This window comes from Melanotaenia boesemani, chromosome 19 (assembly GCF_017639745.1).
Source record: "Melanotaenia boesemani isolate fMelBoe1 chromosome 19, fMelBoe1.pri, whole genome shotgun sequence".
In the NCBI taxonomy this organism is placed as follows: Eukaryota; Metazoa; Chordata; class Actinopteri; order Atheriniformes; family Melanotaeniidae; genus Melanotaenia; species Melanotaenia boesemani.
This window is the reverse complement of record NC_055700.1, coordinates 28,662,353-28,723,606: the sequence shown is the minus strand read 5'-3', so window position 1 is coordinate 28,723,606 and position 61,254 is coordinate 28,662,353. Positions and strand designations below refer to the sequence as shown.

The following is a 61,254-nucleotide window of genomic DNA, read 5'->3' as shown; positions in this document are numbered from 1 at the left end:
ATGCCATCAAATTTACTTCTGTGTTTCTGATTATCAAGGTGCAGACAAGTGAAACATGTCACATCTGCAGTTTGACATTACTGAGAGGCTCCGTGCACAACACTTTCCCAGAGTTCAGGGGGGCGTTTAGTTAAGCTGGCTGAGGAACCGGCTCACATGGAGAGACCACGACTCCCTGAAGCAGGTTTGATTTACAGCTGGAGGCTTGTTGCTGCATGTCACCCCTTCTCTCTCTGAACCGCCTTTCCTGCCTAATAAAAGGTGCTGGAGCATGAAAATATATTCCTAGTGCTGACTATGAAAGTGACGGTAAGCTGTTTGGTACCACATGCAACACTGTGGTTAAAAAAAACAAACAAAACAAAACCAAATAAAACCAAATAAAAGTCATCGACATATTTCTACTACAAAGCACGTCTAAAATGCAACAATAGATACTACTCCAGCTTCACGCTAAGATTATACATATAGGTTAGGTTAACTGTTCACTCTAAATTCTTTCTAGGAGTGAGTATGACTGGTTGTTTGTCTCTGTGTTGGCCCTGCGATGGACTGGCGACCTGTCCAGGTGTACTTGCTAATTGCTGGGATAGCTGGGATAGCTTCCACATGACCTTGAATTGGGCATAGTGGTTTAGAAAATGAATGAATGATTAAATACTCTTACAGTCTGCTTCATTCAATAAAGAATGTTTAAATTTAATTACTAATATCTTACATAAATTTTAGGCACTTTTTCAATTGAAAAAAAGAACAAAAACCACCACAACGTTTTACAGAAGCCGCCACAAAATCAGGCATTTTAAGGTCACAACAAACACAAAAAGCTGCAAAATCCAGGAGGGACTGTTATGCCCATCTTTACCACTAGAGGTCAGTAGTCCATACACACTGGACCTTTAAAATGTGAAATACTGCGATCCTGCACAGCTCTACTTTAAAACTTTTTTCCCATTCTTTTAAATTTTTTTTGTTGTATTTTTAATATTTTTTTGTATTTTTTAACTTTTGTTTTGAAATTAAACTGAAAGAAAGAAAGAAAGAAAGAAAGAAAGAAAGAAAGAAAGAAAGAAAGAAAGAAAGAAAGAAATAAAGAAAGAGGTTCAGAGATTAGATCTAGTTTAGAGATTAGATCCAGAGGTTGGTCCCACAACACAGCATCCTCCTCCTCTTCCTCCTCCTCTTCCAGCCTCCAGGATCGTCTCTGTCTCTTCCTCCGTCTCTGTGTTAGACATGTCTGTAATGAAGACAATGGTGTTTTGCAGCAGTTTCTTGGTTTTGCAGTTTTTTCTCTGCATCTTGTCTCTGCCGGTGCGCGACTGGAGGACCGTCCGACAGCTGCAGGTGAGAAGACCCAGATTTCCAGGTAGATCAAAAGAAAAAAGGAGGCTCCAAGTTTAGAATCAGAGAATGTTGGAAAAGTCCAGGTTGATTCTGCTGGTTTATTAAATGAGTTAATAAGCGAGGAGTTAAACTATGAGCATGTGCATAGTTTTAGGAATGTAAAAGTTTCTGTGTTCTGCCATGTTCAGGTGTCCAACCTTCCTCTGGCTGTTCAGATTTGTCTTTCCAGCTTCATAAAGACATAGCTTGTTTCTTACTATCTGCAGCTTGATGGATGCCAGAGCCCCTCTGCAGCGGTGAGACAGGGAGATTATACAGGTAGAGGCAAGTCATCTGGCATCTGGTGGGGGTTAAAAAGTCTGCTAGGTGCTGACTCAGGGGAAAAAGGAGAAAACAGCAGATAGCTACAGGGACACACATCAAAGAAACAACAATCAAACGAGGCTTTGTTTGGACTCTGAACTGACTGTGAACAGATGAACTCCACAGAACCAATCATGTTTGTAATGCTTCATCTAAAAGCTTATTCTGTTAGTGAAATTAGATTTAATACGACAGATTAATCTTCCTACACACTGTCAAGCCCTGACAATAATCTCTGACTGTTCAGCTCTAATGACTCCCACTTTTTAATTGGCATTAAATAATTTATTTAGTAGCTAATTTGGAAGCTGTGAATAATTTACAATCTTAGTCTGCATTGAAGGTAATTTTTGCACTTGAACATGGTGTGAGGACAATCTCTCTCTAAAGCTCAACCAGCCAGTTCACTTAAACATCTAGAAAGGTGTGAAAGGATTTGTTTAATTAAAATGCCATTTAAAAATTATTTAAGCTGTTAAACTTAAGTTTGAAGTGTAGTGCTGTTAATACATATTTAACTGCGAACTATGACTGAAATTTGCCGGTTTTTACTGTTTTGTATCAACAGAACGAACCGATGCTACAAATATTTGCTGTCAACTGACCTTCTCTTGGGTTCTATATGTTCTAAACCATCTCTACCAAGTTCTAGATCATAATGCAGAAGTCATATATCATCACCTCACCAACCGTCTCCATGGTGATAATTTTTGTCCTAAAACCAGCAGATGTGACGACTGAAGTTAAACAGTCGACATTGATGAAGAAACTCTGATAAAACTGATGATCTGGATAAAAACAGCTTTTTCCTTTTATCATTGAAGTGTGTGTGTTTGTGTAGCAGTGATAACAGTCCTAAAGCAGCTTCACCCAAAGTAAACACCTGCTGATAAAATACATCATTGGCTGCTTGTTTTACTAGTTTTCAATTCAATTCAATTCAATTCAATTCAATTCAATACAATTCAATTCAAAACAATTCAATTCAATTCAAAACAATTCAATTCAATTTAGTTCAATTCAATTCAATTCAATTCAATTCAATTCAGTTCAATTCAAAACAATTACATTTAATTCAAAACAATTCAATTCAAAACAATTCAATTAAATTCAAAACAATTCAATTCAATTCAATTCAATTCAATTCAATTCAATTCAATGCAATTCAATTCAAAACAATTCAATTCAATTCAAAACAATTCAATTCAATTCAGTTCAATTCAATTCAATTCAATTCAATTCAATTCAATTCAATTCAATTCAATTCAAAACAATTCAATTCAATTAAATTCAATTCAAAACAATTCAATTCAATTCAAAACAATTCAATTTAATTAAAAAAAATTCAATTCAAAACAATTCAATTGAATTCAAAACAATTCAATTCAATTCAATTCAAAACAATTCAATTCAATTCAATTCAATTCAATTCAATTCAAAACAATTCAATTCAATTCAATTCAAAACAATTCAATTCAATTCAATTCAATTCAATTCAATTCAATTCAATTCAAAACAATTCAATTCAATTAAATTCAATTCAAAACAATTCAATTCAATTCAAAACAATTCAATTTAATTAAAAAAAAATTCAATTCAAAACAATTCAATTGAATTCAAAACAATTCAATTCAATTCAATTCAAAACAATTCAATTCAATTCAATTCAAAACAATTCAATTCAATTCAATTCAAAACAATTCAATTCAAAACAATTCAATTCAATTCAATTCAAAACAATTCGATTCAGTTCAATTCAAACCAATTCAATTCAAAACAATTCAATTCATATCCAAACAATTCAATTCATATCCAAACAATTCAATTCAATTCAATTTAAAGTCTTTATTGTCATTACACATAGTACTGTAACAAGATTGCTCGGCACGCTGATTCATACAAAACACATAGAGGCAAAGACACAAGACATATATTAAATTATAGATTAAAATCTTAATAAAAAAAAGATAAAAACAGCATAAAACTAGTGTTTAAGTAAGTAGCATGTTCTAATAAAGTGCAAAGGGTCAAGAATTTGTCATTTTTGTTCAGTAGGCTGATGGCAATGGGGTAAAAAACTGTCTCTGAACTGAGACGTCCATGCTCTGGCAGCTCTGTAGCGTCTACCAGAGGTAAACAGTTCAAAGTGGTGGTGGCCAGGGTGAGAGGGGTCCTTAATGATGTTTAGAGCTCTGCTGAGGTAGCGTGATGTAACAAGGTTATCCGGGGGGACAGGGGACAGCCAATGATCTTTTCTGCTGACTTAATGACTCTCAGAAGCACCTTTTTGTCTGCAGCTGTACAGCCTGCATACCACATTGAGATGTCAGAATCCCTCAATCGTTGTCCTGTAGAACGCCACCTCCAGGTTCTGCTCCATGCTGTTCCTTTTGAGCAGCCGGAGAAAATAGAGCCTTTGCTGTGCTCTTTTGGTGATGGCAGAGATGTTTAGTGACCAGGAGATCCTCGCATATATGGACTTCGAGGAGTTTGAAGGACTGTACTTTTTCCACAACCACACCACACCGAGGTGGTGCACTGCACTTCTTCCTGAAGTCCAATATCATTTCCTTTGTTTTGGTGGTGTTGAGGATCATATTGTTTACCACACACCACTTTGACAGTCTCATCCCTGTATGCTATCTCCTCGCCTCCAGAAATGAGCCCTATGATGGTTGTATCATCTTCAAATAGTCATAGGTGTAGAGAATTGACTTTTTTACATTAGATGATCACTTTAGTTGTAATAATCAGTTTAATTTTTTATAAAATCTAGACCTAATAAAAAAAAAAAAGGTCTCTTTAGTGCCCCCCTTTTCCTGGTCAGTACTCCTGCCTGCCCCCCACCTTAAGAATTTTTTTTCTAGACCCGCCCCTGCAAAGTTGAAATACAAACCCTGTCAACCATCAGCCAGCTACTGTGTTACAGAAGGTCCTGCCAACAACAAGACTTTGGAGTAAATATGTGACGGTGTGAACCATGAACTGCAAGTTTCCTCTTTCTCAGCTGAACCATAAACAAATGCAAAGAGAGCTGATCAGCTGATAACTAACAGCCGTCATGATTCACGGAACATGAGAGGAGAGGTGAGTGAGATCGTGCAAATGCGACTACACCTCTACGGAGGCTAGAGGCAGACCAGGGCAGCCCAGAAACTGGGCCATCAGCAGCAACCCCGGAGCACGAACCCAAGCTACCCCACCCTGAAGATGACCCCCGTCCCATCCAGAGAGTGGCAGAGGGGAGCCCCAGTCAGAGCCCCCCGCGGTCTTGGGGCACAGGCCGCAGAGAGCTAAGATGGGCAGAAATTTAGAAATTCCCACCAAGCCATCAAAGAGGAACTGATGTTAAATGCTTTTATAACACTTATGTGGTTTGATGGCTGAGCTGATGAATGGCAGGTCAGAGATAACAAGATCCTCACATATTGCTTGCTCTACATCTAACCATGGTTCATTCAGACTGCTAGCTTTAAGCCATTTAGATATATATTGCAGCTTGTTAGCTAAGAAATAGTGATTAAACTTAGGTAGCTCCAATCCACCTCTGTCTTTAGTCTGTTGTGAAGTGTTTAGACTGGTAAGTGATGGCTTGTTTTTCCATAGAAATTTGGATATATGTGAGTCTAGTGACTTAAAATAGTTAGAGGATGGTTTAGTGGGTATCATTGAAAACAGGTAGTTGACTTTAGGTAGAACCATCATTTTAATGGTGGCAACCCTCCCCATGAGGGATATGGGTAAGCGCCTCCACCGTGAGAGATCATCCTCTATTGTTTTAATAGAATAGAAATACTTTATTAATCCCTTTGGAGAGTCCTCAAGGAAATTTGGGAACTACTTTAAGTAGCTGGACATAATTTTGCTTTGTTAGTTCTGATAACCTTGGGGAATGTTTATGCCTAAATATCTAATGTTTCCAAACTGTATTGTAGTATTGGGTGTGTTTTGTAGGTCACAGTTAATGGGCATAACTATAGTCTTAGACCAGTTAATAGAGTAGTCAGATATTGATTGTCTGGGGGAGAGATGTCGGTGAGTTCTTGAGGAAAAGTAATACATCATCAGCATAAAGACTTATCTTATGTTCTATATTTTTAGCATGGATTCTTTTAATATCTTTATTTTGTCTTACGGCAGCAGCTAAAATTTCAATAAAAATAGCAGAAAGTGAAGGAGAAAGCAGACAGCCCTGCTTGGTGCCTCTCTGCAAACAGAAGTTTCATCATTGGTCTTCACACATCCATTTGAGTTGTTATAAAATAGCTTTATCCAGGCTATAAAAGATGGCCAAAACCTAAATTTGTATAATGTTGTAAATAAAAATTTCCAGTTTACTCAGTCAAATGCTTTTTCCTGCATCTAAAGAAATGACTGTGGATTCCAGATTGTGTAGGGTAGAATAATCTATTATGTCAATTAATGTGTGCGTGTTAGTAGAGGAATGTCTACCTTTAATAAATCCTGTTTGGTCAGGATGTATTATTAGCAGTGTTATTTTTTCTATCCTTCTGGCCAGAGCTTTGCTGATTTTTTTAATGTCTGATGGTTCTCCAGGTATCTGTTGGAGCCACTTCTCCAGTGTGGGGGACACGGACCCCAGTGCTCCAATGACCACTGGTACTACTGTTGCCTTCACCTTCCAGGCTTTCTCCAGCTCTTCCTTGAGTCCTTGGTATTTCTCCAGTTTCTTGTGTTCCTTCTTCCTGATATTTCCATTGTTAGGGATGGCTACATCCATCACTACGGCTTTCCTTTACTACTTATCCATCATCACAATGTCCAGTTGGTTGGCCACCACCATTTTCTTGGTCTGTATCTGGAAGTCCTACAGGATTTTAGCCTTCTCATTCTCCACCAACTTGGGAGATGTGTCCCATTGTGACCTAGGGGTCTCCAGTCCACATTCTGCACATGTTTCTGTACACTATGCCAGCTACTTGGTTATGCCGTTCCATGTATTCTTTAACTGCCAGTATCTTGCACCTTGCTTTGAGGTGATTGATTGTTTCAGGAGCCTCTTTGCACAGCCTGCACCTGGGGTCCTGCCTGGTGTGGTAGATTTGGGCCTCGATTGCCCAGGTACTCAAGGCTTGTTCTTGTGCTGCCATGATTAGCGCCTCTGTGCTGTCCTTCCAGAGCCACCATGTGCTGAACTCTCAATGCACTTTGTTTGTAGTCCACTTCCTGTATTTGGTCTGCTTAAAACGGACAGAGACCTGCAATGGTAGGTGGACCAAGTCTGTTCCTTGATTTGAATCAGAATTTGTTCGCGCATTCTGGTGGGACGTGCCCGGAACACCTCACCAGGGAGGCGTCCATGAGGCATCCTGACCAGATGCCCGAGTCACCTCATCTGGCTCCTCTCAATGCAGAGGAGCAGCGACTCTATTCTGAGCCCCTACCGGATTTCTAAGCTTCTCACCCCTATCTCTAAGGGAGAGCCCGGCCACCCTGCAGAGAAAACTCATTTCGGCCACTCCATAAAAGTTATGAACAGAATCGGTGAAAAAGGGCAGCCTTGGCGGAGTCCAACCCTCACTGGAAACAATTCTGATTCACTACAGGAACCGTACAGGGACCGGACAGTTCGTACAAGGGGGTCTGACACTCCATACTCCAGGAGTACCCCCCACAGGAGTCCCCGGGGGACACGGTCGAACGCCTTCTTCAAGTCCACAAAGCAGACTGTAGACTGGACCCTGAAAAGGGTGTAGACCTGGCCCACTGTTCCACGACCAGGACGAAAACCACACTGCTCCTCTTCAATCTGAGGTTCAACTTTTCGATGGACCATCTTCTCCAGCACCCCTGAATAGACTTTACCAGGGAGGCTGAGGAGTGTGATCCCCCTGTAGTGGGAGCATACCCTCCGGTCCTTTTTGAAAAGGGGGAAAAACTCCCCAGTCTGCCAGTCCAAGGGAACTGTCCCTGATGTCCACACAATGCTGCAGAGCAAGACAAGTCAGAGCCAAGACAACCCTACAGCATCCAGAGCCCTAAGGAACTCTGGGCGGACCTCATCCACCCCCGGGGCCCTGCCAATGAGGAGCATTTTAAACACCTCAGCGACCTCAGCCCCACAGATGGGCGAGCCAACACCAGGGTCCCCAGACTCTGCTTCCTCATCAGAAGACATGTTGGTGGGATTGAGGAGGGCTTCTAAGTATTCCCTCCACCGTCTCACAATGTCCTGAGTCAAGGTCAGCAGCCCCCACTGTACACAGTGTTGATGGAGCACTGCTTTCCCCTCCTGTGCCGCTGGATGGTGGACCAGAATCTTCTTGAAGCCATCCAAGAGTCATTCTCCATGGCCTCTCCAAACTCCTCCCATGCCCAAGTTTTTGCCTTAGCAACCACCGAAGCTGCATTCAACTTAGTCTGCCAATACCCATCAGTTGCCTCTGGAGTCCCACAGGCCAAAGGTCCAATAGGACTCCTTCAATTTGACAGCATTCCTTTCTGCTGGTGTCCACAGAGCTACAACCATGTCAGGCGGAGATGGGAGTTGAAACTGTTTCTGACAGGGGACTCTGCCAGACGTTCCCAGCAGCCCCTCACAACACACTTGGGTCTGCCAGGCCTGACCAGCATTCTTCCCCACCATCTGAGCCAATTCACCACCAGGTGATCAGCTGAAAGCTCCGCCCCTCTCTTCACCCGAGTGTCCAAGACATGCGGCCGCAAGTCTGACGATACGACTACAAAGTCGATCATCAAACTGCGGCCTAGAGTGTCCTAGTACCAAGTGCACTAGTGGACACTCTCATGTCTGAACAAGGTGTTTGTTATGGACAATCCGTGACGAGCACAGAAGTCCAATAACAAAACACCACTCGGATTTAGATCGGGGGGGGCCGTTCCTCCCAATCACGCCTCTCCAGGCCTCACTGTCATTGCCCACGTGAGCATTGAAGTCCCCTAGCAAAATGCGGAAGGAGTGCACTCCAACACCACTTCGAAGAACTCCAAAAACGATGGGTACTCTGAACTGCTGTTTGGTGCATAAGTACAAACAAGGTGGAGGGAGGCTACCCTCTCATCCACCGTGGTAAACCCCAGCAGGTGCCAAGGTGAGGGGCAATGAGCATGCCCACACCTGCTCGCTGCCTCTCACAGGGATCAACTCAAGAATGGAAGAGGGTCCAGTCCCTCTCAAGGACAGTGGTTTCAGAGCCCAAGCCGTGCGTTGAGGTGAGTCCAACAATATCTAGCTGGAACTGCTCAACCTTGTGCACCACCTTAGGGCCCTTTCCCACCAGAGAGGTGGCATTCCACTTCTCTAGAGCTGTTCATCTAGAGCAGGGGTAGCCAACGTCGGTCCTCGAGGGCACCAATCCAGCAGGTTTTCCAGATTTCCCTGCTCCAGCACACCTGACTCAAATTAAATGGATCCAACAGCCTATAAGGATCTCCACAATGACTTGTTAGTTTAAGTCAGGTGTGTTGGAGCATGGAAATCTGGAAAACCTGCTTGATTGGTGCCCTCGAGGACCGACGTTGGCTACCCCTGATCTAGAGCTTGTATTTTTATTATTGAATTTTATTGTCACAAAACAAATTTTGGCCGCTTGTATTCGCGATCTTGTTCTTTCGGTTACAACCCCAGCTCGTGACCATAGGTGAGGGTAAGAAAGTAGATCGACCGGAAAATCAAGAGCTTTGCCTTTTGGCTCAGCTCCTTCTTTACCACGACAGACCGATGCAGAGTCTGCATCACTGCAGATGTAGCACCGATCTGCCTGTTGATCTCCTGCTCCATCCTTCCCCCACTTGTGAACAAGACCCTAAGGGACTTGAACTCCTCCACTTGGGCATGGTCTCAGAGTTAAAGGGGCTTTAGGGTGAGAAGCTCGGTAATTCAGGAGGGGCTCAGAGTAGAGTTCGCATCGAGAGGAGCCAGATGAGGTGGCTTGGGCATCTGGTCAGGAAATCTCCTGGACAAATCCCTGGTGAGGTCCCACGGGGAAGAGGCCCTGTGGAAGACCCAAGACACACCAGAAGTACTACATCTCTTGGCTGGCCTGGGAATGCCTCAGGATCCCCCAAGACGAGCTGGTGAATGTGGCCAGGAACAGGAAAGTCTGGGCTTCCCTGGTTAGGCAGCTGACCCGGTGACCTGACCCCGGATAAGCTTAAGAAAATGGATGAATAAAATTTTATTAGAATTTTACAACTATTTTTTTTTTTTATTATTTAATTTTTGCATTTTATTCCACAGTAATCTGGGCCCCAGCTGCTGTAGTATTGCAGTTTTTTTATTCTATGTTATTATTTTACAGTGTATGATCGGGCACATGGCGGAACATAATGTCCACCCAAAGATCTGGACAGTTGTTCATGGCTACAACCCCTTCCTAATGTAGCTCAATTTAAAAGGCTAATAAACAGACTTTACAACCATATCAGATTTATTATCAGGCAGCATTGTTACAGCAGAGAAATGATTTGTTGTTGGACGTGCACCCTGCTATCCTTCAGACTGAATATGTGTTTAAAGCACATTTTTCCACATTTGATTTCTTTTTTAGATCCAGAACAGGATCTAGTACAAGACATCCTGAACTGTTTCCATCAAACCATCATCACTCTCATAAACATTCAAAATTTTGATTAAAAAGAAATTTGTAGGGGAGAATTTGGTTTCTTCCTGTTTTCAGCATCTTGTTAAAAAATGGTGTTGACAAGAACAAAAACCATTGACTGATCCGAATAAAAATATAAAAAAAAGATCAAAACAAAATGTTTGTTTAAAGTGAGGAGGCTGTGTTTGGACCGGTGGTCAGCTGATGGGGTTTGTTTTTGTTTACTGCAGAGTAAACTGGATCAGAACCAGGCGACCTCCAGCAGCAGCTGATAAATGTTAGATTTGTGTTGTTGATGCTTTCCTTTTATCATCCTCATGTTTTAGGATTATCTTCGATGAATCAGAGTTTAGAGAGCCTCTGATCTCTGCATACTTTGGTTCCTTATATGCAGCAAACATTGCCTTCATTAGGCATAATCAGACAAGTTGCATGCAAACATTTCATGGTTGAGACTTTCTGAGGGTAAATATTTACCCTGAAACTTTGGTTCCACTCTCTGCACCATTTACTCCAGTCCATGCTGCTGATGTTGGGAGTAGAAGTCAGCAGATGTGTGTTTTGTGGTTTTAGGAAGTCAGATCAGACTCTGGACCTGTTGTTGTAGCATTTTCCTCTGTTAGCATCCTGGAAAGCTTTCATAACACTGTGTTACGGTGAGGATGACCAATGTCATGACTTAGCAGGGACTTTCCAGACATCTGCAGCTCTGTGCAGGGTTACAGCTCTCTGGGTGTGTGAGCTAAACCTCTTTTCACTTGCACATGTTCATACCTGCATTCACCCACTGCAGCGAGATGTTTGAGCGTTTGATGCAGCCATGTAAAACAGCTCTGCAGCAGCTTAGTCTGAAATGCCCAGAAACAGGCACTGTAAAATATAACTTTGGATTTAATAGAAAATAATTAGTGGATATAACTTCATTTTAATCTAGTTGTTATTAGTAATAATCTAAAAATATGTCTTAGATTAACTTTGGAGGGAAAAACATAAAATAAATGAATTAATTTACACTGATATAAATTTCCAGCTTGATTTACGTAATAAAATCAAGGCAACTTTTTGCATCAAATTATTATGTAGGTAAAACAAGCATATTTGTTGTATCAACAACTTAATTTTTCAAACACAAAAGATACATTTTCAAGTAAAGTCAACTTAAATTTAGCAATCCTCGTCATTTTTTTGTGTGTTATCTACTCAATTTTAAGAGTTTGAATGATCTATTTTTAATTGAAATCTACTTAATTTTCTTACTTTCAATATTACTTTAAGTGTGTTACTGTCATTTTAAAGTTGAATTTACTCACATTGTCAACATCACAGATTTAATTATGTTACATTTACATCTGCATGGGTTTATTTTTTTCAGTGTAATTTGAATAATTGTAAATAAGACGAGTTCAGTAACAGTTAAAACTAATCCGTACTTTTTTTTATTTTATTTGATCAATCATTCAAATGACATTAAAATGTTTCTAATGATTTCAGTAAGAGGAAGAAATGTAAAACAAAACAAATCTATTTTCCAATCATCCAACTAAATGTCTCAAAGTTCTCTTGTTTGGTTTCTTTCAGCTTCTTGTTTCTCTGTTATGGTAAACAACAGTAAGTTATTTAGGAAGAATAAAATGTTAAAATGTCTCCTCGATGATCTCTGGCTCCAGATCTCCTGGTCTCCATATTGATCCGAACCCGATATCAGCAATGATCCACTTTTCACCATAATTTCAGTGTAAAAACATCATGTTCATAAAAATACAATTTAGCTGTTAGAATGATGATGAAGATGAAGGATTTATAATGAATGCTAGTGGTGCCATGTGACTGCTCTCCACTGCTTATGTGTAAAACGAGTTATCCAGGCAGTGCTGCAGTGTAACAGAGAGGTCAGTGGTCTGGCATTATTTTAGCTAAAACCACGTCCACGCCAACTTCCTGCTGCAAACTATTCACACTTCATCACTTACTTTAAGGAAGCTGGACTAGAAATCATCATGTAGGCTGGAAATAAAAACAAGATTTAGTGAAATTTCACTTTCAATTTAGTAAGTTTCCTCCACAACCTCATGCACTTACAGATTGATCAGGTTAACTTCCATAATCTCACATCTTTCCAGTTAATTAAACCGTCTCGAGTTAATGAAAACTTTGTTTATCTGGGGCAACTAGTTAGATTGTATACTGAACACTCCAGTTAATCTGTTAACCTTTAATGTTTTTTATTTAAAAAAAAACTGATATTGTCTATTTGTGTAACAACCTTTCATCTAAATAATTTATTTATTGATTGATTTGATTTACTATTATTTATCTATTTATCTTATTTGTCTATTGTTTTTAGTTTATTTACTATATAATTTAACATATTTGTGTTAATTTAATTTGATCTAAATGTAAGTAAATGTAGGTGTTAAGGGGTTAACTTGTTAACTTCCACTTCATCCAGGGAGGATGGATTAATGAGACTTTTTTCCTATGCTGTTTGTCTGAGCTGACGACGGGACGGGTGGTTGTTGGGACGAGCGTAGATTCATAAATCATAATTTGATTCTGACAGGCTGGGAATGTTGATGGTGCAACGCCAACAACAGACTGTATGGAGGTTTTCACCTGGAGAACAGAAAAATAAAACATGCTCAGTTTTTCAGCTGCTGATGAATCATTATCTAACCTGAAAAAACAAACTCTCATAACTAATTATATGTCAGGAAAAAAATGCAGCTGATCCTTTTCACCTTCTAGGTGGACGCAGACAGCCGATGTTGGTTTAGCCCTCTGTTTTTTTTCTTCAAACAGCCAACACAGCAGCTCTCAGCCTGAACTGGACCAATAATCACCTGTTAGAGTGGTACAGCCAATCAGCACGCAGCTGACTTCACTGTATGAGTAATGAGAATGAAACCACAATCACAGCATCTTATCACAGTGCTAATCTGATGTCATTATGAAGTCACCAGATGCTTCAGTGCAGGTGGAGGTGATCTGAGCTTTGTGACGTGGTGTACTATCCTGCTGCAGCCATCAGAAGATGCTACACTGCGGGGGCGGCTGTAGCTCTGGAGGAAGAGCAGTTGTCTGCCAACCAGAAAGTTAGCAGATCAATTTCAGGCTTAGAAGTGAGACATCAGGAGGCAACCCCACATATTCTATAACAAGAGAAGTGCTGTATAAGTTTGTGTATAAAGGGGTGAAAATGACTTGTAATGTAAAGTGGTGACCACATAACAAGAAAAGTGCTATACAAGTACATTTATCAATACTATAGTACAATAATAATAATACAATAGACTGTGGTGGTTAAACCAATGTTATTATAACGTACACACCATTACACCAGCAGCAGCCTGATGCATTGATCCAAGGCAGGATGAATCCATGTTTTCCTGGCATTGTTTCTCCAGCTTCTGTTGTCTAGTGTTGGTCAGTCTGTGTGCCTAAGTTTCCTGTTCTTTGCTGGCAGGAGGCACCCGGTGTGGTCTTCTACTGCTGTAGCCCATCTGCTTCAAGGCTGGATGTTTAGTAAGTTCAGAGATGCTGTTCTGCAGACCTTGGTTGGAACCAGTGCGGATTTAACTTCCTGCTGCCTTTTTTTGTCATCTCATACCAGTCTGCCCATTCTCCTCTGACCTCTGACATCAAGAAGTCATTCTGGGCCAGACAGCTGCTGCTCACTGGGTATTTTCACTTCTTCAGACCATTCTCTGTAAACCCTGGAGGTGGTTGTGTAAATAAATAAATAAACAATAAATAAATGTACAAACAAACACAGCAACAAGACAACACAAGATTCACTCATCCAAGTTTTATTGAGGATAGGTCTGTTTTCCTCTATGATAACATCATCCTCCTGGCCAACAGAAGTCCAGATTCTATTAAAACAGACAGTTTTGAATTGAAAACAAAGTTATCTGGATAAATACTTACTATACATAGTTTAGAGTGACAGGGCACTTGCACTCAACAATGTTACATATGATTTCAACAGCTCTCTTCCAGTACTTTTGCAATGTAAGACAATCCCATACACAGTGGAACAATGTGCCTTCTTCTTCTAAACACTGGTTCATGAGTCTGGGATGTCAGGGGACCAGCGATTCCGTTTGACTGGAGTGATGTAGGTTCTCATCAGCCATTTGTACTGTGCTTTGCATCTGTGGACAGGATGTTTGCAAAAGAACTTCTATCATTTTTCACAAATACAAATCTTTTTTACAGCCATGTAAATCCTTTTCTGCATATTCCCAAACTTAATTGTTTCAGGCAGATTTTCTTTTTGCAGGATGACAAACTTGATTTACAAACACAAACACAAAAACAATTATTTGCAAACACTCATTTACAGCTGCATCTTTATGACTTTACATTGAACCCATATTTTACCTCTGCTAATATTCTGGATGGCCACTGATACACCATTTTCATTATCTGTCAGTGTTTTAAATTTTTAACTTATCAAGCACTGTTTCCATTTCCCTCAAGGCGTGGGGACATTAAGATTTGTACAGTTTCTCATAAAACTCTCTAAAGGTATGGTAAATTCCTACTGGATTGTCGGTTAAATTACCTGAAGGGGTTCTGTTCTGTCAAATAGTTTTTTTTTCAGGTTGTTCATAATGTCAAAGGATAGTTTATTAAATGCAAGCATCTTGATAATGTACTTGTACTTCTTTGTACAAAAACAAAAGGAAAATGTAGAGTTTTTTTATGCTGTTGTTTTACTTGTCCTACCCACTGGAAACCAGATGATGTGGAACCTGAATTAAAATTGACACTCCTGGTTTAAGGGATTCTGCTCAATAAGAATAATAAAACCAGCAAAACAATAAATAACAAGAAAGCATCCTAGACATTAAAAACAAAATAAAACAAAGAAAGATGGTGTGCAAAAAAAGCTAACTTATAAAAATAAAATTGGTCGTATCTTCCTTCATGTTAACATGCCATCGTGTTTGCTCATTGAGAAGTCGGATGCTTGTACTTGTAGCATTTACACAGGGGAACCCTGCACTTCCCCCCTGACTTTAACTGTATATTCTGTGTGCTGAACATGGAAGCAATCAGTTAACATGTGGGTTGCCTGTTAAATGCTCCTGGAGGTTAGAAGGACTATGCACCATGATCTTACCAGCTGTTATTTTTAGCCTGAAAATCTGAGTCTTGGATTTAACTGTTTGGTTCCCAAACAATCTTGAGATACCACAGGATGAAGCTGTGCAGAAATTAAACCTTGTACTTTTATTAACACCAAATACACAGAGTTTTTCCTTATTCTGATACTCAGTTTGAACTACAGCCATGTCTACACAACTAGATGCTCTGAGTTGTCATGTGGCTGGCTGACTAGATATGAGAACATGAAGATGAACCTGATAAAGACTTTGTTTCTGTGTGTTGACAGAGGTGGCCTTGCAGAAATGATCCAGCTGGTCTGAAGAAGATGGGGGGTAGACAAACACTAAACCCAGATGGATGTGTTCAGTCTGCTCTGAAAGCCAGAAATGAAACTGAGATGTGGAAACGCTGGCGATGTGGAGTCCCAGACCATTCCACATTACTGCAGCCTGATGTGTCACACTACGGTCTGCAGAGACGAGGCCTGAGCAGACAGCAGCGCAGGAAGAGATTTGCTCTGTTTGGAGGACGATGGGAGAAAATTCACCTCACTTACAAGTAAGAAATACAAACAATCTGTGTATACTTTATTCAGGCTGCAGCTGTATACATCACCCTGTGTTTGAATGGAAAACACCACATGACCTCTTGAAGGCAGAAATTTATTTTAAAATATTTATTTTCTTACATAATCAGAACAATGTTTATTGTGTGTAAATAAGATTTGCAAAAAGGTAGAGATAAACCAGGCTTCATTCCTGATTGTGTAGGTTTGTGTTTGTTTTTAGTGCTGCTTTGCAGGACGAGAAGCTGACTGTGTCCTTAGTGATGTAACTGAGCTTCTCAGACCATATAAGCATTAGTGCTGTCCGGCTAACGTCTTCCATGATTTCCTTTTGTCCTGACTTTTTAATTGTTCTATCGAGATAACTAAGTTTGTTTTGTCGAGATAACAAGATGATTAAGGGGCCGTCCCTACAACGCCGGATTGCAGTAAAACCGCAAAAGTATTTTAGCAAACCACCCTTTCATCCCCACAAAGCCAGGGATTAGCCTCCATGAAACCGGCCATGTCTGAAGCCAGGTACCAAAGTGGATCGGTTTGAGTCTTCTACCGTATGCGGTACTGTGTGGACAGCGAAACCGCATAAGTAGAGAATATGACGTCAATGTGACGAACACGCGCTGATTCCCAATCCACCCTTCCTCAAGTTTTTAATGCTTTGTAGTCAAGCATTTGTTGAAGAAGAAGCTCAACTTCTTCATTAGTCCAAAGAAATGTTTCTCTTTTGCTTCGGAGTGAATCCTCAGCCATCTTCTCTTCTCTGCTTCCAATGTGAACTTCCTGCAACACGCAGTGAGCCTTTATCTGCGCATGCATTGTTTTGCTCTAGCTTTGGTTTTACTCTTTAGCGCCCCCCCGCAGCCTTGTAGTATGTACTACAGCGGTGTCGTGTGAATGTTGAAGGCTTTCTCCTAGTTTTCACCACTGTTTTCACAGCTGAACTGGCTTCAGTGCCAAAAGTGCTCAAAAGTAAGTGTGTGACACCTGATTTCATTGATCAAAACAGACTCCATGAAAGCTGATGGGAGGGGCTAAAGTCATGGTTTATATGTGGGCAAATGAGTGATTTCTAAAACTTAACAGTGAGACACGTCACAATTTTAGCCTTTGTCAGACTTGGTGGAAGTAAAATTAGGCATATTGATCAGTGATGAATGCTGCTCGATCTGACGTCAGCTTGTGTCCATTGCTGTTCTGAAGCATCCCAGTACAGAACGGCTCTGTTCCCCCGTAAACACTAATAGCCCTGCAGAGCTCCTTCAGACACAGACTGCTGCATCCAAAGCAGGAATGCTTGGAGGAGGTCTGTAATTCTCCCAGTAGACCACAAACACACTCAATAAAATCCAATATAATTTATTAATATACAAACTTACTCTGGTTAGATATAGTTGGACTTACCTCAAAACATGGCTTAGGCTCTGGAACCACTGTCCTTGAGAGGGGCTGGACCGTCTTCCATTCTGGAGTTGCTCTTGGTCAGAGGCACAGAGCAGGTGTGGGCATGCTCACTGCCCCCAACTTGGTGCCTGTACGTTGGGGTTAACACCGGTGGACAAGAGGGTAGCCTCCTACAGCATTCGGTTGGAGGAACGGGTTCCGACTGTTGTTTGTACTTATGCACCAAACAGCAGTTAAGAGTACCCACCATTTTTTTAGTTCTTTTAAAGGACTGTTGGAGAGCTCTCCCTCCGGGGACTCCCTGATTTTGCTGGTGGACTTCAATGCTTACATGGGCAATGACAGTAAGACCTGGAAGGGAATGATTGGGAGGAATGGCCCCCCTGGTCTAAATCCGAGTGTCGTTTTGTTATTGGACTGTGCTTGTCATGGATTGTCCATAACGAAAACCTTGTTCAGGCATAAGAGTGTTCACATGTGCACTTGGTACCAGGACACTCTAGGCCGCAGTGATGTCTGCAGTGATGCGGACTCCGCATCGGTCAGTTGTGTTGAGAAGGAAGCTGAGCAAAAAGGCAAAGCTCTCGAATTACCTGTTGATCTACGTTCCTACCCTCACCTGTGGTCACGAGCTGTGGGTAGTAACCAAAAGAACAAGATTGCGAATACAAGCAGCCAAAATGAGTTTTCTCTGCAGGGTGGCCAGGCTCTCCCTTAGAGATAGGGTGAGAAGCTCAGTGATCGGGAGGGGCTCAAAGTAGAGTCGCTGCTCCTCTCTATTAAGAGGAGCCAGATGAGGTGGCTCGGGAATCTGATCAGGATGCCTCCTGGTCGCCCCCCTGGTAAGGTATTCCGGGCACGTCCCATCAGAAGGACAGACTACATATCTCGGCTGGCCAGGGAATGCCTCGGGATCCCCCCGGATGAGCTGATGATATGGCTGGGGAGAGGGAAGCCTGTCTTGAGTTTTCTCGAATTATCTCGTTATTAGGAGAAAACGGTGTTTAAAAAAGACTTGCGAGCCCGGCCCCTCTCAGCTTACGTACATTATGGCTCAGAAACCATGATATTATTTAGATTATTAAATGTGCTATCAACCAGATAAACTCCTGCATATACTTAAAAATAATCATCAATGATTAATTAAAATATTGTGCCCATACTGAGTTTCTCTATGATAAGTTAGCTTAGAGAATTCAAGGCAGGGGTTTTCAAACCTTTTGGGGCCCCTTGCCGATTAAAAATTTTTCCAAGGTCTCCCATCATAACCCTGGTGCCAGTCAAAACATATATAAAAAGAAAAAATGTTGTAAAGCTTACTAAAGTCATTAAATTTTAAGATCATGGCATTTTCGCTCTTTTGGCAAATTAACAGCAAAAACTGAACAAAAAACACCCTTAGTGTTGTCAATAATATTTGCACTATAAACTTTGAATTTTCTTACTGAATCAGTGAGAAGGATGAGCCTGTTTTATCTATCCTTGAAGTTATGAATGACAAACTAATCACTTCCACTCTTCAATGAGTTCTGTATTTAGTTATGACGATTCACAGGTAAGTGGTAGGGAGGGGAGGCCACATGTTGCATAACCTTAGGAGTTGGTTTGGTACACTCGTGAGAGAGGAAGGGCCAGAATCTTTAATGATTAACCTGAAAGAAAAAAGTCACAAACTCTAATACTGGTTTGACTGCCTTAGCTTTGGTTCCGGCAGCATTTTCTGTGACGTTGATTCGATATGTTTTTGCAATGTCACAAGATTTATTTTCATCCAGTGTTGCATTAATTTTTAACAAGATCTTGTATTGATAATGGGAAAGTCAGACTACTGCACAAAGCCTTCTCCAGCAAATTCCAAAGAAGTGCTGGACATACACGTGCACGCAAAGAAGCAGTGGGATGCACACAGACACATGCTTCGGTAATATGCATGTAGCCTAATGTCTATGGTCAGATCAGGTTTGTCACTTGGAATGTGCGTGAAGCTGGTACAAGAAAAAAGAGGTTAAATGTTTTCAGTCAGATGCAGGAAATGAAGGCAGACATTGTCCTCTTACAGGAAACTCATTTATCAAACTCAACAATAGATATTTTAGCAGCCCAATTTTCACATGTGCACTCAGTTTGCTATAATCCTAAGCAAAGAGAAGTAACTCTTATTAATTAATCCCCAGAAGAACACACACTGAACAATATAAGGAAAGCTAAACTTGAACTTAATGAAATAATAGAGGAAGAAATCACAACTCTTGGTGCAAAGACTTCGCTTGGAGAACTTTAAACATGGCAACAAACCTGGAACAAATCTGGCTAATTAATTAAAAACAAACAAGGAGAAAACAACAATCTCCTCTGTCAAAGATTCAGAAGGAATTATCAGCCAAAACTCTGACAAGATAAATAACACTTTCAGAGACTTTAGTAACATCAATCTTCCAAAATTAAATAAAAGAAGCCCAGTGGTCCTCCGAGAGGTGGGATGGAAGAAGAACTAATCTGGACAGGATCTACGGTAACAAATGGAAAGGCAACGGCAAATTAGAAGATTCTCGGGTCCTGGAAATGCGGTTGAATGAAGAATTCTTAAAGCTCTCAACATCGTTGAAAGGAGGTCCCAGGATGACCAGAAGCAACCTTGCGCTGTTGAGGAGGGTGAGACAAGAAAGGCACAGAGCCAGGTTGAGCACCACAGCACTACCAAGACCCCTGTTGTAGACGGACATATTCCACCAGAACCCATTGACACCAACTCCCCGGTGAACCACCAAACTGCAGAAAGGATCTAAGCAACAGGACAAAGAAGTAAGGAAAACAATCCTGTCAGGAAGACTTAAGATCAAGTGGCCAAAAGCAAAGGACACAGAAGTGTGGAAAAGTCTGTATGACAACCTGGCAGTCATCCTGAACTTGCTCTGGGGCAGTGAAGAAAGCAGAGTGAACATCTTCGGTGATATCATCTACGATAAATGCCTTAGCTGGTTAGGCCAAATTGAGAAGAAGGAATACAGCAGCCCCTAAACTTTGGAATGGTCTCTCTCTTTCTGTAACATCTGCCAGAACCTTGAATGAATTTAAATCTCTTTCAAAAACTCATATTTTTACATTGGCTTTTAACTCCAGAGAGCCTGGTCATCGGGCCAGGCTTTGTACCATCTTTTCTCTTTTATTGTTTTGATGTCACTACACAAAGATGAAAAAAGGCAGAGGAGCATGAGAATGAAGGTATGGAAGCCTTTTCAGAGCAAATTAGGAGTCACCAAACATCACTCAGCAGGGCAGAACACATTAGGAAAAAGAGGAAGAGGAAGGAAAGGCAATGTTCAAAATTCCTAAAAGATCCTTTCAGGATGGTCAGAAGTTTGCCAGAGGAGAAAAAGAGTGGCATGTTGAACATGGAAAAGGAAGAACTTTGGACCCACTTATGGAAATGAGTGTGCCCCAACCAGCTGCACCATCCTGTGAGTTTGAGATGGTTCCACCAAAGTTGAGCAAAGTGAGTGCAATCATTCAAAAAGCAATGTCAAGCTCTGCCCCTGGCCCAAATGGGATTCCTTACAAGTCCTACAAAAGATGTCCACAAGTCCTGAAAGAACTGTGGAAACTGGTGAGGGTTGTTTGGAAACAGCAACGTGTACCTGCAGAGTGGTGGAGAGCGGTGGCCACCCTAATTCCAAAACAAGTTACAAAGCAATGTTCTGCTCAACGTAGAAGGAAAAATCTTTGCAAAAGATTACCAAGAGGCTGACCAATTTTCTGCTGCAAAACAACAACATAAACACAAGCTGCCATAAGGCAGAAGCTTCTGGGTTCTCAGGTCGCACACTGGTCTGGGATCCATGCTGTATGGCTGGACTTGGAGAATGCAAGTCTCCCACACCAGTTATTAAGCTTTGTCCTAGACTTATTTCATATGCCAGCGGGTATCAAGAACACCATTAAGAGCTACTATGGCAAGCTGAAGATTTGATGGGCTGTTACATCTTACCTATTCTAGAGGTTTGAGGTAATTCTGAATGGCGCAAGGACAATGGTCAAAGGAATCCACAATAGTGCAGAGCACCGCTTACCAACTCTGCGTTGTTTTATGGATGATGTCTCCAGCTGCGTACACATTGCGACTCCTAAAATGCTTAGAAGAACAGTTGTCCTGGGCCAGGATGAAGATAAAGCCTGCCAAGTCTCAGTCTCTTTCCAAATGGCCGGAGAAAGAATCCCAGTGTTAGCTGAACAGCCAATCAAAAGTCTGGGAAGAGAATATCCAGCAGAGCTCAAAGACAGGCACATGGCAACAGCAGTCAAAAACCAACTGTAAGAGGGCTTGAAGAGATCTGGTGTTTTCAGTTTACACTATACAAATATGTAATATGGCCACGAAAGATGAGTGAGATAACATCATCAACATCAACAGTCTTGATGCCACAGCCAACAGCTACATCAGGACGTGGCTGGGACTTTTTAGATGCCTTTCAGAGACTGTTCTGTTTGGAAAAAATGCACTGCAATTACCTCTAAAAAACATGTCTCTCAGCTACATGCTGGAGAAGACCAGGCTAGTGTTTGAACTGATGCAGTCAAATGACCAGCTGGTCAGGAATGTTAGCATCAAGATCCGAGCAGGGAAAGCATGGAAGGCAGAAGACTGTGTGGACAATGCCATCTCAAGACTGAAATACTGAGAGCTGGTCGGGAAAACCTAGCAAGGAAAGTGTGGGCTGAGCTGGGGAGAGCCTCATAAGGTGTGGTCCAGAGCTTCTGTAAGCAAATGAAAGTGGATGGTGGTGACCGAAGTGATGAGAATGGAGGAAGACAGGCTCATGGTCAAGTCAATCAGCTAATCTCAGCAAGGACAGAGGACAAAGTGGGAGGGCGTTCTCCCTAGAATGATGGGGTGGAGTGACCTGTGGAGGATACCTCAGGCAAGGCTGAGCTTTCTAATCCAAGCCACATATGGCACTCTTCCGAGTCCAGCCAATCTACCTAGATGATTTGGCTTGAAAGAGAACTGGTCAATCCCAGGCCACACTCAACCATATCTTATGTGGCTGCAAGATTAATTTAGTATAAGGTCACTTCAGGTGGCGACACGACCAGGTGCTTAGGAAGCTGGTAGAGCGCATCAAGAGCAAAAGAGTCACTGCTAATAGGCACGCCTAACATCAGCAGAAGCCTCTTGTCTGGTTCATTGCAGTGGGACAGTACTCACAGAAACACCTTGCACAGAGCATAAAACAGTCTTGACCCCAGGAGGCGATGGGTCAATGAGAGCTGACCTCAACTTGCAGCTGAAGTTTCCCACAGACATCACCACCAGCACTCTTAGATCAGATATTGTCCTGTGGTCGAAAGCTGAGAAAACGAACCCAAGCCACCCCACCACGAAGAGGACCCACCCAGAGGACAGCAATGGAAGGCCTGAGCCAAACCCGTGGTCACGTTGCACAGACCCCATTGGGCCAAGATTCCCAGCCGTCGACCCTGCCAGCCCCTCCCCCAAGGCAGCACCCATTCCAGCAGTTTCAGCTGTACATCCTGGGAACCAGGCCACCATCAACCACTCCCTCCTTCCTCCCAAAAGTTGTTTGTGTGTTGTGTTTCTCGTGTTTTGACGACTAAGTGTAATTAAAACTGAGAGGCGAGTCACCATAGGGTGCAGCCAACGAGGCCACTTAGATGGCTGCCTCCACTTCACCCATACATAATGTGTATGCCCTACATGTGTGTGGGAAAGTGAAGAAGGATAGGGGTCTGGGGAAGTGAGTCCAGAGGGAAGAGGACTTCCCTCAAGATGGTGTGCTGCTGGTGGCAGTAGGCACCACCGTTCCCCGGGAGGCGCCCCAAAGCAGGACAAGCTAGGAACAGCTTTTCCTAAGACTAAGACACACAACAACCACAGCCAATGAGCTGCCACCAACCCCATAAAGCAACCACCCATCACTTGCAGGCAAAGAGAGGAAGGGAGAGGAGGACAGTGGGAGATCCCAGACCCACAGCCCACCACCTCGAGCCCACACAGGCCTCCCCCAAAAGTACATGTGACACCACCCATTCCCACTCATTTTGGCACACACCCTTCAGCCCCCCCTTAAACCCCCCATTCCCTGTGGCATCAACAGTCACCAGGGCACAACCAATCTCTCCACCCTCAAGAGAGGGGGCCACCCCCTGGCATCAGAGCCCAGAACTCCTGCCCAGCCCGCCCCAGAACAGCCCAGCCACTTGGCCCAGGGCTGATGCCCACAGATCCAGGCCCTAACAGCAGTCACGCCTCACTGTCACAAGGCAACCCCAACCGCATATTCCCCATAACCCCTAACAGGGCCAGACACAGACCCTTATAGCAGAGCAGTCCAGATCCCCACCAGAGGAAACCATCAAGGACCCGCAGCCATCAGGCACCCCCACCAATATCAAACCCCCAAAATGATGAGGTCACAATCCTCCACCTACAATGAATGATGGAGCTAATCACAGGGAACCAGAGGGAATGAGATTCAGCTAACTAATTCTTTGAGGAGGAAGACATTTTTTCAACACCAATGTGGTCTAGTAAGAGATTGCTTTATTTTTGGTTTAACAGTTCACAAGGATAGTTACTTTGCAATGCATAAGACTGCGAGAATCATGTGTGTCGAGTTAATTACCATATTAATGTCACCCAAGTCACCTAGTAGACACAGTTTGGGGTTTCCAGGAATATCACATTTAAGCCACACACACACACACACACACACACACACACACACACACACACACACATATATATATATATATATATATATATATATATATATATATATATATATATACAGTATCTCACATTTTTGCAAATATTTCATTATATCTAACACTATAGAAATTAAATATATACAGGACACCAAACTAGAAACTAAACATTGATATTCTGTATGTCAAAGTTTAATTACTGTAGTGTTGAAAATATGAAAATATATAATTAAATATTAGCAAAAATGTGAAGGGTGTACTCACTTCCATGACATAATGTATATATACATATATATATGTATATATATGTATATATACATATACACACACATATATATATATATATATATATATATATATATATATATATATATATATATATATATATATACATTTAATTTTACAAAAAAAACAACAAAAATACAAATTCCTAAATAAAAGTTCTGGGCCCATAAAAGAGGTCAAATAAACAGAACATCCACATAAGGAACTGAAAACTAACTGACCTAACAAACTGACACAAAAGGGAAACTATATACACTGGCTGGTCAGACCATTTTGACACAAGTGGGAAATACATAACATAACCATCTTCAGCTAACTTAATAAACTTAACTAATTCACAACAGAACTTAAACAATTTAATAATCATACTTCTACATAAAGAACAAACAAAGTAATACAAAACAATAGAAAATCTAAACCCCTCTCCCACTATCTTTTTGCAAGATGGATGAATCCAAATAGGCTGTAGCCTCGTCAAAGGAGATCCATCTCAGCAGGGAATCTTAGCAGGCTTGGGCCTCCCACCCAGCAACTTCCCCAGGAACTAGTAACTCAAAGAAAATGCAAATTAACTGAAAATAAACCAAACTAACAAGGTGACAAGAATGAGTCAACTAAAAGTGTGCACCCAATTAGTTAACCACTCTGCCAAACTAACTGAAATGAAGAAAAAGGTTACCAGACCGGGTTCAATGTGTGTTGCTGCCTAGGCGGCCATCACAATATATATATGCGAATGTGTGTGTGTGTGTGTGTTTGTGTCAGGCCTGGGTGAAATAATAAAATTAAACCAAATCCGATTTCAAAGGATGTTTTCTATTTCTTTATAAAATCCGTCCATCCATCCATTTTCTGTACTGCTCATTCCAATTCAGGGTCATGAACATGTAAGTTAATCTCAAATCTATCTTAACATGTTTTTGAACACATTTCTGTCCGTGTGTGTTTGTGTCCACCAGGATCATGCGCTTCCCTCAGCAAATGAGTGAAGACAAAGTTCGGCGGATTTTCCAGGAAGCGTTCGGAGTGTGGAGTGCAGTCACTCCTCTGACATTCAGAGAGGTCGTCAATGAGAAAGCGGACATCATCATTGACTTCACCAGGTTAGAGATCGTCTCCAGTAAAACCAGTAGACATCTGGCTGGTCTCCAGTAAACCCAGTAGACAGCTGGATGGTTTCCAGTAAACCCAGTAGACATCTGGTTGGTCTCCAGTAAACCCAGTAGACAGCTGGATGGTCTCCAGTAAACCCAGTAGACATCTGGTTGGTCTCCAGTAAACCCAGTAGACAGCTGGATGGTCTCCAGTAAATCCAGTAGACATCTGGTTGGTCTCCAGTAAACCCAGTAGACATCTGGTTGGTCTCCAGTAAACCCAGTAGACAGATGGGGGAATGATGTTCACACATGCAGATATTTTATATTATTATGGTTAAACACTGGCATGATAAAATTTCTTTTAAACTTTCTTTCTTAAAAGTAAAATTTCTTCAACTGTATGTTCATTTTCTTTTTCTTTCATTTTTCTTTTCTTTTCTTTTCTTTTCTTTTCTCTCTTGGGACAGAGTCCATCTCTCTTCAATGAGAAATTCACACACATATTCATAAGTGGAAAATAATAAAGACAGGCGTGGACAGGATGTGTAGCCCAAGCTCAGAGCTTCTAACACTCAGAGAAACCTGAGGGCTACATCTCATACTCAGTTAGCATGCTACATGCTAAAGCTCATCATGGTAAACTAAAGCAGAAAGGAGGAGAAACGCTCCTCTCACATTGGTTCAAAGTACAGTAATAAACTTTGAATCAAAGTGGATCAGGAAAGTGATCAGGCAAGCAGAACCTTGTTAATCCAGGTATTTTAAAATGATCAAAGTGACTGTAGATACATAGAATTAGAAGAATTAATTCTTAAATTTAATTTAGCATGAAAAAAGGTGATCCTTGTTGACTCAAGATAAAGTGACTGGTGCTATTCAGTGTTTCAAAGTATGCATGAAACCAGGAATGCTTTGGATAATTTCGCCAGATTTAACTGAGCAGAGCCTGCAGCTCCATTTTTATCCCGTCCAATTAGTCTGTTTGACATCTGGATCCTGAGCCTCTCATGGTGTCAGCTTCTGACAAGTCATGTTTTCCTTCCAGTCCTGACATGTTGACGAGTTACTGTTATGACTCACTGTTAAATCTACATTATTAAAGTCTTTTGTAACAGGGAGGATGAAAGCATTACATGAAAACATGTTTGACATCTCTTTTAATAAGGGTAATACCAACCCAACGAGCTGTTTGCATTTCATCAATTAGACTGGAAACCAGGCCAGATTCTTGTCCAGAATAACTCAAAGGTTCTTCAATGTAGTACCTTCAAGGTAATACTATCCAGAGTAATTTTATAAACTGTAAAAAACAAACAGAAAAAAAGAAAAAAACTGTGAAATTAATTTTTTTCCCCTCTATTATTTCACAGTTTTTTTTCCTTTATTTTTAAAATATGGGGAAATACTACTAAGATTAAGGAAGCAGATAACAAATGACATGTCTGACAAGAAATAACATGAAAGCCCATAGCTGTGAAAACAGAACTCTGGACGTCACGTGACTTTTTTAGTTTTTAGTTTGAGTTTACTAGCAGGAAAATCCGCTTCAAAATGACTGGCTCTGGCTGTGAATTCATGTCGTCTGCATTTATGTTTCATTTTAAATCAGAAGTGTCACGATCCGAGGCTGTAGAGTGGAGGAGAACCCAAAAGCAGAACACACAGAGTTGCGGGAGAAAATAACAGTGTTTATTGATAATAAGTGTGAAAGGCTTGGTCCAGGTCCGGGATGCTGTTCCTAAGAGAGTGCAGACGGTTAGTGTGGATATGACGAGGTATGGGAAATAACAGCGGGGAGGAACGGCTTACTGTGTTCCTGTGGGGAAATGACGGCGGAGGGGGTACGCCAGTGAAGGATCTCCAGTTGTGGGAGAAGTGTTGGATGGATGGCAGGGCGAGCAGGCAGGTACAACTTGAGGTGGTGGAAGGAGATGTCTTGGTCCAGAGCTGCTAATAAGTTCCAAGGGGGTGGATGTCAATGTGCTGAGGAGTAGAGATCACAAGGTTAGGTTTAAATGCAAAGCAAGGCATAAGATCACTAGGGCAGGCCTGATTACCACGCAGAATTGTGAGACAATCTGGCAAAGACTGGAGCTCCTGCTTGTCCTTAAATAGCTGGGAGTAGAGCAGGACAACGAGCCTGATGATGAGCTGCAGGTGGTGTCAATTGTGGCTCCAGTCTCCGCCCTAAGTCCTCATGGCAACCTGCTCAGCCCCACCTGCAAACTTCAGACACACATACAAAGCCCCACCATGACAAGAAGATGCTATTTGATATACAAAGAAAGTACATAAATTAAAAATCTCTGATATATCCAATATCTCTTATCATGTTCCCGGTATAAATTATTACTTTTTTTTCAAACTTTTGAGGCAGTAGGAGTGGGCTTTCTTTCCCAACCTGCGGTACCCCGACATATACCATCCAGGCATAATACGTTGGTCTAACATGCGTTAAATAAAAGTAGGTAGTCCATTAGGAATTGTAATAAAACTACTTATTACATTTTCCCTCATCCTAATACTTAGAATCCCTTAAAGCTTACAAAGTCCTGGAGGCGATATTAAAGGACACAATCTGGTTTTGATATTCGGATCTGGAGTTTTCCTACGAAGGACTGTCCTGTTCTCACTGGGAGAGTAAGTGTAACTTTGTCCTAATCAAGTTGCGTTTTCTTCCTATCACTTGCGCATTTGAGGGCTGTTATCAATCGATCCATCAGTGTTTTGATTTACTGTTGCATGTCGGGATTGCATGATGTCAACTCTCAGAGCTCTATGGACCATTCCCACCCTTCATCACTGATCACATGTCTTGCACGTCAGTGACATTTGTGGGTGGCAAAAAGATAAACAAAGCAGGCATACTGCTATGGGGCTCAGGTCTACAGCTAGCTTTTCATGTAAAAAAGAAATAATGGTACATCTATGTTGTGCCTTTGGATGTTCCAATCGACATCCCAAGAATGGGATTTTATTCTCCAGACTGCCTACTGACACTGAACGAAGGCTAAATGTGTTTCTGCCATCAAACCATATAAGACGAGCACTATGTCAGTGGTAAGCTAAAGGCAAATTTGGTTTTGTAAGCTTTCCAAGTCTATTTATGGAGGGCTGCTCTAATTCTGAATAAATCTTGTGAAAAATGAAGGCAATGCGTTACTAAAATGCAGCGAACTGCAGCGGTTTAACATTATTGCGTCCCAGGACAGGACACTTCACATTAGTCTGTTGTTAACGGACATGAAATTCAGGCTAACTGTGTCCTCCCCTAGGTAAAAGACAACACGTTGTCCCCAGCCTATGTCCCGTCCATCTTGGTATTTGTCTGTACTCCTGCGAAAAGAAGGCAAAAGTATGAACTGGAGAATCTTGAAAGTGTTATGATCATGGGCTGTGTTTCTGTTTTGATCATGTTTGTCATTTATTTCAGTTTATAGTTCTTATTTTAAGATCATGGTTTTGATTTTGTCTCATCTAGTTCTGTTCTGATTTCATGTGTTTAGTTTTGGTCATGTTTCCAGTTTTGTTTTTGGCTTTTTGTGTTTAGGGCTTAGTTTTGTGTTTCTTTGGTTTCTGTTTGTTAGTGCACCTGCGTCTGATTGCCCATTCATGTCACCTGTGGTTAATTTGTCAGTCTGTATTTAAGTCCGGGGTTTTCAGTTACTCCTTGTTGGATCCTTGTGGTTAATCCTTGTAGTGTGTGGTTTTCTGTTCCTGCGTTTTGGACAATAAACCTGGTTACCCTGCTCAGTTCTGTCTTCTGCCTTGTCTGCCTGCAATTGGGTCCTCATCTCCGCTGCCACCCGTGACAGAAAGATCCGACCAGAAGTGAACCCAGCAGGTAGAAAGAACCGGCCCAGCACAGACCCAATAACAGAATGAGCCGGCCATATAAGGATCTCACAAAGCGTGAACATTTGGAGGACTGTTTATTCCTGGCCAAGGACTCCTACCTGAGTAGTCTGGCGGGGCCTTATCCACCCTTTGTACAGGTGGCAACCGCCACCAGGTTGGTGAATTTGTGGACTGAGTACCTCACCTTTCCTGGAGCAGCTGACCTATGGTTAGAGGCCGCTGTCCGAAAAGTGAGGGCTGAACTCCGTCAGCCAGCTCCACATCTCACGTCTCCGGTCCCTGAGGGGGTCTCTGGTCGAGATGCCACTCTTCTGGGTCCTGCTCCTGATTGGGTCTATTGTAATGATGCTCCTCACCCGCCTCTGATTTATGGCTCCAAGAAGATCACTCCTCCGTCGCCTCCTGTGGTCTACACCAGCGAGGAGATCGCTCTTTTGCTGCCACCTGTGGTCCACGTCGTCAAGGAGATCGCTCCTCCTCTGCCTCTAGCACCTGGGCTCGCCATAATGTGGATGCTACTGAGCTCCCTAGAGATTAAGCTCCTGTCCCTGCAGCCTCCTGGTCACCCTCCAGAGACTCAGCTCCTGTCTGTGCGACCTCCTGGTCGCCCTCCAGACCTCATGTTTGTTTGAATTCCAGAGATTCGGCTCCGGTCTGTGCACCTTCCAAAGATCCAGTTTCAACCAGCGCGCCACCCAGAGCTCTGTGCATGCAGCAGCCAGAGATCCGGTCTGCTCAGCCTCCAGTGACCCAGTCTGCCCATCGTCTGGAGATCAAGCCTGTGCAGCCCTCTGGCTGTGCGCCAGAGATCCAGTCTGCTCGTCCTCCAGGGACCCGGCCCTAATCTGCTCATCATCCGGGTCATCCTCCAGAGACCTGTGTTTCTGTTTTGTAGTTCTGTCATGATCATGTTTGTCATTTATTTTGGTTTATAGTTCTTAGTTTAAGATCATGGTTTTGGTTTTGTCTCATTTAGTTCTGTTTTGATTTCATGTGTTTGGTTTTGTTCATGTTTCCAGTTTTGTTTTTGGCTTTTTGTGTTCAGGGCTTAAGTTTGTGTTTCTTTGGTTTCTCTTAGTTAGTTAGTGCACCTGTGTCTGATTGCCCATTCATGTCACCCATGGTTAATTTGTCAGTCTGTGTATTTAAGTCCTGGGTTTTCAGTTACTCCTTGTTGGATCCTTGTGGTTCATTTGTTTAATTCTTAAACAGATATTCTGATTCATTCAATCAGAAATACAGAAACGTTCATGTAACCAGGAGGACAGTCAGATAATAAGTTTATACTTAAGTCATGTTTTATGTGAAACAGCAAATGAACAAAACATTCTAAAGTTTCTTAGTGTAAATGTGACCACAGTGAAACTGTCCACTGACCACTGAAATCCAACGTCCACCACAGATCACCACGGTGATGACAGTTTATGGTGTTAATAAAAAGGTGGACATGTATGTTCTTTTGTGGTCTCAATAAACGAACAGTCTTTAAACAGCAATGTTTTCTCCCAGTAATTGGTAGTAACATTAACTCCTAAATATATCACCAGGAAATCCCTAATTTCTACATCGAGTTAATGTAATCTGCGTCTGCTGGTTTCTTACTCGACTTTGACATGAAAAGGAAATACTTTATTTGGGGCACTTTCCAGAGCTGAAGGTCTGGTACTCATCCTGCCATGAAATATTTATAAGCCTTTTATCTGACTTGTATGCTTTTAATTCTGCCCCTGTGATTGTCGATTGCCTCGGTAGGATGTCAAGGTAAGGTAAATCAGGTAGGAATATGTCAGTCAGTTGGATGTTTAGAAATTGTTTTTTAACCAAGAATTTGGAAAATCATACGGATTTCGAGCATCAACAAGTGCATGTTTGTTTTTTATATTCCTGTTTGACCACCTAAGTGCCAAACTGGTTTGGAAAGTACTAGGTCTGCTAGTGCCATCACTGATGAGAAACAGTTAATAGTCACTGTAGCAGAAGCGCGTCCCAGCTAGCTTTTTGCCTCCCAACTTCGCGGCGTAAATGAACATTGTGACGTCAGTAAAAGTGGTTCATCTGTAAAATATAAAGTTTTTTTAAAAGGAAATATAATTATCTTAAAAAACAAACAAACAAATCCAAAAAAACAAACACTGGAATAGTACACTTTCAGATTTATTATAGTCACTAAAATGTAATTGAAAAAAAAAAAAAAGATTAAACATTTTTTATTTTTGAGGATTACCTTATTTTATCATGTCTTATCTTACTTGCCCAAGAGGTGATCCCTTAGCTGGTGATCCCTGCTCTAGTAGTTAGAGGTGGACTTGAGGTTGGAGGATTTAGGTTCAAGCTCCCAGACTGACAGTGTACTGAATTGTTATACATCTCCTATTAAATATTAAAAAAAACAAAAGAAAAGATCCAACTTAAAAGTAAAGGTACACACTGTATTCTATTACAGACTTTTACTGTAATTTTACAAGTTTTTTTTTTTTCTGTTTTAACATTATTTTTCTGGCACCCCAGCTGCTGAATCATTACTTTTTAAAAAAGGAATTTAGGAGACATTTTGCAGTCATCCAGGTCTGCATAGCAGTGAAGTGTGTGGTTGTTCCTTACTTCATCACTGTTCAGTTTTAAATCCCTTCTAAAGACCCACCTCTTCGTTGTTGTTTCACCCAGTATGAGTTTGCTTTTATTGCTTGTATTGTTTTTATTTTGTATTGATTTTATTGTTTTACTGATTTTATTGTCTTGTCTTTTATCATTTAATATTTTAAGTTATTTTATGTTCAGCCCGTTGTTCAATGGCTGCTATCATGAAGTGCTTTATAAATATAGTTGGCTTGGCTGTGATGAGAACCTATCCGCTGTTATTTAATTTTCGACACACTAAGCATACAGAAATTAGCCTAAGACTTGTTCTGTTTATTCATTCATTCATTCATTCATTCATTCATTCATTCATTCATTCATTCATTTATTTATGCAGGGGTGCAGTGTGAGCTGGGCAGCTGCTAAAGGCGGGGACCCTGGCAGTGTTATCCTCAGCTGCAGAAGCTAGCTCTAGGGATGTGGAATGTCACCTCTCTGGCGGGAAAGGAGCCTGAGCTGGTGTGGGAGGTTGAGCTTGATAAAACTGGACTCACCGCGACGCATGGCTTGGGCTCTGGAACCACTGTCCTTGAGAAGGGTTGGACCCTCTTCCATTCTGGAGTTGCTCCCGGTGAGAGGAGCCGAGCAGGTGGGGGCATGCTCATTGCCCCCCGATGGACAAAAGGGTAGCCTCCCTCCGCGTTCAGATGGGGGGACGGGTCCTGACTGTTGTTTGTAATTATGCACCTAACAGCAGTTCAGAGTATCCACCCCTTTTGGAGTCCTTGGAGGGGGGTGTTGGAAAGCACGCCTTCCGGGGACTCCCTCGTTCTGCTGGGGGACTTCAATAACCACATTGGCAATGACAGCAAGACCTGGAGGGCCATGATTAGGAGGAATGGCCCCCCTGATCTAAATCCGAGTGGTGTTTTGTTGTTGGACTTCTGTGCTCGTCATGGACTGTCCATAACGACCTTGTTCTGGCATAAGAGTGTCCACATGTGCACTTGGCAACAGGACACTCTAGGCCGCAGTGTGGGGGGGCTGCTGACCTCGACTCGGGACGTTGTGAGACTGTGGAGGGAATACTTCAAAGACCTTCTCAATCCCACTAACACGTCTTCCGATGAGGAAGCAGACTCTGGGGACCCTGGTGTTGGCTCTCCCATTTCTGGGGCTGAGGTCGCTGAGGTGGTTAAAAAGCTCCTCGGTGGCAGGGCCCCGGGGGTGGATGAGGTCCACCCAGAGTTCCTTAAGGCTCTGGATGCGGTAGGGCTGTCTTGGCTGACACACCTCTGCAGCATCGCGTGGACATCAGGGACAGTTCCCCTGAACTGGCAGACTGGGGTGGTGGTCCCCCTCTTCAAAATGGGGGACCAGAGGGTGTGCTCCAACTACAGGGGGATCACACTATTCAGCCTCCCTGGTAAGGTCAATTCAGGGGTGCTGGAGAGGAGTGTCCTTCGGATAGTCGAACCTCGGATTGAGGAGGAGCAGTGTGGTTTTCGTCCCAGTAGTGGAACAGTGGACCAGCTCTACACTCTCTTCAGGGTCTTGGAGGGGGCATGGGAGTTCGCTGAATCAGTCTACATGTGCTTTGTGGACTTGGAGAAGGCGTTTAACCGTGTACCCTGGGGACTCCTGTGGGGGGTAGTCTGGGAGTATGGAGTGCCGGACCCAGCTGTACGAGCTGTCCGGTCCCTGTATGACCGGTGTCAGAACTTGGTCCGCATTGCCGGCTGTAAATCAGAGTCGTTTCCGGTGAGGGTTGGACTCCGCCAAGGCTGCCCTTTGTCACCGACTCTGTTCATTACTACTTTTATGGACAGACTTTCTAGGCGCAGCCGAGGTGTTGAATCAGAATCAGAATCAGAAATACTTTACTAATCCCTTGCAGGGAAATTTGTGTTTCCAGTACAACCCATCCAAGACTAGACAATAACAACATATAACACAAACAGGATCAGGCAGTCTGAGGCAGCAGCCGTTTCTACAGCGCTCCTTGTCTTAGATATAGGTGAAAGGTAACATTAGGGGAGTAAGATGTAGCTGGAGAGGATAAAAAAAGGCATCTCCACACTGGGCCTAAGGGCCCATTATTGAGATACAAAAAACACTCCTCAGTACATAATCACATAACTCAGACAATCACAACATCAGAAACACGTGGCGGGGGGGAGAGGGGTCTCCCATAGCAGCAGGTGCAGACGCAGCTGCATTCTCTGAGGGCGTCCAATCAACCCACGGCCCGGGAGTGGAGGGAGGGGGGAAGGACAACCCAGACAGTGAATCACGGGGAGGTGTATCTGTAGTGGTGTACTTGAGTGTGGAGCGTGTGTGTGCATAGAAGTGAGCATATGAACTTTGCCCCAGTTCTCCCTCACAGTCTCTGCCGCCTGATGATAGTGGGCATCCTTGGGAGCTGATCCAGGTTAAAGTCCATCGCCCGTGAGGAGGGTGGGGGGGAGGGAGGGGGGACTGAGCATCCGTCAACAAAACATTCCAGGGAGCTTTTAACCAGCCATCCAAGGCCAGTACAGGGAGCCGAATTTGATAACAGCATTTGTTTTGGTTCAGGCCAGAGCTGTTTCGTCTGCCTTGAGTCTCTCAGTGGTCCCACTGGCGACTCTAATCATCCGAATTTGTGGGTCAATTTCCTTCCAGCCGAGCCGACAACCTCTCCAAGTTGGTGACCACCTTACGTACAAGCTCAGAAATCGCAACCAGTTTGCCATCCAGAGCTTGAATAGCCTCCAGTTTACGATTTAGCTCCTGCACCGCCAAAGCCTGATTGTTCATAGCTCGACACACACCGGCACAGAAATCCGGCAGCTTGCCAGTGACTGCCGACAGTGTCCGAATTTTGCGATATGCCAGGAAACCGCCCACTCCAAACAGCAGAAAGCCAGTTATCATGAATCCGAATGTACAGATGTCTTCAGCGTCCTCGACAGATAGGATCGACAGACACATGACTTTCCACACTCCCCAGGAATCCATCACATATCCAGCCGAAAACGTTCCGCCAGGACAAGCAGGCTCCCCTACACCTGTTTTCCGGTTCGAATAAATTTGGCTGATTGCATTTAGGGACCAGCTGATCAAATCCATATCTCAAGATTTGAGTTTCAGAAAGAAATGCAGAAAGAGGCTCAGAGAGATGACAGGACAGTAGCAGGGCAGAGTGGGAGAGGGAGGGAGAAGAAAAGTGTCTGCCTCGGTTGAGAGCCGGAAGAGAAAGGGATCTTGAAGGGATCTGGAAGGGATCCAGTTTGGTGCCTTCAGGATTGGGTCTCTGCTCTTTGCAGATAATATGGATCTGTTGGCTTCATCGGGCCGTGACCTTCAGCTTTCATTGGAGCAATTCACAGCCGAGTGTGAAGCAGCTGGGATGAAAATCAGTACCTCCAAATCCAAGACCATGGTCCTCAGCTGGAAAAGGGTGGATTGCCTTCTCCTGGTCGGGAATGAGATCCTGCCCCAAGTGGATGAGTTCACGTATCTCAGGGTCGTGTTCACGAGTGAGGGAAGGATGGAGCGGGAGATGGACAGGCGGATCGGTGCGGCGTCTGCAGTGATGCTGACTCTGCATCGGTTTGGCGTGGTGAAGAGGGAGCTGAGCCAAAGGGCAAAGCTCTCGATTTACCAGTCGATTTACATTCCTACCCTCACCTATGGTCACAAGCTGTAGGTAGTGACCGAAAGAACAAGACTGCGAATACAAGCAGCTGAAATGACTTTTCTCTGCAGGGTGGCCAAGCTCTCCCTTAGAGATAGGATGAGAAGCTTGGTGAGAGTAGAGTCGCTGCTCCTCCGCATCGAGAGGAGCCAGATGAGGTGGCTCGGGCATCTGGTAAGGATGCCTCCTGGACGTCTCCCTGGTGAGATGTTCCGGGCACGTCCCACCGGAAAGAGGCCCCGGGGAAGACCCAGGACACACTGGGCGGACTACATCCCACGGCTGACCTGGGAACGCCTCGGGATCCCCCCGGATGAGCTGGTGAATGTGGCTGGGGAGAGGGAAGTCTGGGTTTCCCTACTTAGGCAGCTGCCCCAGAGACCCGACTCTGGATAAGCGACAGAAGATGGATGGATGGATGGATGGATGGATGATTTGTTTATTTATCCAATTTTGATTTTGGCTCCAAGCAACCACAAAAACAGCGGTTATCCTTTGAATAATTTACTGATATTACGCTCTTTTTTTTTATGTGTTTAGAATTACATGACCACTTCAGGCGCATCTGGGCAAACACCAGAAGTAGGTCCACTGCACTCCACTGCTGCAGACACTGATGCCATCTTAGCGACCTTGCTGCTATATTTATATAGTATTCAGACCTGTCTAGAGAATCTTTTTTTAAAAAAAGGAACTATTGACGAATCTAGCGAATTGTTCGGGTGTTATTGGAGACTTAGTGGAAACTGAGGTGAAAAAACATGCCATTCCTACTCTGACCAATGAACAACAGTGCTGCCATAGACCCTGGGTCATAATTGTGATTATGATTTTTTTCTGTAATCCCTATAAAAGAATGTAAACCCTAAAAGGATTGCTTCTGTCCATTAAATCGTGCTTGTGCAGGTACTGGCATGGGGATGACCTACCATTTGATGGTCCAGGAGGAATTCTTGCCCACGCTTTCTTCCCCCGCACACACAGAGAAGGAGAAGTCCACTTTGACTATGATGAGAGCTGGTCAATCGGCAACAGTGTAGGTGAGTAGATATGAACTTCCTGGGAACTGGGAAGTCATTATTTAGGCCAGGGGTGTCCAAAATCAGTCCTCGAGACTCACTGTCCTGCAGGTTTTCAGTGTTTCCTGCTTCAACACACCTGACTCAAATTAAATAGACCCAACAGCCTATTAAGGTTTGCACAATGACTCATTAATTTGAGTCAGGTGGTTTTGGAACAGGGACACGTTGAAAACCTGCAGGATTGTGGCCCTTGAGGACCGGAGCTGGACACCTCTGATTTAGGCTCTTCACAGAGTAATGCCTTCATAAAGTAACTTTATTGTCTCTGCCCTTTTTATTCCCATTAAAGGCACCGATCTTCTCCATGTGGCAGCTCATGAGTTCGGCCATGTCCTGGGTCTGCAACACTCCCTGGAGCCTGACGCTGTCATGTGTCCGTTCTACAGTGATGACTATCCTCTACAGCTCAGTGAGGATGACAAGAGGGGGATTCAGTATTTGTATGGACCCCCTCAACACACACGACCTGAGATCACTGAGACCAATGAGATCAGTACTGAAGTGGTGAGATCATGACACTGAACCCTCCAAAGATAAATGCAGTCAGTTTAAGGTTTTCACTAGTTTTCTATCATTTATGCTGATGTTCTGCAGCCGGATGCCTGCAGGACAAATTTTGATGCTGTGTCCATGATCAGGGGAGAGCTTTTCTTCTTTAAGTCTCAGTATGTTTGGCGTATCCGTGATGGGCAGCTTGAAGCAGGCTATCCAGCTTTGTCTTCACGCCACTGGAGAGGTATTCCTGATCACATTGATGCTGCATATGAAGACAAGTCTGGAAACATCTGGTTCTTCCAAGGTAAGCATTTTGTTGAAGTTTGTGACTTGACTAAAAGAGTTGAAATTGCTCCTGCAGAGCTGTTTTGGGAAACTAAAGCAGACTCTGACCACCATTCTGCATCATCCTGCTCAGTTTCAACAAAACAATAAATGCAATAAAAACTGTAAAAGCCCTGAAAGCAGACTGAGTCATCAACATTTTACAGTCTTTAGAATAACATTAAGAATACCTGCAGAATATTTGCAGTGTTTATAGTTGCAATATACTAAATCTATATTATATACACTGATTAGCCACAATATTAAAACCACTGACAGGTAAACAACCTGTTACACTGCAACGATCTGATTGGAGGTTACTTTGACATACCCTGATGGACCATCCACTTCATCAGGTTCACCTGTTCAACTTCCTGTTAACACAAATATCTAATCAGCCCATCACATGGCAGCATCTCAACACATTTAGTCATGTAGACATGGTGAAGACGACTTGCTGAAGTTTAAACTGAGCATCACAATGAGGAAGAAAGGGGATTTAAGTGACTTTGAACGTGGCGTTGCGGCAAAAGTGTAACTTATGAGGTTATCTGCCAGACGCGCATTCCAAAGTATTCCAAAGCACTTCTGTGTCAGCAACAATATGTTTATTCTTTCCATGCACAGTTCCAAAATCAAATCCAATTAAAGAATAAAACGATATTCTAACTGAGACAGACTTACTACAAATTATGGAACACACGATGAACTTAAAATGTGACCACCACCGAGCTCACCCCACTTCCTCATTCATTCATTCTAAACACCGGTGAGTTGGTACCTTTCAAACTTTGTGACACACACACACACACACACACACACACACACACACACACACAGCAACACACCCACTACCCAGATGCCAAAGCTGCGTGTCACCTGTACTACCTCATAAATATGCAAACATACTAATATGGCTCCTACACGTGGCATTGTTGGTGGTCTGAGTATTTCAAAAACTGCTGATCTACTAGTTGTTGATGTCAGACGTCAGAGGAGAATGGAGAGATTGGTTGGAGATGATAGAAAGACATCAGGAAGTCAAATAATAACTGGTTCCAACCAAGATCTGCAGAACAACATCTCTGAACACACAACACGTTCAACCTTGAAGCAGATGGGCTACAGCAGCAGAAGACCACACTGGGTGCCTCCTGTCAGCAAAGAACAGGAAACTGAGGCTGCAATTCACACACACTCACCAACAATGGACACTTTTCAGCTCCACATTCAGATGTTAGGCTCAGAATCTGCTGGAAACATCATGAAAACATTGATCCATCCTGCCTTGGATCAACGGATCTCCTTCCCATTCAGGCTGAGTATTGTTGCTGACCATGTCCATCCCTTTATGACCACAGTGGAGCATCTTCTGATGCTACTTCCAGCAGGATAATGCACCATGTCACAAAGCTCAGATCATCTCCACCTGCTTTCTAGAACATGATAATGAGTTCACTGGACTCAGGGGCGCTGCCGGGGATTTTGCCAACGAGTGGTAAAGGTGCACTATTACTGAGTCATGCTCTTGCAGTCCCATTCACAATCACTGGTTCTTGCTCAGCCTTTTTCACCAAGAGCCCAACGTGGAGTTTTCTTCCTGGAAAATCACTTATCAAGTCCTGAATTCCAGCTTTCTATTCTATCCAGCTGTTCTATTATATAGTATCTCCAAAGATGTAATGTCATGTGTAATAGCACCACAATCATTATTTCTGGTGGTCTCACACTATTTGGTTTTACTTAAAGGTGCTTTCAGTGATTTCACCAACAATGTCAGGGGAAACTGATCTGACTACCAATCCTCCACGTCATTGTCTCCCTCATGTAGCAACACATGAAGTCTGCTTTGGCTGCTCTCGTGTCTGTTCGGAACATGCATGATTTTATTTTAGCAGAGCAGCTTGCTAATCGTTTGCCTGCCTTGATTATTTGACTAAAACAACAGTGAAATGAATAAAATCCAGAATTTTCTTCAGAAATATGAGCTAACATGGAAGCAAAGTGAGCTAGCTTCTAAACAAAGTTTAGAAGAGACAACAAGCTGATGTTACACAACTTTCCATCAGACGAACTAACTGACCACCTCACCTCTGAAACAACTGGGTGACGTACTGTCCACCCCTCTGTTCTCTCTCCAGTTTTTTTTCTTTTTAAACTTCCCGATTTTTGAGGCACCCTGCCATCTTAGCATCCACTCACTTTCTGTTAGACTGATGGAGCAGGTGGACTGAACCATTTAAGGGAAAAGGGGGGTGTTCAGAAATGTTTCCAAAACAAAAAAACTTAGTGATGCCAATGCACTGTAACTAAAATGTTTGCGTGCTTGTAAGTTTATCATTGAGTATCAGATAATTTTGTTAGTATTACATATGGGTATAGTTAATATCCCCCACCCCCACCCCCCAGAATCTGAATGGGCCAGAATCTCTAAATTTTCCCTGATGTCACTTTGGTAGAAAACATCTTCTAAATAATTAAGTGGGAACTTATTCTTAGTAACACAAGAAACACTTCAGCTGCCATGTTTCCATACTTTCTGCTGTGATTTTCACACCCTTGTGTATTGTAAACATTCAGTATTATCATTATATACAGTATGATCTACAGAATCAGCGCTTCATGCTGTTGAAAACATTTTTGTTCAGTAAGTGAGCTCCATAGTTTGAGCTTCATACCTGCCTTTCTGTCATGGCAGGTAACAGCTACTGGGTGTTTGATGCTGAGAGGAAGATAACTGGTCCGGACTCTGTGCAGAAGTTAGGTCTTCCTGTAATGGATATCCAAGCAGCTCTGAAGTGGGAAGAGGATCATGTTGAGAAAGTCTACCTCTTCAAGTCCCATTCCTACTGGACCTTTAATGTTCAAGAGAACCGAGTTGATGACATCCATCCTCGCAGCATCCATGAGTTGGTAGGAGTGCCCAGCCACATTGACGGAGCCTTTCTGGACAGATATGGTGAGGACCAGGATCAGTTTCATGTTATTTTTCTTTCCTTCACTGATTCCTAACAGTTGACTTTTAACAGCTATCACCCTCTGACAGGCTATGCCAATTTTCTGAGTGGGCTGTACTACTGGAAGTTTGATCCTGTTGGACTGAAGGTGCTGGAGGGCTTCCCTCGAACAATCGGGATGGATTTCTTTGGCTGCTCTGCCTCTCTATATAAATAAGTTATTCATTCACATCCTCAACCTCATTAGAGTAGTTGATTTATCAGAATAACTCCAGATCCAACTCTCAGGTCCAGATTTACTAAACTCTGGTTGTAAATAGCATCTACAGGAGTGTCCATTGCAGAAAGTAACTTCCAAAACTGTTGCAGCTCACCAAAGAGCTCCAGCAGGTATGTTCAGTATGTTGTTAATTCTAATGTGCACTATTTTCCTTTGTTTTTAGCTAATTAAAAACCAGCTAATGTGGATTTCTTTAAACAGTCCTTGAATACATGGGCAGCAGGGTTAGCCAAGGTTAGCCAACATTAGCCTCATAAAAATGAATAGTCTAATAATAATAAACTGGATAAACTACTGATAAACTACTTTCTAGATCCTGACTACACACTTTGAAACTTAACAGACAACACTGTATAAAAATCCTCCCGTAATTATTAAATGCAGCAGCCTTGTGTTTTTGCTTGTTGCAGCCTGGTGTCTGAAAGAAGGAGATGCCAAAAAGGAGCAGGTGATGGAGGTAAAAAGAGTTTAGGTTCAGCAGAGAAGACAGTGTTCTTCCAAGATGTAGAGGACAGAAACAACCTGATTATTTGATAAAAAATGGAAGATCTACTCTTTGGATTGGGTCTGAATAAATAGGGGTCCTAAGACTTCATGTTTCTGTTCAGCTGAATTCAGGTTATTGTTATAATTTTGTGGTAATGATTTAGGTGACTCAACATAAATGAGGAAGAATCGTTAAAAGATCTAGAATCAAATCCATAAGGCAGACATTAACTGAGTGGACAAACAACTCTGTGTGAAGCTTTAATACTGCAGTACCAACTTTGTTTGATAGGAGCTATATCCCGTTTGGGATAAGTAACTCCTTAAAAGGACCATAAGACAGTACACATGTACAAATAGCTGTGTCCCAATTCAGGGTCTACACACGTAGGAGTGCACAGACTACGTAGGTTATGGGGTGTCCTACGTAGTTCATGCACTCCGAAACTGCTTACAGTTTGTGAAATGAAACAGCTTACTTAGCCGATGAGAATTTCCCATTGCAAGAACATAGGATGTTGAATTACTTAAAGTCAGAAATTCCTAAGTTTTGCTTATCATAGAACACTTTAGTGAACGTTAACACCAACCCAGTTGGTTCTATCTTATCTTTTTAACCAAATAATGTAAAAAAAAAGCTATCTAAGACTCTGTTGTTTTCTTACACACTGGACCTTTAAATTTAGATGAATGGATAATATCTGTCTTTCTACACACTCTCCTTCTGCTGATGTTCAACATCCATGTGTCCTCAGGTGTTAGTTTAGTCACACACACTTAAAATAAAATACAGCATACCCAATAGACATTTTATAATGAGGGTATAAAGGGAGTATGAAAAGGGACATGCAGGGAAGCTACTTAAAGCTTATGATAGGGACCCAGTCACAGACCCATTTCAGGGTATAATAATAATAATATCAGCTGTGAAATATGAGCAGAAATTCATTTATGATTAATTTAAATAATCACTTATTTTGTGCTCTGAACTGGAAACTCCCACATAACTTACCTTGTTGAACCTTTCTGCTCAGTTCTCTGCCAGAAGTCTGAGATCTTTAGGGTTCTCTGCAGTATCTCAGCTGTTCCTAGAAGTGTTCCCAGGACCGTTCCTAGAGCTGTTCCTTGAATTGTTCCTAGGACTGTTGCTGGGACTGTTTCTAGAACTGTTCCTTGGAGTGTTTCTAGAACTTGTTTCCTAGAATTGTTCCTTGGTGTGTTCCTAGGACTGTTCCTAGGACTGTTTCTAGATTTGTTCCTTGGTGTGTTCCTAGGACTGTTCCTAGGACTGTTTCTAGAATTGTTCCTTGGGCTATTCCTAGGATTGGGCCTCATTCACCAACCATTCTTATGAACAAATTTATTTTTAAATCCTACTTACGAACATTTAACTATATTTATTTCATTGAATTAATCCAAGAACAAGTCGGATTCAAGACGGATCTAATTCTATTGCTAGTCTTCCTAACACCATCAGTGGAAAAGACTGCACACATGCCAGATCCGTTGCCTCAACCACAAGACTATTACTCCATAAATGTCCAAGTCACCTGTGACTCCCAGATCCACCTACTGAATGTGGTCTTTAGTAATTAAAATTTACTACAACTGTGTCTTTTTGTTACAATTATTTCTTTTATTAAGAAATCAATGTTATTTCCTGGTTAATAACACCTATCAGACTCACCTGGAGGATTCATCAGATGCACTACTTCCTCTGTAGGCGAACCAGATCTTAAAATGATGCCACAGCAGGTGGAAACTGGCTTTACAAACTGTAGAAGGTACAGTAGGCTACAGGCCACATTCCCAAGGACCTACTGTATGGAGAGCTTGTAGAGGGTGCACATCAGACAGGACACCCTCATCTGTCTGTAAGAAAGACATGAAACCATCAAAAATCAACATTAGCATTGGAATGCCAAGCAGAGGCCCGCGCTGGTGTTTTGCTGTCAGACGGCATACACAAAGCTGAGGAGACCAGCAACAGAGAAAGGAGAGCTGAAAGGAGAGCTAGTAGGAAGGAAGACCAACTGCAACCTCAACAGGCTTCAGCAGTCATATGCAGCATTTGCAGCAGAGACTATAAAACCGACTATTTAGCCATTTGAAAAGGTGCAGACAGAGAAAATCCAACCAAAATTTAGGTTCATCAGAGGAGACGTGTCCTTTGATGGTATTCCCCATCTTGATCCAGGGGCTTTCAGTGCAAACTCAGTATAGATGTCCCCACATTATTCCAGCCACCTGGACATAATGTTCCATGTCTGCCTTACCTGCCTCCAACTTTCATCCTGCTGCTATGGAGGTCTCTGGACTGTCTCAGAGACCTCGATGAACAGCCTCCAGCTGGAGTCCTGTTTGGTGTGGTACACCCTGTCCTATATCACCTTTATCACCATGATCAGAGCCTCTGTGCTGTCTTTCAGACCAGACTTTATTTACACTAATTGGACTTCAGTCCGCTGGTGTAACAGACCATGTAGGGACTTATCAATCCATGATGGTTCCCGCTCTTCTTCTTTGTCTTCCATGCTTCCTTCCTCTTACTGTCCAGTCTCGGTGTTGACCTTGGGCAGAAACCATCTGTGCATCTTGAGGAACTTTCTAGTCTTTATCACTGTCTTTCATCTCCTCCTTTTGTCAGTGTGTTATACCAGCTGGTATCTAATGACTGACAGGACAGGTGTGTTGATGACTCAGATTTTCTCTTCCCATTAAAGCTATGTTCAGGTGTGGAAACAGTGGCATCAACTAGAGAAAGGATTCAACGTCCGCACGAAACCGCTGTAGTACATACTACAAGGCTGTGGGAGGGGGGGTATTACGATGAGTAAAGGGTAACACTCCAGAGCTAGTAGCACATGCGCAGATAATGACATATCTGCTTCCCGCTGTTGATGGTGCAGCATTTTGGTGCTAAAGGTGTACACAAGCCAGGACTGTCTGGAGCAGCACCACAACACAATTGGTCACGGACGCCATTATTGTTGTTGTGTTTGGCACATGTTCGTCACATTGACGTCATATCCTCCAGTGGTAGCGCTGTCCTCACAGTACCACAGACGGTGGAGGTTTCAAACCTATCCACCTTAGTACCTGGTTTCAGACACGATCGGTTTCATGGAGGCTAATCCCTGGTTTCGTGGGGATGAAAGGGTGGTTTGTTAAAATACTTTTGAGTTTTCACTGCAATTTGGTGTCATGGGGACGGCCCCTAAGCTGACTCTTACACATACACATCTACACATTCTCTGAAAATGGGATGAAATACTCATATAAAGGATGCAGAAAATAGAGAGAAGACTCCATATGCACATGTGTATTTAATGTAGAGCAAACCTGAGTATTTACTCTCTGTAGGTACTGGCTGTGGCTGACTTCCTTGCAGCCTCTTCATGGTTATCTTTAACCTGTGGAACTCCAAGGTGTTTGTATCTGTCTTGAACATCTGCTATGTTTCTTTCTGGTAGTTCAGTTCCTTCAGCTGTGATCATCTTACCTCATTCGTCTGCATTTATTCTGTCTGAGTGACATTCTGATGTCCTTGCTGTATATTCTGGTAATGTGTGTCAGTGCGTTGATGTCTCCTCAGTCCTGGTATAAATCTTGATGTCACCCATGTAATGGCGGAGGCTGATGGTTTCTCTTCTACAGAATCAATACCCATAGTCACTTTTTATAATGATCTCAATGAGGGAGTTCGGGCCTGCAGAACAGCAGCAGGGACAGATCATCTCTTTGGTAGGTGGCTGTCGTGATGGGAGTGTTGTACAGTTTACTTTCAGCTGGCCTCCAGAGTTGTCTCCTTCAGTGCCACTGAGTTCTCGGTGAAGGCTTTCAGTGTCCTGTTGATGTACAGATATAATCATTCTACTCTAGTATCCATGTGTCCATAGGCATTATGTCACAGGCTATTGAAGCCAGGTGGTGCATAGATTCATATGTGTGATCTTTTTCTGCCATGTGACAGCTTTGTCCATCAGCAGCTGGTGTTTATTTCTCATCTGGTGTTACTTCTGGGTACCTTTCTGAGCCTAGAATGAATGAGGCTGGGTGTTATTTGACTGATAGTTAAAGTTGCTATTTAAGGTTCTGTTGTTAAGGTAAACAAGTACCTGAAATTATCTAAATCATTCATTCATTCATTTTCTGAACCGCTTGGTCCATTACCGGTCGCGGGTAAGCTGGAGCCTATCCCAGCATTAACAGGTGAGAGGCAGGTACACCCTGGACAGGTCACCAGTCCATCGCAGGGCCAACACAGATAGACAAACAACCATTCACACACACACTCACTCCCAGGGAGAATTTAGAGTCACCAATTAACCTAACATGCATGTCTTTGGACGGTGGGAGGAAGCCGGAGTACCCGCAGAGAACCCACACATACACGGGAAGAAAATCATGTCACAAACTAAAGATGTTGTTTCTACTCTACCGGGTACTGCTTTGGAGCATTTATAAAACTGATCATCTGCTTTTCTTCTGTCTGAATCTCACTGATGTCCTGTTTACACCATGATGCTAAGACAGTAAAATGCTAAAGTTTTGTTGTCTAATCCCTCATTTATACGATAACAGAGTTCCAGATGGATAAAAAGATTTGACAACAGCCTCCCGAATGACATTTTCTTTCGACAGAGGGCGAGATTGGTCAGTGTAAACTGGAAATGGAATCTTTTGATGATGATGAAGTCTTTCACATCATCTTGCACTTGCACACTCAGACCCATGCTTAACCTTCGAAAAGCACAACAGTGGCGGACCTTCGTCTCATGTTTTTGCTGCTGTATCTTTTTAACTTTTTTGGTCTGTTGAAGCAAAACCTGTTTCTGGTAGAACAAATATGCCGTCATTGAAGATGCAAAGGTTACATTCAGTGCTTTTGTTATTGTGTCGTCTAATGGGCTCAACACATGGGAGGCGACGTCACTCCTTGTCTGTTAATTTCCTACGGAACTTGCATGATGAAGTGAAAACCGCTGACCAAGCGACAGGTGACATACGTGCATGTGAAATGTTGCGCTCGTACACATAGACGTGCAAATGGGGGCTTGCAACGTGACACAAGAAAGTTGAAAATGTTCAACTCTGTTTGCTGTTGTATGGCACTACAACCAACCAGCGAGGGTTTCATTGACTGATCAATGAGCTGAGAGCAAGCTAGACAGCACAGTCTGCAAACACTTTCAATATGGAGGAACAGATTTTAGCTGGCACTTTCCCAGACTTTACAATACTTCACACAAAGATTATAAAGATGTAAAAAAAAAGGCAGCTGCATGTCGCCAGGGTGAATTTGTCTGGAAGTAAGTTTTGGATTTATCTGGATCACCCCTGATGTCCACCATCAAATGATATCCACCATGCTGTTTCCTTGGTTGTGAAATAGGATGAACCCAGGGTTGTCTTTTTCTTTGGTTTAGTAGAGTCAACAGCAAGATTTCTGTCAACTCAATCAAAATCTTCTGACTCTTCATCCTTGATGCCTCGTCTGTCACAGACTGCTTTGAAAATGTCAAAATTCTCTCCAATATCATAACCAATCAAATTTTTTGGAGACAAGCGATACCAGAGCGCGATCCACAACGCTGCCGCCATCACTGCTGTTCGCCACGTCCTGTATGATGGGCTTCACTTGAGTGGCAATGTTGCTGTTATTGTCTTTGTTGGCCTCCGTGTTTCGAGCCCTTTAGGAGTATGCAGGACACACCCGGGTGTGTTGTTGGAAAGTTCCACTGCCCACTAGAGGCCTGGCATGCGCATTACATTGTTTCTGGTCCTTTTGTGTTTTCTCATCGCAGAGATTTCAGTTTTCATTCCACTGTTGTGTAAATGCTTTTTTTTTTTTTTCAAATGTGCAACGAAAAAAAGTTTTGTTTTTAGTATGAAAACATTGTGGTGTAAACAGGGCCTGAGACACTGATACTGTGTCATTCTCAGAAAGCTGAAAACAATCAATGACATCAATAAAACTGCCTCAGAAATCTAAGATAATCAGAAAGTAACTGAGCTTCACATAGTTTGACCTAATGGATTTCTTCTATTTATGTATGTGTATTTTAGGTGATGCTGGTTCCGTGCAGGACACTGATCACTGCATTGACCTATGAAACACACTGTGATGTGTCAGAAAATAAAACATCCAGTGTAGTTTAGAGACTTAGTTGATTTTTATCTGTATGTCTATATGCTTTTACCAACCCAGCCGCAAGGAAAAATGTAAAACAATTACAAACTTAAACCTTTGTACTTATGTTGATTAATAAATGTTTTGTGACTCCTGTATGTTGTATAATCTTTAGCAAACAAAGGAAAATTAAGCAGTTAGCAAAGTCAAAGGTGAATACAAGGCTTAAACCATGAATTTAAATGTCTTAACCTACATATATTTAAATCCTTAAATCCAACCAAACATCTGCTGAAAGTGAAAGAAGAGTTAAAAAGAAGAATATAAATAAAAAAAAGTTTAGAAAGTTTGGGGTTTTACAGGAATTTGTTTTTCCACCACTGGACTCTCCAGCGTCCAACTGAGGTTAAAATGAATTATTACTAATTTTACAGCTTTGTGAAGTTTAGTGAGAGTTTTGCAAATTTCCATGAGACTGTGTTTTAACATATTTCTGTTTGCCTGCATATTTTGTCATTTCTCTTGTAAATAAATCTGTTTTTAAATACAATAAAAAATAATTAATTTTCCAGTTTAAGGTTTTGTTGAGATTCTGTTATGAACTATATTAAGGGTAAAAACTAATGTCTAAAACATCTGATAATAATACCAACATGGTTCACACATTTTTAGATAAAATATCATAATTTTAATTGTCAGTCTTGAAAAAAAACTCTATTGAGTCTTCCAAAAATCTGTGATTGTTGGACTTCACAGTTTGAGTGTCCTCTTTGTCAAAGTTGGATCTCTGTGTTAAATAAAAACAGAATTCAATGATTTCCAAACTCTGTATATAAATTAGGGCTCTCAAAAATAATTCCATAATGGCGGTAACTAATTTATGTAATTAATTGCGTTAATTATTTTTATGGTGAGAGGGTTCCACAAGTGTTTTTTTGCCTGTATTTTTTATTTTTAATTTTTTAACTTATCCTGTGTTTTGACCCAGCGTGTCTGCTCTAGAGCAGGGGTGGCCAGCGGCGGTCCTCGAGAGCCACAATCCTGCAGGTTTTCCAAGTGTCCCTGCTCCAGCACACCTGACTCAAATTAAATGGATCCAACAGCCTATAAGGATCTGCACAATGACTGTTACATGCTGGGGCAGCAGGCTGAGGGTTGCAGACACAAACTAACTGAACAATCTGATCCATAACACCAGTAACGTTGTGGGGATGGAGCTGGACTCTCTGACGGTGGTGTCGGAGAGGAGAATGTTGTCCATAATAAAGACAATACTAAACAATACCTCCCACCCGCTTCACAACCTGCAGATCAGCCACAGGAGGACGTTCAGTGATACTGATACCACCTACATCATTCCTACCTGTGGCCATCAAACTGAACAACTCCTCCATACAGCAGCAACATCCACTGTTGTACATTTACACTCAGCACTACATTTACATTTTACTGTTTATCATATTGATAGTACAGTACATATTACTCACTGGCAGGATTTATTCCGTATCTGTTTATATAGATATTGTAACGAATTTGTCATTTTTCTTCTTGTGATTTCTATCTTTATTTTATCCTTTCTTGTTTGGTATGGAGCGACTGTGTGCACACAATTATTAACACTAAATAGTTGTAGCATTGGCTCTTTCTGTTGATACAGTACAGTAATAATCAGGCACAGTCAGGCATAGCAAATGGTGATTAATCATTATTAATTTGAAAGCTGTGATTAATCATGATTAATTAATTTAAAAGCTGAGATTAATCAGATTAAAAATTTTAATCATTTGACAGCCCTAATATAAATATGTGTCTACTATAAATTTACTCTAAAGCTACACATGGTTTTAATGGCCAGGTCTGTTCTGGGTGTAGGTCCAGGATGGTTGGTGGTGGAAGTGTTGTAGAGCTGGACAGCAGCAGCAGGATGGAGCGATCTGCCCCTGAAGCTGCTCAGTGATGTGCGGTTAAAGGCGGGTGGGGCACGTACTCCTTTAGTCCAACTCAACATCTATTCAACTGGCAACATATTGATCATTGGAAATGTTTCATATCTAATCAGCATTCCTCGCTCACACACACACACCAACACAAACAAACACACACACAGGACCATATTTGGCCTAGAAAGAACTTTTATGGCAGCAGGAGACAGTGGATAGAGCAAATCTGCTTCCTTCATGTGTTCTAAACATTTCATATTCATTCTAAAGTAAAGTATGGCAATGTGAACATATATTCAGTTTTGATCCTCAGTTAAATTCTTAGTTATTTTTAAAATCTTGAAATTCTGGTGATTTAATCAATTTTAATACAGGTTGCTAATCACGAGAATAACAAGAAAAATGAGAATAATTCACTTAAGGTCAAATTTGTGTTTTCAAATATTGTTTTTTGTACATTTATTTATTTATTTTTTATTAGTCTCTTCTATTTTTTTTTAAAGAAAACATCCATTTGTGGTCTTACCTTTTTTTGTGTGTGAAGTCAGTGTGTCTATCCTGCTCCACGAAAACATCTCTCTAAAGAGATAATGGCCAAAGAAGTCTTTGGTGATCTGTCTTATTCTACGTGTTTTCATTCTTTTCATTTTAGTTTAAATAAATAATCCCCCATCAGGGCAGTAAGACGAAGCAGAACATAAAATAGACAAACCGCTGCACCACATTACCTGCTGACTTTGGCACGTCAGCAGCAGCACCAGCCAACTCACATGCACCCCTCAGGGTGCAGCGAAGTTCTGTCTGCCTCAGTTTATGAGTTTTCTCTGCAGTTCATTGTCTGAGTTGTAAACTTTCTGCAATTTGTAAAGGTGTCCTTCAGTGTCTTAGAGGACATATTTGGTCAGCTTAAACCATCAGGCTCATTAATGGATGCTGTGCCCCCTCGTCTTTTTAAAGATGTTATGTCTGTGATGGGCCCTTGTGTCCTAAGTGTTATTAACAGCAGTCTGTCCTCTGGTTTTAGACCAATATCTAGGCTTTTTCCTTTCTAAGATTTTAGAAAGCATTGTTTTTATTAAACTGAAGGACTTTTTAGATAGAAACAAAATAGAAATAAGATAGAAACAAGTTCTTAATGACGTCTTACTTGCCACAAACTCAGGGGACACTGTTTATCTGATGCTTTTAGATTTGACAGAAGCAGTAAGACGTGGTTGACCATCGCGCCTGGAGCATGGTGTTAGCATACAAGGTTCTGCCCTGGGCTGGTTCAAGTTGTGGGTCTTGGATATTTTATGTCTTCATCTACCCCCCCTTACCTGTGGGGTACCACAGGGCTCAATTCTTGGCCCTCTTCTCTTTACTTTGTATTGTGTAAATATATTTAATTTCATTTTAATGCAGATGACTGCCAGATCTATGGTCCTTTAAAAAGACTAAGGATGATATTCTGAAGTGCCTTAGGGACATTAAGGAGTGGCTGGACTCCAACTTCCTGAGTTTTAATTAAAATGAAGACTGAGGTCGTTTTGTTTAAATCCAATGGTCTCCAATGCTCTCACTACATGTCTAGACTCTTTTTCACCCTTTCTTAAGCCCATTGTCACGAGTCTGGGCGTAAAGGTTGATTCTGAGTTGAAACTGGACAAACAGATTAATGATGTAGTTAAGTCCAGTTTCTTTCAGTTGAGCCTGCTAAAAAAATTAGGGTTTGTTAGGAAAGGATTTTGATCGACTTCTTCACGCTTTAATAACAACAAGGTTGGACTATTGTAACGCTCTGTATGTAGAGGTTAGCCAAGTTTCTCTCTCTCACCTGCAGACGGTCCAAAGTGCAGCTGCTCACTTGTTGACGGGCACCCGTAAGTCAGAAAACATCTCACCTGTTCTGGCTTCACGTCACTGACTTCCTGTTTGTTTCAGAGTCCATTTTTAAGTTCTTCTTTTAACATAAAAATTCTTGAATGGTCTAGCTCCACCATATTTATCAGATCTGTTTCAGCCCTATTCTCCCTCAAGATTTTTAAGGTTTGCTGACCAGCAGCTCCTTGTCGTTCCTAAGACGAGGCTGAGACTTACAGGGGATCAGGCTTTCGCTGTGGAACCAGCTGCCTTCAAACATAAAACATGCCTCCTCGCTGTCTGTTTTTAAAATTCTTCTTAACACCCACTTATTTTCTTTGGCTTTTAACACCAGTTGAGGAGATGCTTTTATGTTTTCTTAAGGTTTTTTCTTTTATAATTCCTTGACTGATGAGGTTTTTGGCCTATGTTTTAGTGTATTTATAGATATACATGTTTCTTAAATTATTTGCAGTTTTTTATTGTTCAGTACTTTGGTCAACAGTGTTGTTTAACGTGCTCTATAAATAAATTCAATTGGATTGATCAGTGAGAATAACTGTCACAGACTTACATTAAAGATATTACACAAACTTTAGAAAGTCATGGTGTATAATAAATCTTTCTGTAAACTTTATAGTGGCGACATGCTGAAAAACAGAAACGGGCACACCAGGCGCATATTCAGTTATTTTACTTAAGATAATGTTAAAAAATATTGGGATCATGCAGAAAATACATGTGTAACAAAGATCAGTGGACAAATATTAAAATTACATTATGTGATTTTTTTTTTTTATTATTTATTTATTTATTTATTTTGCACCTGCCTCCCCTGACCGCACATCACTGGTCATGGACCGGTTGGGGGTTGTTGTCCATGATTTCCAACCAGTTCTGCCAGTGTTTCGACAGACCACCAGCATTCTGTCTCTAACCACGTGGGGAATTTCATCCAAGGATAAAGTTGGTAAAAGTTTGCTGTTTGAACTTCCAGGCATGTTACAGAGCAGCTCGGGAAATGTTTATTATGAAATCTCATTTAGTTTTCTGGCTAAATCAGTTCTGATTAAGAGAATATCGAGGATAAGCCTCTGGTGCCGATCCACACTCCTTACCAGTAGGTGACTGTAATGCCCCATTGTAACGTTTGCCTGCCGCTAATAAAACACCAGAAGAAGAAGAGACGTAATACGTATTACGTTCTACGTTGATAGCGTAAATAAAACAGGGCGCCTTACAGCTCGCGGCGGATTTAAAGAGTCTGTGTGGAAGGACACCAGTGAAAAGTTAATGTCCAGACCTTAGAACTGAGCAGATCCTGATCCGAAGAGGAGGACATGCCCGAAGACAGGTTGGCTAATTAACATTTTCTTTTCTTTTATTTATTTTGTTAAAATATTCACATGAGCCTTTCCGGCCTCTTATTTTAAACGTGTCGTCCACGAAAGACTGATTTCACAATTTCTTAACCATACCAAAGTTAGTCAGGTTAGGTGTTGCTTTATGTGACCGATGATCTCGTTAAAAAGGATTCTGGTTAATGTTTAGTCCTCGTTTACCTGTTGTTATGTAACTGTGATCGGTACCGCGCTTTCTCCCAGCCTGGCCTCTGATGGGCCATCGGCGTTTCTTTCTGGTCTCATATGGAAACCAAACACTGAATATAAACTCTAAAAACCAGAATAACTATACACTCATTTGCACGTTGGAAGATTACTGACAGATTTTTGTATTTTCTTTTGTTTCTGAAATTTGCGCGGTCATGCCGCTGGTGTCCGCTTCAATATGGCGGGGAAGGAGATGCTGAGCTGCTGGAGGTCCCTGATGATGTATCTGTGTTAGAATAAGAACGTGCTTCATTATTTATGCTATTTAGACCGTTTGATCAACCCCTTCTTTCCATCCAGCTTGCCACTGCAGGAACTTCCTTTCCTGAGCCTCCAGAGCTCCATGTTGTCTCAGCCCAACAGAACCAACAAACGCAAGTCTAGAGGGGTCCCTAGGGGGGAGCAGGTCTCTGAATGCACCCCAACAGAGCTCATCCAGCAGTGGTCTCCACCACACAAGCACCAACGGCTCCTCAGCAAGGGGAAGGAGAATGAAGTCAATCACTTTGTCCTGGCCAGAAGATCTAGAAAGAAGAAGAAAGAACCAGGTAGTAAAACCTCCTTTTAGTACTGTGTCTGTGTGGTATTTCCTGTAAGAATAAACCAGAAACCACTTTTCTTTCTTCAGGCATCTCATGGGACTACCTGCCAGATGAGCTGATGCTCAGGATCTGCTTCTGCCTCAGTCTCCAAGACCTCCTCAGAGTCTCCGTAGTCTGCAAACGCTGGCATCGTTTGGCGTGAGTCTCCACTAAACTCATTCTACAGGATCTCTTTGCAACATGCCCTTTTACCTTATACTCATTTTATAGTCTAAAGAGTTAAAGAACACAGATTTCATGAGCAGATATTTAACCATGACAGGACATGCACAAACACAATCCTTGCAGCATTAAGCCAAGCCTGCTGTATTACTGCATCATAATTCAGTTAAACTCAAAAACCATTTTTACCTGAGGGGCAGCTTATGGCACACAGTAGTTTCATAGTATGTACGTAGCACGGAAGAAAAACCAAGAGAAAAGAAGTCGGTGAACACAAGCAGACGTACAGTCAGAGCATTGGTGCAATACACACAGTGTAGGTCAGAGTTTTAAAGGGAAGCAAACTAATTATAAGAAAGTAACGTGATAGTAATACACCATAAAATGTAGTGTGTATATATAGTGTATATGAAATAACAATAGCATGTTGTATACTAATTTAGTACAGTATGGTGTAATATAATAAACCGTGTAAAAAAAAAAAAAAAAAAAAAATTATGGTTTGAAGTTGCGTATAATAATGTACACTACTACAATACAATAACCCCGATACTCTTGTATGATGTATGTTAAATAGTTGGTTAATGATGTTACATGATGTAAAATAGAGTGAAATAAATAAATAGAATAAATCAAATAAAATATAAGTCAGTTTAATACACTATAATATAATAATGTTTCATACGGTAATGATGCTACAGGGAGTACACTAATAACAGTCAGTATTTATACTATAGTATAATAAGGTAAACTGTAAGTGTAAAAGCTGGTATGTGTAACAATAGCAGTAATAGATAACAGCACCGGGGGGGGTGTCTGAAAACTTTTTTTTAAATATATTTTTAATAATTTTCCCGTACAAATGTAAATCCACATTAAGGTGAATCCAACATATTGTAGTAAATGGACAAGTGGAGGCAGAAGATGTCGTTCAGTCAAACATGCACATTCAGTAACACACTGGGAACCAGTTCACTCGCAACAAGAGACTAGACTAGGCAAGGCAGTTTATTTGTATAGCACATTTCATGTACAGGACACTTCAAAGTGCTTTACATAAAACAAAGATATTACAGATATTTAGAATAGTAAAAGGCATCAACACATAATCACAATAAAATAATAAATTACATTAAAATGATTAAAAGCAAGATAAGTTAAAAAAAAGTTACCGTGCAGATTTCATGCATAGGCACATGAGAAAAGAAATGTTTTTAACCTGGATTTAAAAATGTCTACATTTGGGGAAAGTTTAATCTCCACTTGCAGTTTGTTCCATTTGTTTGCAGAATAACAGCTAAATGCTGCTTCTCCATGTTTAGTCTGGACTCTGGTCTGGACTAGTTGACCAGAGTCTTTGGACCTAAGAGCTCTGCTAGGTTTATGTTCTCTGAACATATCACAGATGTATTCTGGGCCTAAACCATTCTGGGATTTGTAAACAAGCAGAAGGGTTTTAAAATCTATTCTGTGACTGACTGGAAACCAGTGTAAAGATTTCAAAACTGGTGTGATGTGTTCAGATCTCTTAGTCCTGGTTAAAACTCTAGCAGCAGCGTTCTGGATGAGCTGCAGATGTTTAATGCTCTTTTTAGGAAGTCCTGTTAAAAGACCATTACAGTAATCCAGTCTACTGGAGATGAATGCATGGATGAGTTTCTCTTGGTCTTTCTGGGAAACTAAACTTTTAATTCTGTTGATGTTTCTGAGCTGGTAAAAAGCTTCTTAGTGAAGCTTTGATGTGGCTGCTGAAAGTCAGGTCTGAGTCTATCAACACTCCCAGGTTACCAACTTGGTCGGTGATTTTAAGAGCCCGAGTCTCCAGGTGTTTGCCAATGCTGACTAGACCAGTTCCTTCAAGCCCCTGCACACAAGGAGGAGGACCCCACCCCCTATTACTGCTGAGCCAATCAGCAAGCTGTACGTTACATGCTGGCTCTGTCAGGTTCCCCATGATTGGCCGAGAGCTCATTCAGTTACCAGATCCAGATGTTCCTGCCTGAGCACTGCAGGTCTGACCCACAGCTGTATGGACGTTGTCATGAGCCAAAATATTCTGTCACTCAGCCAGGGAGACGTCCTCTGCCTCTGGTGTCAGTGTAGTCAAGAAGAGAGCTTTGCAAACACCTCCCTTCTCTAACCTCTGTGTTGCTGAGGCAGAAGATACTCAATCAGTTTGAGCGCCGATGGCTTTCACCTGGAACAGTGTTGTTGTGTGTTATGTACATCTATCTGGACATTTTTACTTCTCCAGAAGGTCTGCTGCACAGAAACAATGTCTGGATCACCAAACCCACTGATCTTAACAAAATCTTCACTTTAATAATCAACCTTGACATTCATATCCAAGGTCACATGTCCATCAGCTGAATGATGGTCCCTGCTCCATCTCTGCATGTGTTTGGGGCCTTTGGCCTGAAATCATTGAAGAGCCATGACTTTCACACAGAAGCGACTTTCTGATGAGCTAAGAGGGAAGTTTTCCTATAATCAGAAGAAATGTTGTCTAAACATGAAATAAAGTCAGATCAAGATGCTTTACTGCAGGTCTGACACCAGGAAATGTTAATATCCACTCATCATCTGACCTGCTGTTTAATCCCATTACATGTGTCTGTCCCAGGTTTGATGAGTCCCTGTGGCACAGCGTTGACCTGGACGGGTTGATGCACATGGGTCCAGCTCTGCATCAGGTGCTGAAGACTGGAGTCCGCAGGCTGCGCTGCCCTCGAGCTTTCGTCGAAGAGCTGCATCTCTCAGACTCGGCGTGAGTTCAGCAGAAGCTGCTTAAAGTTCCTCCTCAGTAACGTCCAGGAAGAACATTTCTGTCTGAAGGACCCAACGGGAGTTTTTCTAACTGTCCATCGACTGCAGGAGCTTCATTGTAGTTCAGGTTCCACATTCATCTGGTCTCTAGTGGGTTGGACCAGTTAAACAACGTCATGATAACCTAGAAATAATGAAACGTCCACTTTTTTTTTTCGTTTTAGTACAAAGAAGTACAAGTAGTTTTTTTTAAGATGTTTAAAGTTAATGTTTTAGAGAGTATTCCGAACAACCGGAAACTATAAAACTATATTTTACCTCAATTACACTTTAATATATTTCATTTATATAATTTGTGATATGTATATTGTATAATTATTTATATACATTTAAATTAAGGATGGGACTTTAACGCATTAATTGCAAAAACAATGAACGCATATAATCACAGTTTGAGTTCAAAACAACGCGTAAAAAAATTTCTGCACGATATCTGGTACACCAATAAAATTGATGGACATGTCAGAGCTCGGCTAAATCAGTGATGCTAATTTAGCTAACGCTATATTTAGTGGGTTTTCAGACCCGTCTAGTGACTCTGTTTCAAGGAAGCGACTAGCGACAAATCAAAAGACTTTTTTTGGTGATTATGGAGACTTTTGGAAACTGAGTTGAAAGCACATTTGCTTCGGCCCCTCCCCCGTCCTTTTGCCCCTCCCCCATCCTCAGGCCCCTCCCCCGTCCAGCAGTTTCCAGCTCCAGATCAGGAGACGTTCCCCTTTGATCCAGGACCAGACTGGAAGCTGCTGGTTGATACCGTCGTGGTTACCGTCACACATTAATGAAGCGTGTGGAGGAAAACATGTAGAAAGTTCTGTAACATGTTGTCGACTCTTAATCAGAGAACAGCTGGAGCTGCTGGTTAAACTACTTAAACTACTCTTTAACTTTTCTATTTTGGGCCAGCGATCATTTTCTATTTCTTTTTCTACTGTTTGGAAATGAAATGCAATTAAGTGCATTTTTCCAGACATCACTAGTTTACAGTATTAATGTCTGATTCAGTCGTTCACTAAAATACATTTAAATAAAAAGGTTGCTTATGCGATTTAAATATGATTAATTAACTACAAAGTCCCTAATTAATTAGATTTTTTTTTTTACTCAAGCCCCAACCCTAATTTATGTATACTTCATATACGTATATGTATATAAAAGTGCTTATTACAATGAATTTAGTTATTTATACATTTATTTATTGTACAGATTATTTATTGACATGTGCATAAAACAAAAAGTAAAAAAAATGTGGATAAATTAGGAATTTGTTACTTTTGTTGTAAATATGTTATTTTCATGTTTACCTTATTTTACCTGTGGACTAGATTAGACCTTGTGTTTGGCCAGTTTTGGTCCTCGGGTCGTATGGGTGACGTCTTTCCTTGTTTTCAGTCCTCTGCAGATAACTGAGATGGATCTGTCCAGCTCCATCATCCCCACCTCCACGCTGGAGACCATCATCCATCGCTGCAGACTGTTGAAGCATCTGAGTCTGGAAGGTCTGCAGCTGTCAGACGGCATCATCAGGTAGGAAGAACTGCAGACCTTCAGAGGACTTGGGAGCTGACGCTGTGCTGGTCCAGTTAACCTGAAACCTACAGAATCACTTTTTTTCCTTCCTTAGCTCTCTGGCTATGAACCCTGACCTGCTGCAGCTCAATCTGTGTGGCTGCTCCAACTTCTCTGCTCCAGCTCTGGCCACCATGCTTAAATCCTGCTCCAGGTCAGAACCTGCTCATCCAGCCCTTCCTTCCCTCTCTTCCCTCTTCTCTGCTGACTACTCATGTTGTGGTTTGTTCTGCAGCTTGGAGCAGTTCAACATATCCTGGTGCAGCTTCAGCAAAGATCACGTGAAGAGTGTTATTAACAATCTGAGCCCCAGTGTCACCAACCTCAACCTCAGTGGCTACAGAGAGAGCCTCACCCTGGACGGTAAGAGAAGGATGCTGCTGGACTTTATACCAGGAATTAGAGACCTGTTCACCCACTAGGGCTGCAACTAGTGACTATTCTGATGGTCGATTAGTCACCGACTATTAAAACGACTAGTCGACCAATCGGATTGTGTATCTCATGATTATTATATATGGATCTTATTTCACTTTCAGCTTTGAAATCTTGCGTGAGGTTGTTAAGTAAGACCGATGTGCCTCCTCTTTAAATGTTCGAGCAATGCAGACGTACTTCCGTGGTACACAAGGTCCGCTTAACAAATCTCACATGTATTTAATTTATTTTGTAAGTTTAACGTGAAGTTATCCCAGACTTTTAACGTTCTCCTCCGCGGTTTTCCTCCCTGGTCCGCCACCATATTTTTCCCCTGGTGGACTTTATTGCGCATGTGCAACTCTCAGCAGAGATAGGATTAGAAGACGATTGTCTCACTCGGTAGTTTTTTTTTTGTTTTTTTTTTGCCGACAGTAGTCGACGGCTAAATTCGTTGTCGACTATTGTCGACAACGTCGACTAATCGTTGCAGCCCTATCACCCACATAAACCCAGTTCAGACGGTACCTGTACCACCGGTGGTACTCATGCTCCCTCTAGTTGTAGGATGAAGCATTATCAGATATTTTCAGAAGTAGGATCATCCTTCTCATGAGGATCATCAGTAACAGTTTCTCCTTTCACTAACTAGCTGCTCAACTTTAACAGAATTTCAAGTAAGCAGATATTTTTTAATGAAACTAGTTTGTCCACTATAAGAGGACAGAGACATCCTTCAGGAGGTTTGTGATTGCTCCAGCGTGATCAGATGATGTGACATCTTCACAGCACCGAAACAAACCAGGTGACCTGGAGCTGCTGTCAGCGTCGCTGGAACGTTCACATCTGAAACTCCCAGTTTGATGCTGATGGAAAACCAGATATGATGGTTTTTATTTGACACTATGAAATGAGTGCAAACCTGGGACAGACAGACACTGCCTTTCTTTCAATATGTTACTGAACAGAACAACTGCTGTTTGGGGGATTTTATTGTGATAATGATTTTTTTTTACCTTCATAATAAATGATTTTTGTGGATTTAAGGACCTGTATGTTAAATTAAGCTGATTAAGCTTTGAAACTTCACTAGAACCCTGGAGCTTCTATCATCAGCAGTGTTTCAGGAGCGGTGGTGTGTAGCTCTGTGGGATAAACTGTGATGGATATTTAACCCTTTAGCTGATCTACGGAAGTTTTCCAGCATTTCTATCCCGTCCAGGAGGTTTACAATCCAGCCACTAAATGTAGTTTTTATTCAGAGACTCTATCTGGTAAATCCACAATGATCCATGATAACAGCATTATTTATCACATTTCATCATAAAAACATCACCATCACTACTATGTTGCTAAGAGACCTCTATTTAGACCTGGACCACTCTACAATAAATATGACATGAAGGTGGAACTTGGAGAGTCTGAAATCTTCTGAGGTGGTACTGATGGAAAAAAGAAACCCCTCAGACTGCAGCTGACTACTTTATTATTTATTATCTCCGCTGGATTAGAAGCTCAGATTGGCCACAGCAGTGAGAAGAACAACATGAATAACAACCAGTGCAGTGGAATTAATCACAGAGAAAAGTGATCAGGTTTTTATTGAAGATCTGAGATGATCCCGTCTGATCTTTCCAGATGTGAAGGTGCTGGTGGAGAGATGCCCCAACCTCCAGACTCTAGATTTAAGGTAGGTGGTGGTCCTCCTCGTGCTGCAGGTTTGAATCTTCGGCCCTTAATTAATTTCCTGTTTCCATGGTGACAGTGACAGCACTCTGCTGATGGCTGACAGCTTACCTGTTCTCAGACACCTGAAACATCTTCAGCATCTGGCCCTGAGTCGCTGCTACCACATCCACCTTGCTGCTCTCACGTGAGTAACCCCCAACTCAGTCCTGGTCCAGTCTGGCCCTCCTGGTCCAGAAAGCCTGACCTGGTCCTGGTCCAGGATGCATGACCAGGCTGGACAGATGGACAGATATGTCCATGTACTGATTACTGTTCTGGTTCTAACTGGGTCTGAATCTGACTGTGGTTCAATTTCCAGAGACCTGGGGAAGACGCTTCCCTCCCTGACCCACCTGGACATCTTTGGTCTCCTCCAGGATGGACAGCTGCCCTCTCTGAAGAAGGACATGTCCCATGTCAGCATCAACTCCAGGCCTTTCTCCGCCACTGCCCGGCCCACCCCCTCCAGCAGGCTGGTTGGGTCCCCCAGCGACCGCACCATGTGGGACAGGAGGTGTCGACTGAGGTTCAAACCCTGACTACCACACTTCCCTCCGGGGTTGTGTTCAGTACATGCTGCTGTTCAGAGGATGCTCATGGCCCTGGTCCTGAAGATCTCTGGGTCTCCAGTCCTGTAGCAGAGTTGTAATAATGTGAGAACCTAAACCAGCTGTAAAGAAGTAGGTTGAACAGGCTCGGATGATGCCTGGTTGTCACGGTAACAGTATTATGGTCCTGTTCTCTGCTGGAATAATGTTGAACTTGTTTTTAATGGATATGATGGATCTGGATATTGTGTTTCCATGGACACCTGCTGTTAGAATTTTTGTGAATGATCCAGAAACGGACGTACCTGAAGCAGGTATGTCTATGTTCCAGACGTCTGGGCAAACGTTTTGTTCTCATCTTTTACTTGAACTGTTCATTTTCCTAAAATGAGTTTTAAACAGTAAACCAGTTAAACTGATGCCTGGAAAAAAGTTCCCTTTAAAACATCACATAAGGAATACGAGCTGGTTTCCCAGCTATAAATCCTCATCTCATGAGCATCGGAGGTGTGGACAGATGCTCAAATTTTGGGATAATTTTGACTGAAACTTCATTTCAGAGTGCTGATAAAGGGTTTTCTCTCATATTCATGTTAATAAACTCAACACATCTGTTTACACTCCTCAGACGTGGATGTGCTTTCAGACTGTCTGGTTTCTC

At 42.0% G+C, this 61,254-nt stretch overlaps 2 protein-coding genes across 4 annotated transcripts; both read left to right on the top strand.

Annotated features, from left to right (window-relative positions):
- The first annotated feature begins 1,243 nt into the window (after positions 1-1,243).
- On the top strand, positions 1,244-45,463 carry LOC121629770 (stromelysin-3-like). 3 transcript variants are annotated; one of them, XR_006008432.1, is made up of 9 exons: positions 1,244-1,344; positions 15,694-15,965; positions 25,341-25,484; positions 36,499-36,632; positions 36,964-37,178; positions 37,269-37,473; positions 40,192-40,452; positions 40,540-40,840; positions 41,141-45,463. XR_006008432.1 is itself a non-coding variant. In XM_041969552.1 (8 exons), exons 1-8 carry the CDS (start codon positions 1,252-1,254, stop codon positions 40,665-40,667), a joined length of 1,452 nt encoding a protein of 483 aa, XP_041825486.1. In that variant the 5' UTR covers positions 1,244-1,251; the 3' UTR covers positions 40,668-45,463. The 3 variants fall into 3 exon arrangements, 2 of the variants coding, with proteins under 2 accessions (XP_041825486.1, XP_041825487.1); XM_041969552.1 differs by having other exon boundaries at positions 40,540-45,463; XM_041969553.1 differs by having other exon boundaries at positions 1,257-1,366; positions 40,540-45,463.
- A 6,849-nt stretch (positions 45,464-52,312) lies between these two features.
- skp2 (S-phase kinase-associated protein 2, E3 ubiquitin protein ligase) lies at positions 52,313-61,213 on the top strand. Its single transcript, XM_041969562.1, has 10 exons — positions 52,313-52,485; positions 53,042-53,289; positions 53,370-53,481; positions 56,129-56,272; positions 57,724-57,858; positions 57,956-58,054; positions 58,136-58,263; positions 59,956-60,007; positions 60,083-60,190; positions 60,365-61,213. Exons 1-10 carry the CDS (start codon positions 52,472-52,474, stop codon positions 60,582-60,584), a joined length of 1,260 nt encoding a protein of 419 aa, XP_041825496.1. The 5' UTR covers positions 52,313-52,471; the 3' UTR covers positions 60,585-61,213.
- Positions 61,214-61,254: the final 41 nt, after the last annotated feature.

Bases quoted from the DNA above. Each gene is read 5' to 3' on its own strand.
- LOC121629770 (XM_041969552.1), top strand. From the start codon at position 1,252: ATGGTGTTTTGCAGCAGTTTCTTGGTTTTGCAGTTTTTTCTCTGCATC. The intron at 15,966-25,340 runs GTAAGAAATACA...TGTGTCCACCAG, and splicing joins AAAATTCACCTCACTTACAA to GATCATGCGCTTCCCTCAGC. The intron at 40,453-40,539 runs GTGAGGACCAGG...ACCCTCTGACAG, and splicing joins AGCCTTTCTGGACAGATATG to GCTATGCCAATTTTCTGAGT.
- skp2 (XM_041969562.1), top strand. The intron at 56,273-57,723 runs GTGAGTTCAGCA...CCTTGTTTTCAG, and splicing joins CTGCATCTCTCAGACTCGGC to TCCTCTGCAGATAACTGAGA. The intron at 60,191-60,364 runs GTGAGTAACCCC...TTCAATTTCCAG, and splicing joins ATCCACCTTGCTGCTCTCAC to AGACCTGGGGAAGACGCTTC.